General features: G+C 45.7%; 1 protein-coding gene across 1 annotated transcript; it reads left to right on the top strand.

Annotated features, from left to right (window-relative positions):
- The first annotated feature begins 44543 nt into the window (after positions 1–44543).
- On the top strand, positions 44544–70906 carry LOC140106989 (phosphatidylserine decarboxylase proenzyme, mitochondrial-like). The gene is made up of 7 exons (XM_072131581.1): positions 44544–44688; positions 56683–56753; positions 56884–57016; positions 57096–57326; positions 57541–57673; positions 57793–57930; positions 70716–70906. Exons 2-7 carry the CDS (start codon positions 56707–56709, stop codon positions 70877–70879), a joined length of 846 nt encoding a protein of 281 aa, XP_071987682.1. The 5' UTR covers positions 44544–44688; positions 56683–56706; the 3' UTR covers positions 70880–70906.
- Positions 70907–72089: the final 1183 nt, after the last annotated feature.

Below are 72089 nucleotides of genomic sequence, written 5' to 3'. Positions count from 1 at the left end.
AACAGATCTGTGAGAAGATCGTGTCCCCAATATCCTGCTTGCGTCGCTTCCCCGCTCAGGTCCCCGGAGTTTACCTTCTTCTTCCTGGTGCATGTAAGTGCATTGCCCGTGTATAATGCGCTGTGTGGGGAGTCACTAAGATCCTGCGCCCGATATCCTGCATGTGTCGCTTCCCCGCTCAGGTCCCTGGAGTTCACCTTCTTCTTCCTGGTGCATGTAAGTGCATTGTCCGTGTATAATGCGCTGTGCGGGGAGTCACTAAGATCGTGCACCCGATATCCTGCATGTGTCGCTTCCCCGCTCAGGTCCCCGGAGTTCACCTTCTACTTCCTGGTGCATGTAAGTGCATTGTCCGTGTATAATGTGCTGTGCGGGGAGTCACTAAGATCCTGCACCCGATATCCTGCATGTGTCGCTTCCCCGCTCAGGTCCCCGGAGTTCACCTTCTACTTCCTGGTGCATGTAAGTGCATTGTCCGTGTATAATGCACTGTGCGGGGAGTCACTAAGATCCTGCGCCCGATATCCTGCATGTGTCGCTTCCCCGCTCAGGTCCCCGGAGTTCACCTTCTTCTTCCTGGTGCATGTAAGTGCATTGTCCGTGTATAATGCGCTGTGCGAGGAGTCACTAAGATCCTGCACCCGATATCCTGCATGTGTCGCTTCCCCGCTCAGGTCCCCAGAGTTCACCTTCTTCTTCCTGGTGCATGTAAGTGCATTGTCCGTGTATAATGTGCTGTGCGGGGAGTCACTAAGATCATGCACCCGATATCCTGCATGTGTCGCTTCCCCGCTCAGGTCCCCGGAGTTCACATTCTTCTTCCTGGTGCATGTAAGTGCATTGTCCGTGTATAATGTGCTGTGCGGGGAGTCACTAAGATCGTGTGCCCTATATCCTGCATGTGTCACTTCTCCGCTCAGGTCCCTGGAGTTCACCTTCTTCTTCCTGGTGCATGTAAGTGCATTGTCCGTGTATAATGCGCTGTGCGGGGAGTCACTAAGATCCTGCACCTGATATCCTGCATGTGTCGCTTCCCCGCTCAGGTCCCCGGAGTTCACCTTCTACTTCCTGGTGCATGTAAGTGCATTGTCCGTGTATAATGCACTGTGCGGGGAGTCACTAAGATCCTGCGCCCGATATCCTGCATGTGTTGCTTCCCCGCTCAGGTCCCCGGAGTTCACCTTCTTCTTCCTGGTGCATGTAAGTGCATTGTCCGTGTATAATGCGCTGTGCGAGGAGTCACTAAGATCCTGCACCCGATATCCTGCATGTGTCGCTTCCCCGCTCAGGTCCCCAGAGTTCACCTTCTTCTTCCTGGTGCATGTAAGTGCATTGTCCGTGTATAATGTGCTGTGCGGGGAGTCACTAAGATCGTGTGCCCTATATCCTGCATGTGTCACTTCTCCGCTCAGGTCCCTGGAGTTCACCTTCTTCTTCCCGGTGCATGTAAGTGCATTGTCCGTGTATAATGCGCTGTGCGGGTAGTCACTAAGATCCTGCGCCAGTTATCCTGCATGTGTCGCTTCCCCGCTCAGGTCCCTGCAGCCAGAGCCTGTATTTTCTCCCCAGGGAGAGTGCAGGTCCTGGGAATGAGCAGCGGATGCCAGTCCAAGGCCTCCAGTTCCTGGACTAGGCCGGCGGGAGCTGGAGAGACGCAGCAACCGGCCAAGCCAGCGACGGTGCGGAGATCAGAGCGGAGTCGCAGCAGTGCAGCTCCACGCGGGTCGCAGCCAGAGAGCAGAGGACGCCGAAAGGCCCCAGGTGGAGGTGAGGTGGAAACATCCTGCAGTGCTCCGTCTGGAGCAGCCTCACAGCTTAGTACTCACGGGGGTGACCAGGACTGGTGGGTGCGCAAGGCCCGGGAGCCTGATGTCACCTACAGCACCCGCATAATCAAGAACCTCCATGAGTATGAGGAAGCCAGTAAGACCTTGTGGCGGCTCCGGGAGGAGCTGCGAGAGACCCGGGCCAAGATGGCGACTGCGACCAGGACCAGCAAGGTGGAGCTAGCGGAGATTGCAAAGCGGCTAAAGAATAACATCAACTCTCTGGAGGGAAGAAAGACCATCATCCTGCAGCACAGTGGCCCCTTCAGAGAGAAGTTAGAAAACGATGACCGGTTCCGGGCCATGGAGGAGGAGAAAACCCGGAGACTGAGGGGCCTCCAGTCGGAGGAGGAGGTGGTGGAAGAGACTGCACCAGAACATCAGCAGTGTCCATCTGATAGTCTGCAGCAACATCAGCAGACTCGGTACAGCGGGCCCTCTGCAGAGCAGGTGGCTCTACCATCAGACTCCAGCTCTGCTGGTGAGGGGGAAGATGACACCAGCGGCCAGGGTGGGAGGCTGATGGCGCAGATTCGCCTCCTTGAGTCTCCGGTCCATATGGAGAACATGGCGTTTGGTGATGATCTGGGACCGGAGATGAAAATAAAGACCAAGGCTAAGAAGATCTCGGCCAGAGAGGAGGTGAGACTGGTGTATGTACCCCACCCTGTGCACCCCCCGCCAGCGGCAGGGAAAGCCCGTTGTGCGAGTCCCACTTCCCGCCCCAGCTCGAGTTCTGTTGTGGACCCTGAGCAAGGGAGTGGGAAGATAAAACCTGTGGCATCGCTAATGGCAACAGACGTCATCTCTGCTTGTGGTAGCAAAGGTGGCGTGGGGCAGACATCGGCAATGAGGCCGAACAGTGAGGGCGGCCCGGCGGCGGGCACGGCATGTTCTGGTGTTCAGGTCCGTCCCTCAGTGAGAGGGGGGGGCGGCCTGGCACTAGAGTCCGCTGTGAGTGCTCCGGCTGCCCTGGAACCTGTGGCAGCTGCTAAGCGGTTGCCGCTGTGTGAAGGGGCAGTTGGGGCAAAGGGACCCGATCCTCCTGGAGGAGAAAAAATGGACACTAAACTGAATGGGACTGTCTCAAGCGAGGGGTCGGCCGCCTGTCCTGGGGAGATAGTCCTATCCCCTGCGGCAAAGACTGCAGCTGGTCCAGCCACTGTGTGTGTGGAAGCTAGTGTACCATCTTGTAGTGTGAATAGTGGTGTGAATGGTGGTGGTAATGTTGTTGTAGGTGGTGGGTCTGTAGGGTCAGTGGGGGCTGGTCCATCTGCCCCCCCAGTGGCGGCATCTCAGCCGCGCAGTTATGCGAGTGTCGCTGCTGGGGCTGCTGGTGTATCCTCCCCATCACCAGACTTTGGGGACGGCATGTTGCAACGGCGCCTCCTGGAGGCCCTCAGAAGGGGAGAGAGAACGATGAAAGTAGAGGGGCAGGAGGTTGATTTATCCTTCTGGATAGACAGGTTTGGCCTGTCAGCCTTCCGAGAGGAAAGAGGGGTAGACACTGTGTGGTCTCTCCCGACAGCCGGGCCATTGGGGACTCGTAGGAATGTGGTCCGTCTTCGCTGGAGGGGCAGTGATGCGTGCCCTCCCAGGGCAAAAGTAGTAGAGCTCCTTCTGAAGATGAACTTCAAGGCAGTTGACATCTTTGCCTTGATACATCCCTATGGCACCCCCATTTTTTTTTTATTTATATATAATTGTATTTTTATTATTATATTATTTTTCAAAAAAAAAACATAACAGGAAATTGTCAAGTACATATTATGCATTCAAATTTTCCAGGAATAATACAACTGTAAGACAAGGTTTGTCCCGTAGGGTATTAACAAATTAAACTATCCATTAGCGTACCAGGAGGTCAGGCCTGACAGTATGATGTATACATAATATTAAAACAATAAACAAGGGAGGCATCAACAATATGCCTACTCGGTCTAGTGGAGGGGGGGGTACAGACAAAAGACGCCCAAACGTACTCACCATGACAACAATTAACACTTAGGTAAAAAACAAAAGGGGGTAACCAGATCATTCTCCCTCTCCTGCCCGCTCATCTATCCAAAAGCGATCCCATCATTCCCAGGTTTTATCAAATAATGGGATACGATTATTCAAGGAGGCAGTCAAATATTCCATACTGCGGGTCTCCCTTACCCTGGAGAGTAGGTCCATTCGGGAAGGGGGGGCTTGCCTTTTCCTGAATTGCGCTATCAAGCACCTCGCAGCTGTGAGGATGTGCAGGCTCAGTTTAGTAGCCGTCTTGGCCATGGGCTGAGGAGAGACATTCAATAGATAAAACAATGGAGAGAGTGGAATATCCACCGCTACGACCTCCCGGAGGAGAGTCTTCACCTCCTGCCAAAAGGGCTGCACCAGTGGACATATCCAGAAGATGTGTTGAAGAGTTCCCCCAGCTGAGCCACATCGCCAGCATATGTCCGGCGTCTCTGGAAATAGCCTGTGCAGCAAGGATGGGGTATGATACCACTGCAACATCAGCTTGTACTGATTCTCCTTATGTGTAGCACATAAGGAGGTTTTCACCGCCCTATGCCAGATCAATTGCCATGTATCCTGTGTTGTTGGTCCCCCCACTATGCTCTTCCACTTGGCCATGTATGGGTGTGCGATAGGCTCATCTGAGCTTGGGTGCAATAGTATCATATAGATATCTGAAATAAGGCCAGAAGTGTGGGTAGCGGTTTTACATATATGCTCAAACATGGTGGGCACAGAGACCGTTTCAGTACTATCCAAGGATTGTAAGAAGTATCTAATGCGGATATAGTGGAGATTGGCCGTATGCGGAAGGTGAAATTTATCTTGTAAAGCGGCAAAGGGCAAAATTTTCCTATCTCGGTAGTCTACAATATCTGCAAACCTAAATAATCCCTTTTCATGCCAGGGCTTGATTTCCTGTCCAACTCCAGCCTGCTGCATATAGGGGGTGTGTAAGAAAGATTGCAGAGGAGAACACTGAGATACCAGTGGAAACCTGGCCAAACAGGCCCTCCATATTTTTATTGTGAATGAAATTAGGCCTAATTGAGGGTTGGGCAACGCGGGCACCTCTTTAGGCCAGAGATAGGAGTTAGGGCTAAAAGGGACCAACCACAATTTCTCTATCTCCATCCACTTAGAAAATGCCAACAAGGTGGACCATGCTGGAATACGCCGTAAATGAGTTGCCCAGTAGTACCTGGTTATATCTGGCACCGAAAGTCCACCCTTAGATTTGTGGGAGATTAAGACCGTCTTAGAGATCCTGTGTCTCTTTTTTGCCCAAATAAAATGTAGTATGGATGCTTGTAGGGACTTCAAAGCACCCAGCGGCACCAGCACTGGTAGCGTTTCAAAAAGGTATAGCAGCTTAGGCAGGATGGTCATTTTAACCGCTGCTATCCTTCCAAAAAGGGAGAGGGGGAGACTATTCCAGTTATCGAGTAAAGTCCTTATTTCCCGAAAGCTGCTAGGGAAGTTCTGCCCATACAGTGTATTGTATGAGGGGGTTAGGAGTATCCCTAGATACTTAATGGCATCGGCTTTCCAATTGTATTTGAAGGTGGCTTTTAGTTGGTCTACCAGTGGTTGTGCAAGGTTAAGAGGCAGGGCCTCCGTCTTTGAAGTGTTCACCTTGTATCCAGAGAGGCGGCCATACTGCTGTAATCGCGCCTGTAGATTGGGTAGAGAGATTAGGGGCTGAGTTATAGTGAGTAGGATATCATCTGCGAATAAAGACAATTTAAATTCCCTATCTCTAACCATAATACCCCGGTTATTAGGGTTCTGCCGGATGATGGAGGCCAAAGGTTCAATGAAAGTATAAACAGGAGAGGAGAGAGTGGGCAGCCCTGGCGCGTACCGTTCCTTATCTGCAGAGGTGGGGAAGACGCATGTGGGAGCTTAATTTCCGCCGTGGGATTTGAATACAACCCCCTCAAGGCCTGGAGAAAGGGACCCTTTATTCCTATATGTTCTAACACTTGAAACATGAAGGGCCAGCTGAGGCGGTCAAACGCCTTTTCCACGTCTAAACTGAGGATCAGGGCCTGGTCACTTTGTTTGTTAACTACATCAATAAGATCAATTGTTCTCCTCGTGTTGTCGCCACCTTGTCGACCTGGTACAAAGCCCACCTGGTCCTTATGGATTACCTGAGGGATCCACTGAATCAGGCGATTGGCCAACAGTTTTGTGAATATCTTTAAGTTCGCGTTCAAAAGTGCAATCGGCCGATAGTTGGCACAATCAGTTGCATCTTTCCCAGGCTTGGGGATAAGGGTGATATAATGAGTAAAGTTGTAGGCATGGGTTCGCCTTGTAAGAACGCATTAAACACTTTTGTCATGTAGGGCAACAACACAGGGGAGGAGGTTTGATAGTAAAGATATGTTAGCCCATCTGGGCCCGGGGATTTCCCATTAGGCATCCCTTTTATCACTTCCTCTATCTCTTCCGGCGTTAATTCTGAGCTAAGTGACTCAATAGCCTCTGAAGGGAGTCCGGGAAGTGAGCGGGAGTTCAAAAAATCTACTAGCAACGTTTTTCTAAGGCCCTCATCCAAAGGTAGGGTGTTTGGTAGAGAATACGATATGGAGTAGAAATCTTGGAAGCGTGAGGCGATTTCCCTTGGGTCTTGAAGCATGTTTCCCCCAGAATCCCGTATAATATGGGGGGTTTGGCGGTCCCTCTTCTCTCTCAGTTGTTTCGCTAGGAGGGAGTGGTGTTTGTTCGCTTGCTCATAATATCTTTGCCTAGTAAACACCAATAGTTTCTCTACCGTTTGGGTTTGGACCTATTGCAACTGTTCCCTAGTCTCAATTAGCTGTTGGAGTCTCCTCCTAGTTGGTTTAGCTAACAAAGCTGCCTCTTGCTTGTCAATCTCCTTTCTCAATTCCTTTTCCAAGTGGGTCCTATTCCTTTTTAATCTAGTTCCCTGTTCTATGCAATGACCTCGAAAGACCGCCTTATGCGCCTCCCACACTATAGGGATAGAGGGAATGGAGTCCGCGTTTAGCTGAAAATATTCCTTTAATGCCCCATTCAGCTCTTCCTTGATCAAGGGCTTTTTAAGTAGGGATTCATTCAGGCGCCAGTGACCTATCCTAGTTGTAGAGGGGCCCTCTCTAAGCTTAAAAAAAACTGGTGCATGATCTGACCATGATATGTCCCCCACCTCTGCGGTATGCATCATTCGCATAATTGTACGTCCCCAAACCAGTAGTCAATACGGGTATGGGTGCCATGTGGGGCAGAGTAAAAGGTAAACGAGCGGTCATCCGGGTTACCCACTCTCCATAAGTCGTACAGAGCAAATCTCCTTATGACTCTACGAAAGGCCGCTGAAATAGTGCTCTGTGATCTAGTGGTGGGGTTAGAGCCAATTGCTAGCCGGTCCATGTTTTCTGAGAAAATAACATTGAAGTCCCCTCCTATCAGTAAGGGTGCTGGTGGAAATTTTAGCTAATTTATTCAGGACTTTAGTGACAAAGCGAACCTGGGAAGTGTTAGGGGCGTATATGTTGCATAGGAGTACGGGCGAGCCGAACATTTTACCCTGAACAATGATAAAGCGACCCATGGGGTCTGACGTCACAGAGTCAGGCACAATGGGGCATGAGGTTGAGAACAGGATCGCCACTCCCGCTTTCTTGTTATCCGTGGATGCCATGTACGAAACCGGATAAAGGTGCCTAGCAAAATTAAAATTCCCTGTAGCGTCATAATGTGTTTCTTGCAAAAACACCACATCTGCCCTACTTCTCTTTAGTTCATTAAGCGTGAGACGCCGTTTACGAGCTGAATTAAGCCCCTTCACATTCAATGTCAAGAGCTGAACCATGATGAGCTAACTAACTGATACCCTTGGGTAGGATGTGCTGTGCGCTCCTGCGTGATGCGCGCCCAAGCAGCCTCTAAACTGGGGGGGTGGGGAGGTGAGAGGGGGAGGAATGTATGCAGTTTTTTGTGCGACCAAGCTCTGGAATGGGGAGGAGGGAACGTATGTAGCCCAAAGGCAACAGGAACAGTAGGGATAAAGGACAAGGAGTATGACAAAAAGGGGGGAGGACAAAACTCGCACACAACAAGACAAACAGTCAATAAAGGTAAAAAGAAAAAAAAACAAGAAAGTAAGAAGAAAACAAGGATAAAATCCTAATACTATAACCAGGGAAAGGAGAAACCTCCTGACCCTAGTGCGGGTCTACTCAGGCGGTCTACCCCTGAAGTGGGGGAGTATAGTCGGCTGACCTGAATTCACCACCTCCTGTAGAAACCCTAGGCCAGGGTCAGAGGGCGGGATCCAGAAAAGACCCACGTGGCAATGGAACCTCTTTTTTTTTTTTTTTTTTTTTTTAAACAGGAAAAAATTACTTCCAATTTAATACTACACAAGGTAGAATACTTTTGATATATCACAAACTATCAAGAAATTAACCCCGGTGCCATAGTGCATATTACTATCTAGTTTACGAAGGAGGGGAAGGATACCCTGAATACGTGCACACATAAGACTCCCTTCAAACAATCAAATACAGTAACTTTAAAGGATATACATCCGGCGGGCGTTCTCCACTAATCATATGAGTCCCGGGATGGAGCTCTACTTCGTGGTCTTCGCCTTTTTTGCTGCTGTTGGCTCCTATTCTGCAGCTGGCACAACGGAGGGGGAAAACCTTCCCAATCGTCCAGTCGTGGAGTCGGGATGTTCCAGATCTCACAAAATTCCTGCAGTTCCTCAATCACAGAAAGCGTTGCCGTTATTCCATCCTTCGTAGCAGACAGGGCAAAAGGAAAATTCCAGCGGTAGGAGATGTCGTTTTCACGTAGAACATCCAGCAACGGTCGTAATATCCGTCTCTTCTGCAGAGTGATCCCAGAGAGGTCCTGATAGAGCTGTATGGCATCACCATTGAAGTTAAAATTCTTGTTTTTCCTCGCAGCGGACATGAGGCGTTCTTTTAACTCATGCACACAACAGATAACGTCCCGTGAGTTTCCTCCCAGCGCTTTGGGTTTCAAAGCTCTATGAGCTCTATCAAGCTTCACCTGTGTTTCCGGCTCCCCAAGTAGCGTTGAGAAAAGTGCTTGTAGTGTAGCCCGAACATCTTCCTTACCCTCCACCTCAGATATGCCTCTCACCCGAATATTGTTACGTCTTCCTCTGTTATCAAGATCTTCCAGGTGTCTGGCCATTTCTCGTAGCGTAATAGATAGAGAATGTAAGGCATGTTGCGTTTGACGCCTTGAGTCTGCCTGCTCAGCTTCTAGGTTATCAATTTTCTGCGTCATATCCTGAATATCACGTCGTACCTCTGATATTTCAGATTTGAAAGCCTCTTTGACTTCAGTGATTAAAGACTTAAAGTCCTCCTCTGGAGATGGGCACGCCAATACGATTGTGATGTCGGTGGTCTCTTATCTGTTATAGTGTCCATACTGTATTGCTCAGGTGATGATACCCACTCTTGGGAGGGCGCTGCATAGCGGGTGAGGGTGGGGGTAGCACGCAGCTCATCCTCTAGTAGCTGTGACCTGGGAATATATGGGACCCCAGGAACAAATTCCCCTGGCTGTGATAGTTAGGGGGATCTTAGGGGGAGGCCCCTAGAACATTGCCCCTGTCCTCCATTTTCTTCTTGTCCTATTTCTATGGGGCTTGGCTCCTTCTCTGGGGGCTGTGATTGGGGTGAGGCGCCACTGTGGGGATTCTCACCTCCATCATGGCGCTGCTGGAGTCCCTGGACTGGGGTCTGCGGGGAGGCTGCTTTAGTTTGGCGCTGCTGCACCACAGGGGAGCCTCGCTGTTTGTTAGGCTGGGCGCCAAGATGGTGGCCAGACGCAGCCTGCAGCGTGGTGGCGGGATCGTGGCGCCCGGCATGCGGGAGAGGTGCGGCGGTTGCTGAAAGACCATGCTTACCCGCTGCTGGTGTGGGAGCCATAGTGGGCGTCTCGGAGGTCTGTGCCAGGGTCTTCGTGTCGCCGCCTTCCCTGCTTGATCGTGGGTCCGTGCTGGCTGTGATGGTGGAGTGGAGGAAGCGGGTGAGTGAGGTTTCGCCCGCCCGGACGAAATCTTGGGATCCTGGGGTCTTCGCTCCCCTTCTGGGGGTCTTTTTAACTTTGGGGGCCAGGGTAGCTCCCCTCCTTGCAGGCAAAACGGGCACCGGGATTGCAGAGCTCTCCTAGCTTGCGGCCATTAGCTCCAGGGTCCAGCTACGCCCCCGGCACCCCCATTTTTGACATCAGCTTTGTTCGGCCGGAGGGCCTTGAGCTCTTTTGGTCGAATTATGAGCTGAGGCGCATTGAGCCCGGCTGGCGGGATTTCGCTGTGCAAGCAGTGTCCCGTCAAAATGAGGTCAAGAGAGTGACCGTTTTAACATGTAATGAGTCACTTTCATGCATGGATATTATGACCTGGTTGAACAGGTATAGCGAAGTGGCGGTTCCTAAAAAGAACTTGGATGAGTTTGGCATCTGGTCAGGAGCCTGGACCTTCATGGTTAAGTTGAGGCGTTCAGGAGGCACGGTCACCCACATTCCCTCTTCAGCTTTCTTGGGGAGGGACAGAATCCTGATCTTTTACCAGGGGCAGCCAAAGGTCTGCCACAGATGTGGTGATCCCACGCACTTTAGCGCCAACTGCCATGTGCAGAAGTGCGCATTGTGCGGTGGGGTTGGTCATCTTGCCGCAAACTGTGAGCAGATCAGGTGTCATCTGTGTGGTGAGCTTGGTCACCCATTCAGTCGCTGCCCTCGCTCCTTTGCCAATATAGTCGGAGCCCGAGTGGGAGAGAGCCGAGGTGTTGCTCCTGCTGTGGAGGGTTCTGCTAGGGCTGAAGGGGCAGAGGGGCCAAGGAAGAAAGGCAAAACCATGCCGCCTTCTAGGTTGAGGCGACTTGAAGGCCATCGAAGGAGCAGAGAGCTTGGGGAGCCCCAGACTGCTGGGGTGAGCCATAGCCCTGTTACTGAGACAACTGCTGCCGCAGCTGAGGCCCTGGGGGAGCAGGACTTGGATGAAGAGGTCAGGAGGCTGGAGAGAGAGAGGAAGAGGCCATCACCACTGGTTCCTCTCTTTATGAGAGTATGGATGAGGACAATAGGAGATGGCTAAATGAAAAACGTAAGAAGGGTGCCAAAAAGAAAAAACGCAAAATTGTAAAAGCTGCAGACGCTTCAAAGGAAGGCCAAACTACCTCCCCTTTGATCGTTCTCTCAAACCGTTTCCAAGCCCTCAAGGATATCTCCTCTTCGGAAGAGGAGGTAGGGGGTAAGGATCCGGAGTCAGTGGCGGTAGGTCCTGTGGGGGGCGCCGAGTCTCCCTCCTCGGAGGATGAAAGGTCCTCGAGGGGGGAAATTGGCCCAGAGTCTGGTGATGGGGACGATGAGTCTGACGGTGGGGTGACCAAGGGGGCAATGAATATGTCTGTCTCCCTAAAGCGTAGAGGTTGCTCCTCGTCAGACGGTGGTAAGGAGGGGGGTGGGAAAAAGAAAGCCATCTAACTCAATCACTCATGATGGCGGCACCCACTCCGTTGACGCAGGCGTCCATTAATGTCGCCAGCATTAAGTCTGATGCGGCTAGATTTGCGGCCTTTGATTTTCTCGGCCGCGTTGAAGCCAACATTTTATTTTTGCAGGAGACCAGGCTGCCAGATTTGGCGGCCGTGTATAAAGCTAAGAGGGAATGGAGACACGGGCCTTCCTATTGGTCTCTTGCGGCCGAGCCGTATAGCGGAGTGGCAGTACTTTTTACCGCACCGGTAGAATGCCGACGGGTTATCGAGTTAGAAATGGGGAGGTGCCTGATCCTGGATGTCCTCATGAAGGGACAAGAACTTCGTCTTATTAACATCTATGGTCCCCAGTCCAAGTGGGACAGGAAATGTCTATGTTTATGAGGATCAAGGCCTACCTTTTCACAAGTCGGCAGGTGGTCTTTGGAGGAGACTTCAATGCTGTCACGAGGTACCAGGATAGGGGAGGTTCCAGAGACAAGCTGACTTATGATAGCGTAGCACTTAATAGCATAGCTAGTGAAGCTCGCCTGGTGGATGTCCACATCCGGCACACCCCAGGCCACGCGAGGTTACCTATTATAGGGGTAGCTGCAGGTCTAGAATAGACAGGTTTTATTTAAAGTAGGAAGCCATTTCTTCACCAGTTTCTGTTGTTGAGGTGGAGTTCTCCGATCACTGTCTAATTTTGTTTTCTCTGAATGTTGCAGAGACCCCCCCGGATGGGAAGAGGCTACTGGAAGCTCAATTCGTCTCTCCTGGAAGAAGCAGAGATCAGACAATCGTTTTGAGGACTTTCTTCAGAGCCAGGTACCATTGCTGGGCCTTTGTAGCAGTAAGTCAGAGTGGTGTGAGATGCTCAAGAAAAGGGCGGCGAGATTCTTCCGCCAGCTCTCGAGCCTCAGGAGCCTGGACAGGTACCGCCTGTATCAGGGCTTGAGGAGGAAACTCGAGCATCTCGTCTCGACTGGAGGTAGTCGTGAGGACATCTCCAGAGTGAAATCTTTGCTGAAGAGGTGTCAGTACGATAGACACGCATCTTTGGTTTTTGAGAGGGATTACGGGAAATACCGCTCGCCCGTCCCTTACAGAAACTTCAAGATGTCAGTGAGTAGTAAAGTTGTCACAGGACTGGTTGACAGTACGGGATCCCTGAAAAGGTCCAGATCACGGATTCTGGAGGTCGTCAGAACCTTCCACTCACACCTCTTGGGCAAGAAGGATCTAGATCGGGATGTGATTTCGGCTTTCCTGGCAGAGACTGTCCCTGAGCCAGGAGTAGACCCCTCTCTTGATGTTTTGACAGGGATGATCAGGGAAGAGGAAGTCAGCCGGGCGATTGAAGGGCTCGCCCTCAAGAAATCGCCAGGTCCGGATGGCTTAACATCCGAGTTCTATAAGACCTTTAAGGACACCTTGGTTCCCCTCTTGACTGAGGTATTCAATGAGTGTCTTTCCTCGGGCGCTCTGCCGAAGTCAATGAGGAGGTCTGCCCTGATCATCCTGTCAAAGGGTAAGGACCGATCTCGTATTGAGAACTGGCGGCCCATAGAGGCCATAGTCTCAATACGGACAGAAAGGTTTTGGCAAAGGTGCTGTTTAATCGGCTGGTGCAGTTTGCGCCCCGGCTCCTTTCGGGGACCCAGCACTGCTCTGTTCCAGGCCGCAGTACATTTAGTGCTGTGCTTTGTGTCCGGGAGGCAGTGGAGCAGGGCAGGGCTGGTAACTGGAAGGGGTACTTGCTGTCCTTGGACCAGGCAAAAGCGTTTGATCGGGTTGATCACGAGTACCTCTGGGCTGTCCTTCTGAGGTTTGGCCTGCCAGGTGGGTTTGTCAATTGGCTTAAGGTTTTATATGCAGGGGCAGAGAGTTTACCGTTTGTGAACAGTTGGATTGGCCGCTCTTTTGAGGTCGGGTCTGGTGTTCGCCAAGGTTGTCCTCTGAGCCCACTTCTATACGTATTCGCGATTGACCCATTGTAGCGTATGCCGACGAAGTCACCAATTTTGTTTCCTCGCGAGGGGAGGCGCAATGGATGATGTCGGAGGTTGACCGCTACTCGGAGGCTTCTGGGTCTAAGATCAACCGGGATAAGTGTGAGAGTCTCTGGCTGGGAGAGGGGGATCCAGGCTTTGATCTCCCGGACACTCTTCCAGGGCCCCAGGACTCTGGTTCTCAGCATCGAATTTGGCCAGGGGGATTACCCCATGCAAAACTGGGACGGCAGGCTTAAGATCGCCGCTCAGAGGGTGGACCAGTGGAAGGGTTGGTCTTTGACCCTCAGAGAAAGGGTTTACCTGATCAAAACCTACCTGCTCCCGTTACTGATTTATCTGGGCAGTGTGTGCATCTTGTCAGAACCCCTCTGGACTCGGGTCTACAGTCTGTTCTTCCAGCTGTTATGGGGGAATAGGCTGAACCTAGTCAGGAGGGAGGTTACTTACTGCACGAGGAGGCAAGGAGGGTTGTGTATGGTCAACCCTGTAGTATTCCTAGTGAATACCTTTCTTAAGATCAATGTAGAAAACCTCTGGAAAGAGAGGGCTCCTCCGTGGGTATACTCCTGCAGGGGATGGTTTCGGCATTTCTTCCAGGAATGGGAGACAGGAGGGCAAGTGAAGGATCTTCGCACACCGCATGGGCACCTTCCGGCTTACGCTACCCCGGTTCTGAAGGTGATTCGCCGGTGGGGTCTGGGAGTGTGGGAGATCAGGACCATGTCGAGGAAACTCCTTGAGCATAGGGTTCTGTTAACCCATTTCCAAAAGCCCCTGGCCCTCAGGGATTGCCCAAGTCGGGATCTTGGGGTGGGTTTAGGTCTTTTGAATTCCATCAGGATCCCCTTGAAGTTTTGTGACGTGACTTGGCGCTGCTTCCATGGAAAGCTGTGTGTGAGGGACAATCTGAAGTATAGGAGCTCTGGGGAAAGGGGTTGTCCCCGGGAGGAGTGCGGTGGCCTGCTGGAGAGCATGGACCACTTCCTGCTTCAGTGCCCCTTTAACACAGAGGTGTACAACCGGGTGGGCGCTTCCATCCATTAGCCCGGGTTGGCCGGTCTCTCCTATGCGGAGTGGGCTTATGGAGCATTCAGAGGCCTGGGTGGCCGGGACCGATGCACTTTATTCCTAGTGGTCAGGTACCACATGTGGAACACACGGTCTCTAGGATCAGCTCAGAATAAAATCCTCCTGGTGGATAAGGTGGTTAGGAACATTCTGGGTGACCTGGTGAAGGTGCGCTCTCTGGAGTATGAGAAGCTGGGCACGGGGAGGACCTCTCTCCTTAGTGTCCCTTAGTCCGTCCTCTCCCCTCCTGGTGAAGGTGCACTCTCTGGAGTATGAAAGGCTGGGCACGGGGAGGGCCTCTCTCCTTAGTGTCCCTTAGTCTGTCCTCTCCCTCCTGGTGAAGGTGCGCTCTCTGGAGTATGAGAGGCTGGGCACGGGGAAGGCCTCTCACCCTAGTGTCCCTTAGTCTGTCCTCTCCCCTCCTGGTGAAGGTGCGCTCTCTGGAGTATGAGAGGCTGGGCACGGGGAGGGCCTCTCTCCTTAGTGTCCCTTAGTCTGTCCCCCCCCCCCCCTTGGTGAAGGTGTGCTCTCTGGAGTATGAGAGGCTGGGCACGGGGAGGGCCTCTCTCCTTAGTGTCCCTTAGTCTGTCCTCTCCCCCCTGGTGAAGGTGCGCTCTCTGGAGTATGAGAGGCTGGGCACGGGGAAGGCCTCTCTCCTTAGTGTCCCTTAGTCTGTCCCCCCCCCCCCCCTTGGTGAAGGTGTGCTCTCTGGAGTATGAGAGGCTGGGTACGGGGAGGACCTCTCTCCTTAGTGTCCCTTAGTCTGTCCTCTCCCCCCTGGTGAAGGTGCACTCTCTGGAGTAAGAGAGGCTGGGTACGGGGAGGGCCTCTCTCCTTAGAGTCCCTTAGTCTGTCCTCTCCCCTCTTGTGAAGGTGCGCTCTCTGGAGTATGAGGTACTGGGCACGGGGAGGACCTCTCTCCTTAGTGTCCCTTAGTCTGTCCTCTCCCCTAATGGTGAAGGTGCGCTCTCTGGAGTATGAGAGGCTGAGCACGGGGAGGGCCTCTCTCCTTAGTGTCCCTTAGTCTGTCCCCCCCCCCCCCTTGGTGAAGGTGTGCTCTCTGGAGTATGAGAGGCTGGGTACGGGGAGGGCCTCTCTCCTTAGAGTCCCTTAGTCTGTCCTCTCCCCTCTTGTGAAGGTGCGCTCTCTGGAGTATGAGGTACTGGGCACGGGGAGGACCTCTCTCCTTAGTGTCCCTTAGTCTGTCCTCTCCCCTAATGGTGAAGGTGCGCTCTTTTGAGTATGAGAGGCTGGGCACGTGGAGGGCCTCTCTCCTTAGTGTCCCTTAGTCTGTCTTCTCCCTCCTGGTGAAGGTGCGCTGTCTGGAGTATGAGAAACTGGGCACGGGGAGGACCTCTCTCCTTAGTGTCCCTTAGTCTGTCCTCTCCCCCCTGGTGAAGGTGCACTCTCTGGAGTATGAGAGGCTGGGCACGGGGAGGGCCTCTCTCCTTAGTGTCCCTTAGTCTGTCCCCCCCCCCCCCTTGGTGAAGGTGTGCTCTCTGGAGTATGAGAGGCTGGGCACGGGGAGGGCCTCTCTCCTTAGTGTCCCTTAGTCTGTCCTCTCCCCTCCTGGTGAAGGTGCGCTCTCTGGAGTATGAGAGGCTGGGCAAGGGGAGGGCCTTTCTCCTTAGTGTCCCTTAGTCTGTCTTCTCCCCCCTGGTGAAGGTGCGCTCTCTGGAGTATGAGAGGCTGGGCACGGGGAGGACCTCTCTCCTTAGTGTCCCTTAGTCTGTCCTCTCCCCCCTGGTGAGGGTGCACTCTCTGGAGTATGAGGTACTGGGTACGGGGAGGACCTCTCTCCTTAGTGTCCCTTAGTCTGTCCTCTCCCCTCCTGGTGAAGGTGCGCTCTCTGGAGTATGAGAGGCTGGGCACGGGGAGGGCCTTTCTCCTTAGTGTCCCTTAGTCTGTCTTCTCCCCCCTGGTGAAGGTGCGCTCTCTGGAGTATGAGAGGCTGGGCACGGGGAGGACCTCTCTCCTTAGTGTCCCTTAGTCTGTCCTCTCCCCCCTGGTGAAGGTGCGCTCTCTGGAGTATGAGAGGCTGGGTACGGGGAGGGCCTCTCTCCATAGTGTCCCTTAGTCTGTCCTCTCCCCTCTTGTGAAGGTGCGCTCTCTGGAGTATGAGAGGCTGGGCATGGGGAGGGCCTCTCTCCTTAGTGCCCCTTAGTCTGTCCTCTCCCCTCCTGGTGAAGGTGTGCTCTCTGGAGTATGAGGTACTGGGCACGGGGAGGACCTCTCTCCTTAGTGTCCCTTAGTCTGTCCTCTCCCCTAATGGTGAAGGTGCGCTCTCTGGAGTATGAGAGGCTGGGCACGTGGAGGGCCTCTCTCCTTAGTGTCCCTTAGTCTGTCCTCTCCCTCCTGGTGAAGGTGCGCTGTCTGGAGTATGAGAAACTGGGCACGGGGAGGACCTCTCTCCTTAGTGTCCCTTAGTCTGTCCTCTCCCCCCTGGTGAAGGTGCGCTTTCTGGAGTATGAGAGGCTGGGCACGGGGAGGGCCTCTCTCCTTAGTGTCCCTTAGTCTGTCCTCTCCCCTCCTGGTGAAGGTGCACTCTCTGGAGTATGAGAGGCTGGGCACGGGGAGGGCCTCTCTCCTTAGTGTCCCTTAGTCTGTCCTCTCCCTCCTGGTGAAGGTGCACTCTCTGGAGTATGAGAGGCTGGGCACGGGGAGGGCCTCTCTCCTTAGTGTCCCTTATTCTCTCCTCTCCTGGTGAAGGTGCGCTCTCTGGAGTATGAGAGGCTGGGCACGGGGAGGGCCTCTCTCCTTAGTGTCCCTTAGTCTGTCCCCCCCCCCCCTTGGTGAAGGTGCGCTCTCTGGAGTATGAGAGGCTGGGCACGGGGAGGGCCTCTCTCCTTAGTGTCCCTTAGTCTGTCCTCTCCTCCTGGTGAAGGTGCGCTCTCTGGAGTATGAGAGGCTGGGCACGGGGAGGGCCTCTCTCCTTAGTGTCCCTTAGTCTGTCCTCTCCCTCCTGGTGAAGGTGCGCTCTCTGGAGTATGAGAGGCTGGGCACGGGGAGGACCTCTCTCCTTAGTGTCCCTTAGTCTGTCCTCTCCCCTCCTGGTGAAGGTGCGCTCTCTGGAGTATGAGAGGCTGGGCACGGGGAGGGCCTCTCTCCTTAGTGTCCCTTAGTCTGTCCTCTCCTCCTGGTGAAGGTGCGCTCTCTGGAGTATGAGAGGCTGGGCACGGGGAGGGCCTCTCTCCTTAGTGTCCCTTAGTCTGTCCTCTCCCTCCTGGTGAAGGTGCGCTCTCTGGAGTATGAGAGGCTGGGCACAGGGAGGGCCTCTCTCCTTAGTGTCCCTTATGCTTGAAATACGAAAAAGAGAAAGAACACAACAGAGGACGGCGCCTCAGGTAATAACGTCTGGTTTGATTTGTAAAGCGCTACGTAATTTGATGGCGCTATATAAATAAAGATTATTATTATTTATTATTATTATAATCCAACACTAATGTATGAGTAGTCGGAGGTGCTCACCTGAAGGTTTCTTGCAAATGTGCTCGTAGAATATAATATAATATATGAAGAGGTTCCTTTTCTTGTTAAGGTCCGAAGAAAGTTGTTGGGGTGTGTTTTAGGGTGTACACTGTCCGTGTAGCTCCCACAGTCAGGAATAACCGGCAGCGACTGAGGCGTCCGGTAAAACAATAAATTTTGAGGAAAAAAGAGTACCCTGACTCACGTAGGGCGCTGACAGTGCACTTCCCAAGAAAATATACAATACCCTTTATTCAGGAAAAAGTAGGAATATTTAATCTATTAAAATACATACAATAATATGTGTCCAAACGTGACGCGTTTCGGGTGTGCAACACCCTTTCTCAAACAAAGGACAATATACAAAGTAACACAATGACATTCATATATAGTGTAGGGAAAATCAAGTGACTTACGTGATTACACGCTGCTCGGCTCAAGTTTCCGGGTTCGCATGCCGAAAAAAGCCCGCGAACGGCAGTGCGTTAGTGCGCATGCGCAATTGTCACTGGGGCGCCGGATGTTTGACCGGCATACCATGGCAACGCTCGTGCGCATGAGGTAAGTATTAGTAAACATAATTCAGAGAACAACAAGGCGCAATTAAGCGCTAGTAAGCAAAAGGGGATTAAAAATTGGTGAATTTGATTAAATTGCTAGTGAGACAATTGATTAATTAATAGCAGGAACGGAACAGTATGAATAGTTGGTTCTGAGGAGATGTAAAATAACAATTATATATAAAATAGATATATAAGGATTATAAGATGTGAAATTAATAACTTATAGGATCATAAGTTATTGATAAACGATATCAGGGGGAATTGTAGCCAACTTATTCATAAAATCATAATAGTTAATGATCTAGAGTAGAAATACTAGGGAATAACCTAAAATTATTATTGAAGAAATATTTGTTGAAAGAATATTTGTTGAAAAAATATATATAAATATATAAAAGAGTGGATTTATAATTACATGATTCCATTATTAATACCAAAAAGCTTTCAAAAATAAAATTAAACAATTAAAAAGTGAATATATATAAAAATAAAGGTATAAATGGATCTAAAAGGATATAAAAATACCTAATCTACCTAAACATAAATACACATAAAATTGCTAATATAAAATTGTAGATATGGAAGGACTTTGCTTATCTTGCAGTATAACTCAGAGTTGCGTATACAGTGTTTTTTAGTATATATTTTCTAGGCTTTCATTTAGTCCTGCGGGTACCAAGCTCTGAATTTTAAATATCCAATACATCTCACGCCTTTAAGATAATTGAATCTCTGCGGAACAGTAGGGCCGATATGTTCAATCGGGAGTATACTAAATTCTTTGATATTACAGTCGTGATGTGTAGCTGCATGCCGTGACACACTATGTAGGGTAAAACCATTCTGGATGTTATGTCTATGGGTATTTAGTCTTTCCTTTAGAGGCTGAATAGTGCGTCCAATGTACTGCAATTTGCACTTACATTCTATTAAATAAATAATGTGGTTGGATCCGCAATTTACAAAGCTTTTTATTGGATATGTCTCCTTTGTTATATTAGACGTAAATGTCTTTTGTCTGTGTTTTATGGAGTCGCAACACTTACAACGTGCGTGTCCACATTTGTAGCTGCCCACAATTTTAGGGAACAGGGTGGTTGGAGGATTCTTGACCGTCATAGGTTTTAAACGACTAGGGGCCAGGATGTTCTTAAGTGTTCGGGCCCTCCTAAAGGTCAGGTGTGGGTTTCTGGGGATAACTTCCTTTAGGTACGGGTCATGTAGTAAAATGTCCCAATGTTTTGCTAGAATATTTCTTATTTTCTTACTGTCCGAAGAGAAGGTTGTAATGAAATTTATATCAAAGGACCCCCTTCCTTTAATTTTTCTCTGGGTTGTAGGCAAGCTTTCTGTGTTAGTTCGCCCGCTTTTTTATTGGCCATTTTAATCAAAGTGGAAGGGTAACCCTTTGCCCTGAACCTTTCTGTAAGAACTTTACACTGGACGGCATAATCCAAGTCGTCCGTACAATTCCTCCTAATTCTTTTATATTGACCGTAAGGTACATTAGTCAACCATTTTTTAAAATGGTTGCTATCGAATCCCAGGTAGCTGTTGCTATCAACTGGTTTAAAGTAAGATTTTGTCCTGATTTCCCCTTCAGATGTATGAAATACTACCACATCTAAAAGTTCGGCATTATTTTTTACTATATTACATGTAAACTCTAAACACTATATAACTAATCTGGTACATACCAACGAACTAGAAACACCTACCACATAACAAAATCTTGATACCCAAAAAATCCAATTCCAGAATAGGGACCAAATACAGTTTGATCAACTCATGAAGAACATACCCAAACCTGCACTTCCATCAGGTAAATTTCCTCATACAGATACCATTGACCTTAATGACTCAATACTAACTACCCATGGTGCCAGCCCTTCCCCAAGAAGCCCACATGGAGAACATCAACAACAATTCTTCACACCCCTTAATGAGAGTAACATCAAGAAAACATCGCTGGATTATACACGTTCTGGGGACATACCTTCACTCAACGATACCGAGTCTTTTTTTAGGGCTACCAGGGGAAATAAAAGAAAGACCGTTACACCCTTACACCCTAAAAACAGTATTGAAAGAAACAGTATTTCCAGCCCCCCCTCTGAGCCTCAAAAGAAAAAACAACACAAGAGAGGTAGAAGAGGAGGAAAGAACAGACACCGACTCAGCCTCATCCCAGGAGGACTCACTAGTAGAGACCCCCAAATACAAAAGGAACAGGTAGTAGTAAGACCACAAGTGTGTAATGATAATAAGAAAAATAATCTAGTTAAGATTTTTAATTTGTCCAGCCATACCCTCACAATACAGGAGACCACACTTTTAGAAAAAGGGCTTTCATTTTGCCCTATGTCCAGATCGGACGACTTCGATCTTTTCATTGACCTCAATAAATTTATTAGAAAATTAACTCTAAAAAGACATTTTAACCTAACTGATAGAAATGGTGGTAATCTTAATCTTATAACTCCCAGTGAAGACCCCACTACCTCCATTCCCACTCCCCAACCGATAGAAACAGCTTCGGAAATGCTCTTCCAACATACAAATCTAAAACCAATATCCACATTCTATCCGGTCCATCACAAAGGGAACTTCGTGGAGACCTTCTACAGTTTGGTGTCCACAGAGTTCCAGGACCTCCATACCACAAAGAGTGCAGGAACTAAGACGAGAAAGAATAATCTAACATACAAAGAGAGGATAGCACTCAAGGATTTAGCCAGCAGACAGGACCTAGTAATAAAGGCGGCAGATAAGGGGGGAATTGTCATCCAAAACAGGTCGGACTATACCTTAGAAGCAGAACGTCTCATTGCCGATAAGGCCTTTTATTCTAGGTTAGATCATGATCCCACCCTGGAATATAAAACAACCCTCTACAAATTTCTCGATGAATGTCTAAGAGAGAACGTCTAACCTCTCCCACTATGTAGATCTACATCTTCAGAAATATGTTAGGGGTCTAGATGCTTTTCTTCTTGACACATCAGACCTAATTAGACATGTCCTCGAACAAAAATGGGATAATTCTTGGCTATTTATTACAATGGACATTAGCTCACTGTACACTAACATCCCACACGATCTCGGGATTCATGCCATCTTCCACTACCTAAACAAGGACCCCTCAGTCATCGATATACAAACTAACTTTATACTGAGGGCCACTGAGTTTATTCTCAAACATAACTATTTTTCTTTCTTGAACAGAATATTTCTGCAAAATAGGGGTACCGCCATGGGGAGCAAATTTGCTCCCAGCTTTGCGAATCTTTATGTTGGATTGTTCGAGGAGCAGGTCATCTACCAACATAAAGACTTTGGATACTGCCAATTGTACAAAAGATTCATAGATGATGTTTTTATTATTTGGAAAGGGAGTGAGGAGGAGGCTAAGAATTTCGTTAAAGATATCAACGAGAACGAGTGGGGATTAGAGTTTACATGTAATATAGTAAAAAATAATGCCGAACTTTTAGATGTGGTAGTATTTCATACATCTGAAGGGGAAATCAGGACAAAATCTTACTTTAAACCAGTTGATAGCAACAGCTACCTGGGATTCGATAGCAACCATTTTAAAAAATGGTTGACTAATGTACCTTACGGTCAATATAAAAGAATTAGGAGGAATTGTACGGACGACTTGGATTATGCCGTCCAGTGTAAAGTTCTTACAGAAAGGTTCAGGGCAAAGGGTTACCCTTCCACTTTGATTAAAATGGCCAATAAAAAAGCGGGCGAACTAACACAGAAAGCTTGCCTACAACCCAGAGAAAAATTAAAGGAAGGGGGTCCTTTGATATAAATTTCATTACAACCTTCTCTTCGGACAGTAAGAAAATAAGAAATATTCTAGCAAAACATTGGGACATTTTACTACATGACCCGTACCTAAAGGAAGTTATCCCCAGAAACCCACACCTGACCTTTAGGAGGGCCCGAACACTTAAGAACATCCTGGCCCCTAGTCGTTTAAAACCTATGACGGTCAAGAATCCTCCAACCACCCTGTTCCCTAAAATTGTGGGCAGCTACAAATGTGGACACGCACGTTGTAAGTGTTGCGACTCCATAAAACACAGACAAAAGACATTTACGTCTAATATAACAAAGGAGACATATCCAATAAAAAGCTTTGTAAATTGCGGATCCAACCACATTATTTATTTAATAGAATGTAAGTGCAAATTGCAGTACATTGGACGCACTATTCAGCCTCTAAGGGAAAGACTAAATACCCATAGACATAACATCCAGAATGGTTTTACCCTACATAGTGTGTCACGGCATGCAGCTACACATCACGACTGTAATATCAAAGAATTTAGTATACTCCCGATTGAACATATCGGCCCTACTGTTCCGCAGAGATTCAATTATCTTAAAGGCGTGAGATGTATTGGATATTTAAAATTCAGAGCTTGGTACCCGCAGGACTAAATGAAAGCCTAGAAAATATATACTAAAAAACACTGTATACGCAACTCTGAGTTATACTGCAAGATAAGCAAAGTCCTTCCATATCTACAATTTTATATTAGCAATTTTATGTGTATTTATGTTTAGGTAGATTAGGTATTTTTATATCCTTTTAGATCCATTTATACCTTTATTTTTATATATATTCACTTTTTAATTGTTTAATTTTATTTTTGAAAGCTTTTTGGTATTAATAATGGAATCATGTAATTATAAATCCACTCTTTTATATATTTATATATATTTTTTCAACAAATATTCTTTCAACAAATGTGTCTTCAATAATAATTTTAGGTTATTCCCTAGTATTTCTACTCTAGATCATTAACTATTATGATTTTATGAATAAGTTGGCTACAATTCCCCCTGATATCGTTTATCAATAACTTATGATCCTATAAGTTATTAATTTCACATCTTATAATCCTTATATATCTATTTTATATATAATTGTTATTTTACATCTCCTCAGAACCAACTATTCATACTGTTCCGTTCCTGCTATTAATTAATCAATTGTCTCACTAGCAATTTAATCAAATTCACCAATTTTTAATCCCCTTTTGCTTACTAGCGCTTAATTGCGCCTTGTTGTTCTCTGAATTATGTTTACTAATACTTACCTCATGCGCACGAGCGTTGCCATGGTATGCCGGTCAAACATCCGGCGCCCCAGTGACAATTGCGCATGCGCACTAACGCACTGCCGTTCGCGGGCTTTTTTCGGCATGCGAACCCGGAAACTTGAGCCGAGCAGCGTGTAATCACGTAAGTCACTTGATTTTCCCTACACTATAAATGAATGTCATTGTGTTACTTTGTTAATTGTCCTTTGTTTGAGAAAGGGTGTTGCACACCCGAAACGCGTCACGTTTGGACACATATTATTGTATGTATTTTAATAGATTAAATATTCCTACTTTTTCCTGAATAAAGGGTATTGTATATTTTCTTGGGAAGTGCACTGTCAGCGCCCTACGTGAGTCAGGGTACTCTTTTTTCCTCAAAATTTAGTGTCCCTTAGTCTGTCCTCTCCCCCCCTGGTGAAGGTGCCCTCTCTGGAGTATGAGAGGCTGGGCACGGGGAGGGCCTCTCTCCTTAGTGTCCCTTAGTCTGTTCTCTCCCCACTGGTGAAGGTGCGCTCTCTGGAGTATGAGAGGATGGGCACGGGGAGGGCCTCTCTCCTTAGTGTCCCTCAGTCTGTCCTCTCCCCTTCTGGTGAAGGTGCGCTCTCTGGAGTATGAGAGGCTGGGCACGGGGAGGGCCTCTCTCCTTAGTGTCCCTTAGTCTGTCCTCTCCTCCTGGTGAAGGTGCGCTCTCTGGAGTATGAGAGGCTGGGCCCGGGGAGGGCCTCTCTCCTTAGTGTCCCTTAGTCTGTTCTCTCCCCACTGGTGAAGGTGCGCTCTCTGGAGTATGAGAGGCTGGGCACGGGGAGGGCCTCAATCCTTAGTGTCCCTTAGTCTGTCCTCTCCCCTCTTGTGAAGGTGCGCTCTCTGGAGTATGAGGGACTGGGCACGGGGAGGACCTCTCTCCTTAGTGTCCCTTAGTCTGTCCTCTCCCCTAATGGTGAAGGTGCGCTCTCTGGAGTATGAGAGGCTGGGCACGTCGAGGGCCTCTCTCCTTAGTGTCCCTTAGTCTGTCCTCTCCCTCCTGGTGAAGGTGCGCTCTCTGGAGTATGAGAGGCTGGGCACAGGGAGGGCCTCTCTCCTTAGTGTCCCTTAGTCTGTCCCCCCCCCCCCCCCTTGGTGAAGGTGTGCTCTCTGGAGTATGAGAGGCTGGGCACGGGGAGGGCCTCTCTCCTTAGTGTCCCTTAGTCTGTCCTCTCCCTCCTGGTGAAGGTGCGCTCTCTGGAGTATGAGAGGCTGGGCACGGGGAGGGCCTCTCTCCTTAGTGTCCCTTAGTCTGTCCTCTCCCCCCTGGTGAAGGTGCGCTCTCTGGAGTATGAGAGGCTGGGCACGGGGAGGGCCTCTCTCCTTAGTGTCCCTTAGTCTGTCCTCTCCCTCCTGGTGAAGGTGCGCTCTCTGGAGTATGAGAGGCTGGGCACGGGGAGGGCCTCTCTCCTTAGTGTCCCTTAGTCTGTCCTCTCCTCCTGGTGAAGGTGCGCTCTCTGGAGTATGAGAGGCTGGGCACGGGGAGGGCCTCTCTCCTTAGTGTCCCTTAGTCTGTCCTCTCCCTCCTGGTGAAGGTGCGCTCTCTGGAGTATGAGAGGCTGGGCACAGGGAGGGCCTCTCTCCTTAGTGTCCCTTAGTCTGTCCTATCCCCTCTTGTGAAGGTGCGCTCTCTGGAGTATGAGGGACTGGGCACGGGGAGGACCTCTCTCCTTAGTGTCCCTTAGTCTGTCCTCTCCCCTAATGGTGAAGGTGCGCTCTCTGGAGTATGAGAGGCTGGGCACGTGGAGGGCCTCTCTCCTTAGTGTCCCTTAGTCTGTCCTCTCCCCTCCTGGTGAAGGTGCGCTCTCTGGAGTATGAGAGGCTGGGCACGGGGAGGGCCTTTCTCCTTAGTGTCCCTTAGTCTGTCCTCTCCCTTCCTGGTGAAGGTGCACTCTCTGGAGTATGAGAGGCTGGGCACAGGGAGGGCCTCTCTCCTTAGTGTCCCTTAGTCTGTCCTCTCCCTCCTGGTGAAGGTACGCTCTCTGGAGTATGAGAGGCTGGGCACGGGGAGGGCCTCTCTCCTTAGTGTCCCTTATTCTCTCCTCTCCTGGTGAAGGTGCGCTCTCTGGCATATGAGAGGCTGGGCACGGGGAGGACCTCTCTCCTTAGTGTCCCTTAGTGTGTCCTCTCCCTCCTGGTGAAGGTGCGCTCTCTGGAGTATGAGAGGCAGGGCACGGGGAGGACCTCTCTCCTTAGTGTCCCTTAGTTTGTCCTCTCCTCCTGGTGAAGGTGCGCTCTCTGGAGTATGAGAGGCTGGGCACGGGGAGGGCCTCTCTCCTTAGTGTCCCTTAGTCTGTCCTCTCCCCTCCTGGTGAAGGTGCGCTCTCTGGAGTATGAGAGGCTGGGCACAGGGAGGGCCTCTCTCCTTAGTGTCCCTTAGTCTGTCCTCTCCCTCCTGGTGAAGATGTGCTCTCTGGAGTATGGGAGGATGGGCACGGGGAGGGCCTCTCTCCTTAGTGTCCCTTAGTCTGTCCTCTCCCCTCCTGGTGAAGGTGCGCTCTCTGGAGTATGAGGGGCTGGGCACGGGGAGGACCTCTCTCCTTAGTGTCCCTTAGTCTGTCCTCTCCCCCCTGGGGAAGGTGCACTCTCTGGAGTATGAGAGGCTGGGCACGGGGAGGACCTCTCTCCTTAGTGTCCCTTAGTCTGTCCTCTCCCCCCTGGGGAAGGTGCGCTCTCTGGAGTATGAGAGGCTGGGCACAGGGAGGGCCTCTTTCCTTAGTGTCCCTTAGTCTGTCCTCTCCCTCCTGGTGAAGATGTGCTCTCTGGAGTATGGGAGGCTGGGCACGGGGAGGGCCTCTCTCCTTAGTGTCCCTTAGTCTGTCCTCTCCCTCCTGGTGAAGGTGCGCTCTCTGGAGTATGAGAGGCTGAGCACGGGGAGGACCTCTCTCCTTAGTGTCCCTTAGTCTGTCCTCTCCCTCCTGGTGAAGGTGCACTCTCTGGAGTATGAGAGGCTGGGCACGGGGAGGGCCTCTCTCCTTAGTGTCCCTTAGTCTGTCCTCTCCCCCCTGGTGAAGGTGCGCTCTCTGGAGTATGAGAGGCTGGGCACGGGGAGGGCCTCTCTCCTTAGTGTCCCTTAGTCTGTCCTCTCCCCCCTGGTGAAGGTGCGCTCTCTGGAGTATGAGAGGCTGGGCACGGGGAGGACCTCTCTCCTTAGTGTCCCTTAGTCTGTCCTCTCCCCCCTGGTGAAGGTGCGCTTTCTGGAGTATGAGAGGCTGGGCACGGGGAGGGCCTCTCTCCTTAGTGTCCCTTAGTCTCTCCTCTCCCTCCTGGTGAAGGTGCGCTCTCTGGAGTATGAGAGGCTGGGCACGGGGAGGGCCTCTCTCCTTAGTGTCCCTTAGTCTGTCCTCTCCCTCCTGGTGAAGGTGCGCTCTCTGGAGTATGAGAGGCTGGGCACGGGGAGGGCCTCTCTCCTTAGTGTCCCTTAGTCTGTCCTCTCCTCCTGGTGAAGGTGCGCTCTCTGGAGTATGAGAGGCTGGGCACGGGGAGGACCTCTCTCCTTAGTGTCCCTTAGTCTGTCATCTCCCCTCCTGGTGAAGGTGCGCTCTCTGGAGTATGAGAGGCTGGGCACGGGGAGGACCTCTCTCCTTAGTGTCCCTTAGTCTGTCCTCTCCCTCCTAGTGAAGGTGCGCTCTCTGGAGTATGAGAGGCTGGGCACGGGGAGGGCCTCTCTCCTTAGTGTCCCTTAGTCTGTCCTCTCTCCTCCTGGTGAAGGTGCGCTCTCTGGAGTATGAGAGGCTGGGCACGGGGAGGACCTCTCTCCTTAGTGTCCCTTAGTCTGTCATCTCCCCTCCTGGTGAAGGTGCGCTCTCTGGAGTATGAGAGGCTGGGCACGGGGAGGACCTCTCTCCTTAGTGTCCCTTAGTCTGTCCTCTCCCTCCTAGTGAAGGTGCGCTCTCTGGAGTATGAGAGGCTGGGCACGGGGAGGGCCTCTCTCCTTTGGAGGGGGTTCTCCTTTAGTGTCCCTTAGTCTGTTATCTCCGCTCCTGGTGTTGGGTTGATGCCGACACTGCAGATTTTTGTTTTGTTTTGAGGATCCGGTAGATGTGGGGCTTGGAGGCGCCATGCGCTTTGTGGGAATAATTATAATTTGTGTAGTTTTTGAATTGTTGTGTTTTATATTATTATTAATTTATTTTTTGTGATAAGCTATGTGATAGTAGGGGGGTGTTAGATGGGGTGGGGGGGTGAGTATGTGGGACACTATGGACTATGGACAATAGACACTGGGACTTGGAGCGTGGTGCTAATGGGGAGGAGGAAAAAAAAATTTAAAAAAAATTTGCAAAATGGAAAAAAGACTGAAAAAAATAAATTAATGTTGTCGTCATTGTTGATTTTCGTTATGATTATTGTATATATTATATTGCTTATTACTGGTTTGTGTTGCATTTTCCTGGCTTTGGACCGGCAGGGTCAGCTTTTAGTTTCTGTCATGATCCCGGTGAGGGCGAGGCGCGAGGTGTCGGCTGGACCAGCGATTGTTTCTGTTGGTTTTGATGATTTATGTTAATTTTTATACTTTCATATAAAATAAGAGTTACAGGAGAAGTTGTACTGTGCACTGTATATATACAGGAGAAGTAGTACTGTGCACTGTATATATATACAGGAGAAGTAGTACTGTGCACTGTATATATATATACAGGAGAAGTAGTACTGTGCACTGTATATATATACAGGAGAAGTAGTACTGTGCACTGTATATATATATACAGGAGAAGTAGTACTGTGCACTGTATATATACAGGAGAAGTAGTACTGTGCACTGTATATATATACAGGAGAAGTAGTACTGTGCACTGTATATATATATACAGGAGAAGTAGTACTGTGCACTGTATATATACAGGAGAAGTAGTACTGTGCACTGTATATATATACAGGAGAAGTAGTACTGTGCACTGTATATATATACAGGAGAAGTAGTACTGTGCAGTGTATATATATACAGGAGAAGTAGTACTGTGCACTATATATATATACAGGAGAAGTAGTACTGTGCACTGTATATATACACAGGAGAAGTAGTACTGTGCACTGTATATATACAGGAGAAGTAGTACTGTGCACTATATATATACAGGAGAAGTAGTACTGTGCACTGTATATATATACAGGAGAAGTAGTACTGTGCACTGTATATATATATACAGGAGAAGTAGTACTGTGCACTGTATATATACAGGAGAAGTAGTACTGTGCACTGTATATATATACAGGAGAAGTAGTACTGTGCACTGTATATATATACAGGAGAAGTAGTACTGTGCACTGTATATATATACAGGAGAAGTAGTACTGTGCACTGTATATATACAGGAGAAGTAGTACTGTGCACTGTATATATACAGGAGAAGTAGTACTGTGCACTGTATATATACAGGAGAAGTAGTACTGTGCATTGTATATATACAGGAGAAGTAGTACTGTGCACTGTATATATACAGGAGAAGTAGTACTGTGCACTGTATATATATACAGGAGAAGTAGTACTGTGCACTGTATATATACAGGAGAAGTAGTACTGTGCACTGTATATATACAGGAGAAGTAGTACTGTGCACTGTATATATACAGGAGAAGTAGTACTGTGCACTGTATATATATACAGGAGAAGTAGTACTGTGCACTGTATATATATACAGGAGAAGTAGTACTGTGCACTGTGTATATATACAGGAGAAGTAGTACTGTGCACTGTATATATATATACAAGAGAAGTAGTACTGTGCACTGCCCATATATACAGGAGAAGTAGTACTGTGCACTGTATATATATACAGGAGAAGTAGTACTGTGCACTGTATATATACAGGAGAAGTAGTACTGTGCACTGTATATATACAGGAGAAGTAGTACTGTGCACTGTATATATACAGGAGAAGTAGTACTGTGCACTGTATATATACAGGAGAAGTAGTACTGTGCACTGTATATATATACAGGAGAAGTAGTACTGTGCACTGTATATATATATACAGGAGAAGTAGTACTGTGCACTGTATATATACAGGAGAAGTAGTACTGTGCACTGTATATATATACAGGAGAAGTAGTACTGTGCACTGTATATATATACAGGAGAAGTAGTACTGTGCACTGTATATATACAGGAGAAGTAGTACTGTGCACTGTATATATACAGGAGAAGTAGTACTGTGCACTGTATATATATACAGGAGAAGTAGTACTGTGCACTGTATATATATATACAGGAGAAGTAGTACTGTGCACTGTATATATACAGGAGAAGTAGTACTGTGCACTGTATATATATACAGGAGAAGTAGTACTGTGCACTGTATATATATACAGGAGAAGTAGTACTGTGCACTGTATATATACAGGAGAAGTAGTACTGTGCACTGCCCATATATACAGGAGAAGTAGTACTGTGCACTGTATATATATATACAGGAGAAGTAGTACTGTGCACTGTATATATACAGGAGAAGTAGTACTGTGCACTGTATATATATACAGGAGAAGTAGTACTGTGCACTGCCCATATATATACAGGAGAAGTAGTACTGTGCACTGTATATATATACACAGGAGAAGTAATACTGTACACTGTATATATACAGGAGAAGTAGTACTGTGCACTGTATATATATACAGGAGAAGTAGTACTGTGCACTGCCCATATATACAGGAGAAGTAGTACTGTGCACTGTATATATATACAGGAGAAGTAGTACTGTGCACTGTATATATATACAGGAGAAGTAGTACTGTGCACTGCCCATATATATACAGGAGAAGTAGTACTGTGCACTGTATATATATATATATATATACAGGAGAAGTAGTACTGTGCACTGTATATATACAGGAGAAGTAGTACTGTGCACTGTATATATATACAGGAGAAGTAGTACTGTGCACTGTATATACAGGAGAAGTAGTACTGTGCACTGTATATATACAGGAGAAGTAGTACTGTGCACTGTATATATATACAGGAGAAGTAGTACTGTGCACTGTATATATATACAGGAGAAGTAGTACTGTGCACTGTATATATATACAGGAGAAGTAGTACTGCGCACTGTATATATACAGGAGAAGTAGTACTGTGCACTGTATATATACAGGAGAAGTAGTACTGTGCACTGCCCATATATACAGGAGAAGTTGTACTGTGCACTGTATATATACAGGAGAAGTAGTACTGTACACTGTATATATATACAGGAGAAGTAGTACTGTGCACTGTATATATACAGGAGGAGTAGTAATGTGCACTGTATATATACAGGAGAAGTAGTACTGTGCACTGTATATATATACAGGAGAAGAAGTACTGTGCACTGTATATATATACAGGAGAAGTAGTACTGTGCACTGTATATATATACAGGAGAAGTAGTACTGTGCACTGTATATATATACAGGAGAAGTAGTACTGTGCACTGTATATATATACAGGAGAAGTAGTACTGTGCACTGTATATATACAGGAGAAGTAGTACTGTGCACTGTATATATACAGGAGAAGTAGTACTGTGCACTGTATATATACAGGAGAAGTAGTACTGTGCACTGTATATATACAGGAGAAGTAGTACTGTGCACTGTATATATACAGGAGAAGTAGTACTGTGCACTGCATATATATACAGGAGAAGTAGTACTGTGCACTGCCCATAAATACAGGAGAAGTTGTACTGTGCACTGTATATATACAGGAGAAGTAGTACTGTACACTGTATATATATACAGGAGAAGTAGTACTGTGCACTGTATATATACAGGAGGAGTAGTAATGTGCACTGTATATATACAGGAGAAGTAGTACTGTGCACTGTATATATATACAGGAGAAGAAGTACTGTGCACTGTATATATATACAGGAGAAGTAGTACTGTGCACTCTATATATATACAGGAGAAGTAGTACTGTGCACTGTATATATATACAGGAGAAGTAGTACTGTGCACTGTATATATATACAGGAGAAGTAGTACTGTGCACTGTATATATATATACAGGAGAAGTAGTACTGTGCACTGTATATATATATATACAGGAGAAGTAGTACTGTGTACTGTATATATATACAGGAGAAGTAGTACTGTGCACTGCATATATATACAGGAGAAGTAGTACTGTGCACTGTATATATATATACAGGAGAAGTAGTACTGTGCACTGTATATATACAGGATAAGTAGTACTGTGCACTGTATATATACAGGAGAAGTAGTACTGTGCACTGTATATATACAGGAGAAGTAGTACTGTGCACTGTATATATATATACAGGAGAAGTAGTACTGTGCACTGTATATATATACAGGAGAAGTAGTACTGTGCACTGTATATATACAGGAGAAGTAGTACTGTGCACTGTATATATATATACAGGAGAAGTAGTACTGTGCACTATATATATACAGGAGAAGTAGTACTGTGCACTGTATATATATACAGGAGAAGTAGTACTGTGCACTGTATATACAGGAGAAGTAGTACTGTGCACTGTATATATACAGGAGAAGTAGTACTGTGCACTGTATATATATACAGGAGAAGTAGTACTGTGCACTGTATATATACAGGAGAAGTAGTACTGTGCACTGTATATATATACAGGAGAAGTAGTACTGTGCACTGCCCATATATACAGGAGAAGTAGTACTGTGCACTGTATATACAGGAGAAGTAGTACTGTGCACTGTATATATACAGGAGAAGTAGTACTGTGCACTGTATATATACAGGAGAAGTAGTACTGTGCACTGTATATATACAGGAGAAGTAGTACTGTGCACTGCCCATATATACAGGAGAAGTAGTACTGTGCAGTGCCCATATATACATGAGAAGTAGTACTGTGCACTGTATATATACAGGAGAAGTAGTACTGTGCACTGTATATATATACAGGAGAAGTAGTACTGTGCACTGTATATATATACAGGAGAAGTAATACTGTGCACTGTATATATATACAGGAGAAGTAGTACTGTGCACTGCCCATATATACAGGAGAAGTAGTACTGTGCACTGTATATATACAGGAGAAGTAGTACTGTGCACTGCCATATATACAGGACAAGTAGTACTGTGCACTGTCCATATATACAGGAGAAGTAGTACTGTGCACTGCCCATATATACAGGAGAAGTAGTACTGTGCACTGTACATATATACAGGAGAAGTAGTACTGTGCACTGTATATATACAGGAGAAGTAGTACTGTGCACTGTATATATACAGGAGAAGTAGTACTGTGCACTGTATATATATAAAGGAGAAGTAGTACTGTGCACTGTATATATACAGGAGAAGTAGTACTGTGCACTGTATATATATATACAGGAGAAGTAGTACTGTGCACTGTATATATACAGGAGAAGTAGTACTGTGCACTGCCCATATATACAGGAGAAGTAGTACTGTGCAGTGCCCATATATACATGAGAAGTAGTACTGTGCACTGTATATATACAGGAGAAGTAGTACTGTGCACTGTATATATATACAGGAGAAGTAGTACTGTGCACTGTATATATATACAGGAGAAGTAATACTGTGCACTGTATATATATACAGGAGAAGTAATACTGTGCACTGTATATATATACAGGAGAAGTAGTACTGTGCACTATATATATATAAAGGAGAAGTAGTACTGTGCACTGTATATATATACAGGAGAAGTAGTACTGTGCACTGGATATATATACAGGAGAAGTAGTACTGTGCACTGTATATATATACAGGAGAAGTAGTACTGTGCACTGGATATATACAGGAGAAGTAGTACTGTGCACTGTATATATACACAGGAGAAGTAGTACTGTGCACTGTATATATACAGGAGAAGTAGTACTGTGCACTGTATATATACAGGAGAAGTAATACTGTGCACTGTATATATACAGGAGAAGTAGTACTGTGCACTGTATATATATACAGGAGAAGTAGTTCTGTGCACTGTCCATATATACAGGAGAAGTAGTACTGTGCACTGTATATATATACAGGAGAAGTAGTACTGTGCACTCTATATATATACAGGAGAAGTAGTACTGTGCACTGTATATATATACAGGAGAAGTAGTACTGTGCACTGTATATATATACAGGAGAAGTAGTACTGTGCACTGTATATATACAGGAGAAGTAGTACTGTGCACTGTATATATACAGGAGAAGCAGTACTGTGCACTGTATATATACAGGATAAGTAGTACTGTGCACTGTATATATATACAGGAGAAGTAGTACTGTGCACTGTATATATATACAGGAGAAGTAGTACTGTGCACTGTATATATACAGGAGAAGTAGTACTGTGCACTGTATATATACAGGAGAAGTAGTACTGTGCACTGTATATATACAGGAGAAGTAGTACTGTGCACTGCATATATATACAGGAGAAGTAGTACTGTGCACTGTATATATATACAGGAGAAGTAGTACTGTGCACTGTATATATACAGGAGAAGTAGTACTGTGCACTGTATATATACAGGAGAAGCAGTACTGTGCACTGTATATATACAGGATAAGTAGTACTGTGCACTGTATATATATACAGGAGAAGTAGTACTGTGCACTGTATATATATACAGGAGAAGTAGTACTGTGCACTGTATATATACAGGAGAAGTAGTACTGTGCACTGTATATATACAGGAGAAGTAGTACTGTGCACTGTATATATACAGGAGAAGTAGTACTGTGCACTGCATATATATACAGGAGAAGTAGTACTGTGCACTGCATATATATACAGGAGAAGTAGTACTGTGCACTGTATATATATACAGGAGAAGTAGTACTGTGCACTGTATATACAGGAGAAGTAGTACTGTGCACTGTATATATACAGGAGAAGTAGTACTGTGCACTGTATATATATATACAGGAGAAGTAGTACTGTGCACTGTATATATATACAGGAGAAGTAGTACTGTGCACTGTATATATATACAGGAGAAGTAGTACTGTGCACTGTATATATATACAGGAGAAGTAGTAGTGTGCACTGTATATATATACAGGAGAAGTAGTACTGTGCACTGTATATATATACAGGAGAAGTAGTACTGTGCACTGTATATACGCAGGAGAAGTAGTACTGTGCACTGTATATATATACAGGAGAAGTAGTACTGTGCACTGTATATATACAGGAGAAGTAGTACTGTGCACTGTATATATATATACAGGAGAAGTAGTACTGTGCACTGTATATATACAGGATAAGTAGTACTGTGCACTGTATATATACAGGAGAAGTAGTACTGTGCACTGTATATATACAGGAGAAGTAGTACTGTGCACTGTATATATATACAGGAGAAGTAGTACTGTGCACTGTATATATACAGGAGAAGTAGTACTGTGCACTGTATATATATACAGGAGAAGTAGTACTGTGCACTGTATATATATACAGGAGAAGTAGTACTGTGCACTGTATATATATACAGGAGAAGTAGTACTGTGCACTGTATATATATACAGGAGAAGTAGTACTGTGCACTGTATATATACAGGAGAAGCAGTACTGTGCACTGTATATATATACAGGAGAAGTAGTACTGTGCACTGTATATATATACAGGAGAAGTAGTACTGTGCACTGTATATATATACAGGAGAAGTAGTACTGTGCACTGTATATATACAGGAGAAGTAGTACTGTGCACTGTATATATACAGGAGAAGTAGTACTGTGCACTGTATATATATACAGGAGAAGTAGTACTGTGCACTGTATATACAGGAGAAGTAGTACTGTGCACTGTATATATACAGGAGAAGTAGTACTGTGCACTGTATATATACAGGAGAAGTAGTACTGTGCACTGTATATATATACAGGAGAAGTAGTACTGTGCACTGTATATATACACAGGAGAAGTAGTACTGTGCACTGTATATATACAGGAGAAGTAGTACTGTGCACTGTATATATACAGGAGAAGTAGTACTGTGCACTGTATATATATATACAGGAGAAGTAGTACTGTGCACTGTATATATATACAGGAGAAGTAGTACTGTGCACTGTATATATATACAGGAGAAGTAGTACTGTGCACTGTATAAATATACAGGAGAAGTAGTACTGTGCACTGTATATATATATACAGGAGAAGTAGTACTGTGTACTGTATATATATACAGGAGAAGTAGTACTGTGCACTGCATATATATACAGGAGAAGTAGTACTGTGCACTGTATATATATATACAGGAGAAGTAGTACTGTGCACTGTATATATACAGGATAAGTAGTACTGTGCACTGTATATATACAGGAGAAGTAGTACTGTGCACTGTATATATACAGGAGAAGTAGTACTGTGCACTGCCCATATATACAGGAGAAGTAGTACTGTGCAGTGCCCATATATACATGAGAAGTAGTACTGTGCACTGTATATATATACAGGAGAAGTAGTACTGTGCACTGTATATATATACAGGAGAAGTAGTACTGTGCACTGTATATATACACAGGAGAAGTAGTACTGTGCACTGTATATATACACAGGAGAAGTAATACTGTGCACTATATATATATAAAGGAGAAGTAGTACTGTGCACTGTATATATACAGGAGAAGTAGTACTGTGCACTGGATATATACAGGAGAAGTAGTACTGTGCACTGTATATATATACAGGAGAAGTAGTACTGTGCACTGTATATATACACAGGAGAAGTAGTACTGTGCACTGTATATATACAGGAGAAGTAGTACTGTGCACTGTATATATACAGGAGAAGTAGTACTGTGCACTGTATATATACAGGAGAAGTAGTACTGTGCACTGTATATATATACAGGAGAAGTAGTACTGTGCACTGTATATATACAGGAGAAGTAGTACTGTGCACTGTATATATATACAGGAGAAGTAGTACTGTGCACTGTATATATACAGGATAAGTAGTACTGTGCACTGTATATATATACAGGAGAAGTTGTACTGTGCACTGTATATATACAGGAGAAGTAGTACTGTGCACTGTATATATACAGGAGAAGTAGTACTGTGCACTGTATATATATACAGGAGAAGTTGTACTGTGCACTGTATATATACAGGAGAAGTAGTACTGTGCACTGTATATATACAGGAGAAGTAGTACTGTGCACTGTATATATACAGGAGAAGTAGTACTGTGCACTGTATATATACAGGAGAAGTAGTACTGTGCACTGTATATATACAGGAGAAGTAGTACTGTGCACTGTATATATACAGGAGAAGTAGTACTGTGCACTGTATATATACAGGAGAAGTAGTACTGTGCACTGTATATATATACACAGGAGAAGTAGTACTGTGCACTGTATATATATACACAGGAGAAGTAGTACTGTGCACTGTATATATATATACAGGAGAAGTAGTACTGTGCACTGTATATATACAGGATAAGTAGTACTGTGCACTGTATATATATACAGGAGAAGTTGTACTGTGCACTGTATATATACAGGAGAAGTAGTACTGTGCACTGTATATATACAGGAGAAGTAGTACTGTGCACTGTATATATACAGGAGAAGTAGTACTGTGCACTGTATATATACAGGAGAAGTAGTACTGTGCACTGTATATATACAGGAGAAGTAGTACTGTGCACTGTATATATACAGGAGAAGTAGTACTGTGCACTGTATATATACAGGAGAAGTAGTACTGTGCACTGTATATATATACACAGGAGAAGTAGTACTGTGCACTGTATATATATACACAGGAGAAGTAGTACTGTGCACTGCCCATATACAGGAGAAGTAGTACTGTGCACTGTATATATATACAGGAGAAGTAGTACTGTGCACTGTATATATACAGGAGAAGTAGTACTGTGCATTGTATATATACAGGAGAAGTAGTACTGTGCACTGTATATATACAGGAGAAGTAGTACTGTGCACTGTATATATATACAGGAGAAGTAGTACTGTGCACTGTATATATATATATACAGGAGAAGTAGTACTGTGCACTGTATATATATATATACAGGAGAAGTAGTACTGTGCACTGTATATATACAGGAGAAGTAGTACTGTGCACTGTCCATATATACAGGAGAAGTAGTACTGTGCACTGTATATATATACAGGAGAAGTAGTACTGTGCACTGTATATATACAGGAGAAGTAGTACTGTGCACTGTATATATATACAGGAGAAGTAGTACTGTGCACTGTATATATATACAGGAGAAGTAGTACTGTGCACTGTCCATATATATACAGGAGAAGTAGTACTGTGCACTGTATATATATATATATACAGGAGAAGTAGTACTGTGCACTGTATATATACAGGAGAAGTAGTACTGTGCACTGTATATATATACAGGAGAAGTAGCACTGTGCACTGTATATATATACAGGAGAAGTAGTACTGTGCACTGTATATACAGGAGAAGTAGTACTGTGCACTGTATATATACAGGAGAAGTAGTACTGTGCACTGTATATATATACAGGAGAAGTAGTACTGTGCACTGTATATATACAGGAGAAGTAGTACTGTGCACTGTATATATATACAGGAGAAGTAGTACTGTGCACTGCCCATATATACAGGAGAAGTAGTACTGTGCACTGTATATACAGGAGAAGTAGTACTGTGCACTGTATATATATACAGGAGAAGTAGTACTGTGCACTGCCCATATATATACAGGAGAAGTAGTACTGTGCACTGTATATATATACAGGAGAAGTAGTACTGTGCAGTGTATATATACAGGAGAAGTAGTACTGTGCACTGTATATATATACAGGAGAAGTAGCACTGTGCACTGTATATATACAGGAGAAGTAGTACTGTGCACTGTATATATATACACAGGAGAAGTAGTACTGTGCACTGTATATATATATACAGGAGAAGCAGTACTGTGCACTGTATATATATACAGGAGAAGTAGTACTGTGCACTGTATATATACAGGAGAAATAGTACTGTGCAATGTATATATACAGGAGAAGTAGTACTGTGCACTGTATATATACAGGAGAAGTAGTACTGTGCACTGTATATATATACAGGAGAAGTAGTACTGTGCACTGTATATATATATATACAGGAGGAGTAGTACTGTGCACTGTATATATACAGGAGAAGTAGTACTGTGCACTGTATATATACAGGAGAAGTAGTACTGTGCACTGTATATATATACAGGAGAAGTAGTACTGTGCACTGTATATATATACAGGAGAAGTAGTACTGTGCACTGTATATATATACAGGAGAAGTAATACTGTGCACTGCCCATATATACAGGAGAAGTAGTACTGTGCACTGTATATATATATACAGGAGAAGTAGTACTGTGCACTGTATATATATACAGGAGAAGTAGTACTGTGCACTGTATATATATATATATACAGGAGAAGTAGCACTGTGCACTGTATATATATACAGGAGAAGTAGTACTGTGCACTGTATATATACAGGAGAAGTAGTACTGTGCACTGTATATATATACAGGAGAAGTAGTACTGTGCACTGTATATATACAGGAGAAGTAGTACTGTGCATTGTATATATACAGGAGAAGTAGTACTGTGCACTGTATATATACAGGAGAAGTAGTACTGTGCACTGTATATATATACAGGAGAAGTAGTACTGTGCACTGTATATATACAGGAGAAGTAGTACTGTGCACTGTATATATATACAGGAGAAGTAGTACTGTGCACTGTATATACAGGAGAAGTAGTACTGTGCACTGTATATATATACAGGAGAAGTAGTACTGTGCAGTGTATATATATACAGGAGAAGTAGTACTGTGCACTGTATATATACAGGAGAAGTAGTACTGTGCACTGTATATATACAGGAGAAGTAGTACTGTGCACTGTATATATATATACAGGAGAAGTAGTACTGTGCACTGTATATATATACAGGAGAAGTAGTACTGTGCACTGTATATATACAGGAGAAGTAGTACTGTGCACTGTCCATATATACAGGAGAAGTAGTACTGTGCACTGTATATATATATATACAGGAGAAGTAGTACTGTGCACTGTATATATATACAGGAGAAGTAGTACTGTGCAGTGTATATATATACAGGAGAAGTAGTACTGTGCACTGTATATATATATATACAGGAGAAGTAGTACTGTGCACTGTATATATACAGGAGAAGTAGTACTGTGCACTGTCCATATATACAGGAGAAGTAGTACTGTGCACTGTATATATATACAGGAGAAGTAGTACTGTGCACTGTATATATATACAGGAGAAGTAGTACTGTGCACTGTATATATATACAGGAGAAGTAGTACTGTGCACTGTCCATATATATACAGGAGAAGTAGTACTGTGCACTGTATATATATATATACAGGAGAAGTAGTACTGTGCACTGTATATATATACAGGAGAAGTAGTACTGTGCACTGTATATATACAGGAGAAGTAGTACTGTGCACTGTATATATACAGGAGAAGTAGTACTGTGCACTGTATATATATATATACAGGAGAAGTAGTACTGTGCACTGTATATATACAGGAGAAGTAGTACTGTGCACTGTATATATATACAGGAGAAGTAGTACTGTGCACTGTATATATACAGGAGAAGTAGTACTGTGCACTGTATATATATACAGGAGAAGTAGTACTGTGCACTGTATATATATATATACAGGAGAAGTAGTACTGTGCAGTGTATATATATACAGGAGAAGTAGTACTGTGCACTGTATATATATATATACAGGAGAAGTAGTACTGTGCACTGTATATATACAGGAGAAGTAGTACTGTGCACTGTCCATATATACAGGAGAAGTAGTACTGTGCACTGTATATATATACAGGAGAAGTAGTACTGTGCACTGTATATATACAGGAGAAGTAGTACTGTGCACTGTATATATATACAGGAGAAGTAGTACTGTGCACTGTATATATACAGGAGAAGTAGTACTGTGCACTGTATATATATACAGGAGAAGTAGTACTGTGCACTGCCCATATATACAGGAGAAGTAGTACTGTGCACTGTATATACAGGAGAAGTAGTACTGTGCACTGTATATATATACAGGAGAAGTAGTACTGTGCACTGTATATATATACAGGAGAAGTAGTACTGTGCACTGTATATATACAGGAGAAGTAGTACTGTGCACTGTATATATATACAGGAGAAGTAGTACTGTGCACTGCCCATATATATACAGGAGAAGTAGTACTGTGCACTGTATATATATACAGGAGAAGTAGTACTGTGCAGTGTATATATACAGGAGAAGTAGTACTGTGCACTGTATATATATACAGGAGAAGTAGCACTGTGCACTGTATATATACAGGAGAAGTAGTACTGTGCACTGTATATATATACACAGGAGAAGTAGTACTGTGCACTGTATATATATATACAGGAGAAGCAGTACTGTGCACTGTATATATATACAGGAGAAGTAGTACTGTGCACTGTATATATACAGGAGAAATAGTACTGTGCAATGTATATATACAGGAGAAGTAGTACTGTGCACTGTATATATACAGGAGAAGTAGTACTGTGCACTGTATATATATACAGGAGAAGTAGTACTGTGCACTGTATATATATATATACAGGAGGAGTAGTACTGTGCACTGCCCATATATACAGGAGAAGTAGTACTGTGCACTGTATATATATATACAGGAGAAGTAGTACTGTGCACTGTATATATATACAGGAGAAGTAGTACTGTGCACTGTATATATATATATATACAGGAGAAGTAGCACTGTGCACTGTATATATATACAGGAGAAGTAGTACTGTGCACTGTATATATACAGGAGAAGTAGTACTGTGCACTGTATATATATACAGGAGAAGTAGTACTGTGCACTGTATATATACAGGAGAAGTAGTACTGTGCATTGTATATATACAGGAGAAGTAGTACTGTGCACTGTATATATACAGGAGAAGTAGTACTGTGCACTGTATATATATACAGGAGAAGTAGTACTGTGCACTGTATATATACAGGAGAAGTAGTACTGTGCACTGTCCATATATACAGGAGAAGTAGTACTGTGCACTGTATATATATATATACAGGAGAAGTAGTACTGTGCACTGTATATATATACAGGAGAAGTAGTACTGTGCAGTGTATATATATACAGGAGAAGTAGTACTGTGCACTGTATATATATATATACAGGAGAAGTAGTACTGTGCACTGTATATATACAGGAGAAGTAGTACTGTGCACTGTCCATATATACAGGAGAAGTAGTACTGTGCACTGTATATATATACAGGAGAAGTAGTACTGTGCACTGTATATATATACAGGAGAAGTAGTACTGTGCACTGTATATATATACAGGAGAAGTAGTACTGTGCACTGTCCATATATATACAGGAGAAGTAGTACTGTGCACTGTATATATATATATACAGGAGAAGTAGTACTGTGCACTGTATATATATACAGGAGAAGTAGTACTGTGCACTGTATATATACAGGAGAAGTAGTACTGTGCACTGTATATATACAGGAGAAGTAGTACTGTGCACTGTATATATATATATATACAGGAGAAGTAGTACTGTGCACTGTATATATACAGGAGAAGTAGTACTGTGCACTGTATATATATACAGGAGAAGTAGTACTGTGCACTGTATATATACAGGAGAAGTAGTACTGTGCACTGTATATATATACAGGAGAAGTAGTACTGTGCACTGTATATATATACAGGAGAAGTAGTACTGTGCACTGTATATATATACAGGAGAAGTAGTACTGTGCAGTGTATATATATACAGGAGAAGTAGTACTGTGCACTGTATATATATATATACAGGAGAAGTAGTACTGTGCACTGTATATATATATATATACAGGAGAAGTAGTACTGTGCACTGTATATATACAGGAGAAGTAGTACTGTGCACTGTATATATATACAGGAGAAGTAGTACTGTGCACTGTATATATATACAGGAGAAGTAGTACTGTGCACTGTATATATATACAGGAGAAGTAGTACTGTGCAGTGTATATATATATACAGGAGGAGTAGTACTGTGCACTGTATATATATATACAGGAGAAGTAGTACTGTGCACTGTATATATATATATATATATACAGGAGAAGTAGTACTGTGCACTGCCCATATATACAGGAGAAGTAGTACTGTGCACTGTATATATATATATACAGGAGAAGTAGTACTGTGCACTGTATATATATACAGGAGAAGTAGTACTGTGCACTGTATATATACAGGAGAAGTAGTACTGTGCACTGCCCATATATACAGGAGAAGTAGTACTGTGCACTGTATATATATACAGGAGAAGTAGTACTGTGCACTGTATATATATATATACAGGAGAAGTAGTACTGTGCACTGCCCATATATACAGGAGAAGTAGTACTGTGCACTGTATATATATATACAGGAGAAGTAGTACTGTGCACTGTATATATATACAGGAGAAGTAGTACTGTGCACTGTATATATATACAGGAGAAGTAGTACTGTGCACTGTATATATATATATACAGGAGAAGTAGTACTGTGCACTGCCCATATATACAGGAGAAGTAGTACTGTGCACTGTATATATATATACAGGAGAAGTAGTACTGTGCACTGTATATATATATATACAGGAGAAGTAGTACTGTGCACTGTATATATATATATACAGGAGAAGTAGTACTGTGCACTGTATATATACAGGAGAGGTAGTACTGTGCACTGTATATATACAGGAGAAGTAGTACTGTGCACTGTATATATATACAGGAGAAGTAGTACTGTGCACTGTATATATATATATACAGGAGAAGTAGTACTGTGCACTGTATATATATACAGGAGAAGTAGTACTGTGCACTGTATATATATATACAGGAGAAGTAGTACTGTGCACTGTATATATATACAGGAGAAGTAGTACTGTGCACTGTATATATATATATATACAGGAGAAGTAGTACTGTGCACTGCCCATATATACAGGAGAAGTAGTACTGTGCACTGTATATATATACAGGAGAAGTAGTACTGTGCACTGTATATATATACAGGAGAAGTAGTACTGTGCACTGTATATATACAGGAGAAGTAGTACTGTGCAGTGTATATATATACAGGAGAAGTAGTACTGTGCACTGTATATATATACAGGAGAAGTAGTACTGTGCACTGTATATATATATACAGGAGAAGTAGTACTGTGCACTGTATATATATACAGGAGAAGTAGTACTGTGCACTGTATATATACAGGAGAAGTAGTACTGTGCACTGCCCATATATACAGGAGAAGTAGTACTGTGCACAGTATATATATACAGGAGAAGTAGTACTGTGCACTGTATATATACAGGAGAAGTAGTACTGTGCACTGTATATATACAGGAGAAGTAGTACTGTGCACTGTATATATACAGGAGAAGTAGTACTGTGCACTGTATATATATATATATACAGGAGAAGTAGTACTGTGCACTGCCCATATATACAGGAGAAGTAGTACTGTGCACAGTATATATATACAGGAGAAGTAGTACTGTGCACTGTATATATATACAGGAGAAGTAGTACTGTGCACTGTATATATATACAGGAGAAGTAGCACTGTGCACTGCCCATATATACAGGAGAAGTAGTACTGTGCACTGTGTATATACAGGAGAAGTAGTACTGTGCACTGTATATATATACAGGAGAAGTAGTACTGTGCACTGTATATATATACAGGAGAAGTAGTACTGTGCACTGTATATATATACAGGAGAAGTAGCACTGTGCACTGCCCATATATACAGGAGAAGTAGTACTGTGCACTTGTTCTGTAGGTAGATGGTGCGATGCACATTCTCGCATTACGTAACTTTCCCGCTATCAGGGTCATTTCCCTTTAAGAGCACATGAGGAGTCGGAGGTTTTGGTCAGGGTTCGCTCCGTCATCACTTCCAGGATTGGCTGCGGCCCCTCAGCTCATACTCCGGGCAGGATATAAATAATCTACATCCTGTACAAGAGACAAGAGAGGAAGAGTCAGAAATCACAAAGTATGTAATGTATGTGATATACTCCGTGTCCTGAGAGTAATGTGTGTAATATACTCCGTGTCCTGAGAGTAATGGATGTGATATACTCAGTGTCCTGAGAGTAATGTGTGTAATATACTCCGTGTCCTGAGAGTAATGTATGTGATATACTCCGTGTCCTGGGAGTAATGTGTGTAATATACTCCGTGTCCTGGGAGTAATGGATGTAATATACTCAGTGTCCTGGGAGTAATGTGTGTAATATACTCCGTGTCCTGAGAGTAATGTGTGTGATATACTCCGTGTCCTGAGAGTAATGGATGTAATATACTCCGTGTCCTGGGAGTAATGGATGTAATATACTCCGTGTCCTGAGAGTAATGTATGTGATATACTCAGTGTCCTGGGAGTAATGTGTGTAATATACTCCGTGTCCTGAGAGTAATGGATGTAATATACTCCGTGTCCTGAGAGTAATGTGTGTGATATACTCCGTGTCCTGAGAGTAATGTGTGTAATATACTCCGTGTCCTGAGAGTAATGTATGTGATATACTCCGTGTCCTGAGAGTAATGTGTGTAATATACTCCGTGCCCTGAGAGTAATGTGTGTAATATACTCCGTGTCCTGAGAGTAATGGATGTAATATACTCCGTGTCCTGAGAGTAATGTGTGTAATATACTCCGTGTCCTGAGAGTAATGTGTGTAATATACTCCGTGTCCTGAGAGTAATGTGTGTGATATACTCCGTGTCCTGAGAGTAATGGATGTAATATACTCCGTGTCCTGGGAGTAATGGATGTAATATACTCCGTGTCCTGAGAGTAATGTGTGTGATATACTCCGTGTCCTGAGAGTAATGTGTGTGATATACTCCGTGTCCTGAGAGTAATGTGTGTAATATACTCCGTGTCCTGAGAGTAATGTGTGTGATATACTCCGTGTCCTGAGAGTAATGGATGTAATATACTCCGTGTCCTGGGAGTAATGGATGTAATATACTCCGTGTCCTGAGAGTAATGTATGTGATATACTCAGTGTCCTGGGAGTAATGTGTGTAATATACTCCGTGTCCTGAGAGTAATGGATGTAATATACTCCGTGTCCTGAGAGTAATGTGTGTGATATACTCCGTGTCCTGAGAGTAATGTGTGTAATATACTCCGTGTCCTGAGAGTAATGTATGTGATATACTCCGTGTCCTGAGAGTAATGTGTGTAATATACTCCGTGCCCTGAGAGTAATGTGTGTAATATACTCCGTGTCCTGAGAGTAATGGATGTAATATACTCCGTGTCCTGAGAGTAATGTGTGTAATATACTCCGTGTCCTGAGAGTAATGTGTGTAATATACTCCGTGTCCTGAGAGTAATGTGTGTGATATACTCCGTGTCCTGAGAGTAATGTGTGTAATATACTCAGTGTCCTGAGAGTAATGTGTGTAATATACTCCGTGTCCTGAGAGTAATGTGTGTAATATACTCCGTGTCCTGAGAGTAATGTGTGTAATATACTCCGTGTCCTGAGAGTAATGTGTGTGATATACTCCGTGTCCTGAGAGTAATGTGTGTAATATACTCCGTGTCCTGAGAGTAATGTGTGTGATATACTCCGTGTCCTGGGAGTAATGTATGTGATATACTCAGTGTCCTGAGAGTAATGGGTGTGTAATATACTCCGTGTCCTGAGAGTAATGTATGTGATATACTCCGTGTCCTGAGAGTAATGTGTGTGATATACTCCGTGTCCTGAGAGTAATGTGTGTAATATACTCCGTGTCCTGAGAGTAATGTGTGTGATATACTCCGTGTCCTGAGAGTAATGTGTGTAATATACTCCGTGTCCTGAGAGTAATGGATGTAATATACTCCGTGTCCTGAGAGTAATGTGTGTAATATACTCCGTGTCCTGAGAGTAATGTGTGTAATATACTCCGTGTCCTGAGAGTAATGTGTGTGATATACTCCGTGTCCTGAGAGTAATGTGTGTAATATACTCCGTGTCCTGGGAGTAATGTATGTGATATACTCCGTGTCCTGAGAGTAATGTGTGTGATATACTCCGTATCCTGAGAGTAATGTGTGTAATATACTCCGTGTCCTGAGAGTAATGTGTGTAATATACTCCGTGTCCTGAGAGTAATGTGTGTAATATACTCCGTGTCCTGAGAGTAATGTGTGTGATATACTCAGTGTCCTGGGAGTAATGTATGTGATATACTCCGTGTCCTGAGAGTAATGTGTGTAATATACTCCGTGTCCTGAGAGTAATGTGTGTAATATACTCCGTGTCCTGAGAGTAATGTGTGTGATATACTCAGTGTCCTGGGAGTAATGGATGTGATATACTCAGTGTCCTGGGAGTAATGGATGTGATATACTCCGTGTCCTGAGAGTAATGTGTGTGATATACTCAGTGTCCTGGGAGTAATGTGTGTGATATACTCCGTGTCCTGAGAGTAATGTATGTAATATACTCCGTGTCCTGAGAGTAATGGATGTAATATACTCAGTGTCCTGGGAGTAATGTGTGTAATATACTCCGTGTCCTGAGAGTAATGGATGTGATATACTCAGTGTCCTGGGAGTAATGGATGTAATATACTCCGTGTCCTGGGAGTAATGTATGTGATATACTCCGTGTCCTGAGAGTAATGTGTGTGATATACTCCGTGTCCTGAGAGTAATGTGTGTAATATACTCCGTGTCCTGAGAGTAATGTATGTGATATACTCAGTGTCCTGGGAGTAATGGATGTAATATACTCCGTGTCCTGGGAGTAATGTATGTGATATACTCCGTGTCCTGAGAGTAATGTGTGTGATATACTCAGTGTCCTGGGAGTAATGGATGTGATATACTCATTGTCCTGGGAGTAATGTATGTGATATACTCAGTGTCCTGGGAGTAATGGATGTAATATACTCCGTGTCCTGAGAGTAATGTGTGTAATATACTCCGTGTCCTGAGAGTAATGGATGTAATATACTCCGTGTCCTGAGAGTAATGTGTGTAATATACTCCGTGTCCTGAGAGTAATGTGTGTAATATACTCCGTGTCCTGAGAGTGATGTATGTGATATACTCCGTGTCCTGAGAGTAATGTGTGTAATATACTCCGTGTCCTGAGAGTAATGTGTGTAATATACTCCGTGTCCTGAGAGTAATGTGTGTAATATACTCCGTGTCCTGGGAGTAATGTGTGTAATATACTCCGTGTCCTGAGAGTAATGTATGTATAATACTCCGTGTCCTGAGAGTAATGTGTGTAATATACTCCGTGTCCTGGGAGTAATGTGTGTAATATACTCCGTGTCCTGAGAGTAATGTGTGTGATATACTCCGTGTCCTGGGAGTAATGTATGTGATATACTCAGTGTCCTGAGAGTAATGGGTGTGTAATATACTCCGTGTCCTGAGAGTAATGTATGTGATATACTCCGTGTCCTGAGAGTAATGTGTGTAATATACTCCGTGCCCTGAGAGTAATGTGTGTAATATACTCCGTGTCCTGAGAGTAATGTGTGTAATATACTCCGTGTCCTGAGAGTAATGTGTGTAATATACTCCGTGTCCTGAGAGTAATGTGTGTAATATACTCCGTGTCCTGAGAGTAATGTATGTAATATACTCCGTGTCCTGAGAGTAATGTGTGTGATATACTCCGTGTCCTGAGAGTAATGTGTGTAATATACTCTGTATCCTGGGAGTAATGTGTGTAATATACTCCGTGTCCTGAGAGTAATGTGTGTAATATACTCCGTGTCCTGAGAGTAATGTATGTGATATACTCCGTATCCTGGGAGTAATGTGTGTAATATACTCCGTGTCCTGAGAGTAATGGATGTAATATACTCCGTGTCCTGAGAGTAATGTGTGTGATATACTCCGTGTCCTGGGAGTAATGTGTGTGATATACTCCGTGTCCTGGGAGTAATGTGTGTGATATACTCTGTGTCCTGGGAGCAATGGATGTAATATACTCCTTATCCTGAGAGTAATGTGTGTATAATACTCCGTGTCCTGAGAGTAATGTGTGTAATATACTCCGTGTCCTGAGAGTAATGTGTGTAATATACTCAGTGTCCTGGGAGTAATGTATGTGATATACTCCGTGTCCTGAGAGTAATGTGTGTAATATACTCCGTGTCCTGAGAGTAATGTGTGTGATATACTCCGTGTCCTGAGAGTAATGGATGTAATATACTCCGTGTCCTGAGAGTAATGTGTGTAATATACTCCGTGTCCTGAGAGTAATGGATGTAATATACTCCGTGTCCTGAGAGTAATGTGTGTAATATACTCCGTGTCCTGAGAGTAATGTGTGTAATATACTCCGTGCCCTGAGAGTAATGTGTGTAATATACTCTGTGTCCTGAGAGTAATGGATGTAATATACTCCGTGTCCTGAGAGTAATGTGTGTAATATACTCCGTGTCCTGAGAGTAATGGATGTAATATACTCCGTGTCCTGGGAGTAATGTGTGTAATATACTCCGTGTCCTGAGAGTAATGTGTGTGATATACTCCGTGTCCTGAGAGTAATGTGTGTAATATACTCCGTGTCCTGAGAGTAATGTGTGTAATATACTCCGTGTCCTGAGAGTAATGTGTGTAATATACTCCGTGCCCTGAGAGTAATGTGTGTAATATACTCTGTGTCCTGAGAGTAATGGATGTAATATACTCCGTGTCCTGAGAGTAATGTGTGTAATATACTCCGTGTCCTGGGAGTAATGGATGTAATATACTCCGTGTCCTGAGAGTAATGGATGTAATATACTCCGTGTCCTGAGAGTAATGTGTGTAATATACTCCGTGTCCTGAGAGTAATGTGTGTAATATACTCCGTGTCCTGAGAGTAATGTATGTAATATACTCCGTATCCTGGGAGTAATGTATGTGATATACTCCGTGTCCTGAGAGTAATGTGTGTAATATACTCCGTGCCCTGAGAGTAATGGATGTAATATACTCCGTATCCTGGGAGTAATGTGTGTAATATACTCCGTGCCCTGAGAGTAATGTGTGTAATATACTCCGTGTCCTGAGAGTAATGTGTGTAATATACTCCGTGTCCTGAGAGTAATGTGTGTAATATACTCCGTGTCCTGAGAGTAATGTGTGTAATATACTCTGTATCCTGGGAGTAATGTGTGTAATATACTCCGTGTCCTGAGAGTAATGTGTGTAATATACTCTGTATCCTGAGAGTAATGTGTGTAATATACTCCGTGTCCTGGGAGTAATGTATGTGATATACTCCGTATCCTGGGAGTAATGTGTGTAATATACTCCGTGTCCTGGGAGTAATGTATGTGATATACTCAGTGTCCTGGGAGTAATGTATGTGATATACTCCGTGTCCTGAGAGTAATGTGTGTGATATACTCCGTGTCCTGGGAGTAATGTGTGTAATATACTCCGTGTCCTGAGAGTAATGTGTGTAATATACTCCGTGTCCTGAGAGTAATGTGTGTGATATACTCCGTGTCCTGAGAGTAATGTATGTGATATACTCCGTGTCCTGAGAGTAATGTGTGTAATATACTCCGTGTCCTGAGAGTAATGTATGTGATATACTCCGTGTCCTGAGAGTAATGTGTGTGATATACTCCGTGTCCTGAGAGTAATGTATGTGATATACTCCGTGTCCTGAGAGTAATGTGTGTAATATACTCCGTGTCCTGAGAGTAATGTATGTATAATACTCCGTGTCCTGAGAGTAATGTGTGTAATATACTCCGTGTCCTGAGAGTAATGTGTGTAATATACTCCGTGTCCTGAGAGTAATGTATGTATAATACTCCGTGTCCTGAGAGTAATGTGTGTAATATACTCCGTGTCCTGGGAGTAATGTGTGTAATATACTCCGTGTCCTGAGAGTAATGTATGTATAATACTCCGTGTCCTGAGAGTAATGTGTGTAATATACTCCGTGTCCTGGGAGTAATGTGTGTAATATACTCCGTGTCCTGAGAGTAATGTGTGTGATATACTCCGTGTCCTGGGAGTAATGTATGTGATATACTCAGTGTCCTGAGAGTAATGGGTGTGTAATATACTCCGTGTCCTGAGAGTAATGTATGTGATATACTCCGTGTCCTGAGAGTAATGTGTGTAATATACTCCGTGCCCTGAGAGTAATGTGTGTAATATACTCCGTGTCCTGAGAGTAATGTGTGTAATATACTCCGTGTCCTGAGAGTAATGTGTGTAATATACTCCGTGTCCTGAGAGTAATGTGTGTAATATACTCCGTGTCCTGAGAGTAATGTATGTAATATACTCCGTGTCCTGAGAGTAATGTGTGTGATATACTCCGTGTCCTGAGAGTAATGTGTGTAATATACTCCGTGTCCTGAGAGTAATGTGTGTAATATACTCCGTGTCCTGAGAGTAATGGATGTAATATACTCCGTGTCCTGAGAGTAATGTGTGTGATATACTCCGTGTCCTGGGAGTAATGTGTGTGATATACTCCGTGTCCTGAGAGTAATGTGTGTAATATACTCCGTGTCCTGAGAGTAATGGATGTAATATACTCCGTATCCTGAGAGTAATGTGTGTAATATACTCCGTGTCCTGAGAGTAATGTGTGTAATATACTCAGTGTCCTGGGAGTAATGTATGTGATATACTCCGTGTCCTGAGAGTAATGTGTGTAATATACTCCGTGTCCTGAGAGTAATGTGTGTAATATACTCCGTGTCCTGAGAGTAATGTATGTATAATACTCCGTGTCCTGAGAGTAATGTGTGTAATATACTCCGTGTCCTGAGAGTAATGGATGTAATATACTCCGTGTCCTGAGAGTAATGGATGTAATATACTCCGTGTCCTGAGAGTAATGTGTGTGATATACTCCGTGTCCTGGGAGTAATGTGTGTGATATACTCTGTGTCCTGGGAGCAATGGATGTAATATACTCCTTATCCTGAGAGTAATGTGTGTATAATACTCCGTGTCCTGAGAGTAATGTGTGTAATATACTCCGTGTCCTGAGAGTAATGGATGTAATATACTCCGTGTCCTGAGAGTAATGTGTGTAATATACTCCGTGTCCTGAGAGTAATGGATGTAATATACTCCGTGTCCTGAGAGTAATGTGTGTAATATACTCCGTGTCCTGAGAGTAATGTGTGTAATATACTCCGTGCCCTGAGAGTAATGTGTGTAATATACTCCGTGTCCTGAGAGTAATGGATGTAATATACTCCGTGTCCTGAGAGTAATGGATGTAATATACTCCGTGTCCTGAGAGTAATGTGTGTGATATACTCCGTGTCCTGGGAGTAATGTGTGTGATATACTCTGTGTCCTGGGAGCAATGGATGTAATATACTCCTTATCCTGAGAGTAATGTGTGTATAATACTCCGTGTCCTGAGAGTAATGTGTGTAATATACTCCGTGTCCTGAGAGTAATGGATGTAATATACTCCGTGTCCTGAGAGTAATGTGTGTAATATACTCCGTGTCCTGAGAGTAATGGATGTAATATACTCCGTGTCCTGAGAGTAATGTGTGTAATATACTCCGTGTCCTGAGAGTAATGTGTGTAATATACTCCGTGCCCTGAGAGTAATGTGTGTAATATACTCTGTGTCCTGAGAGTAATGGATGTAATATACTCCGTGTCCTGAGAGTAATGTGTGTAATATACTCCGTGTCCTGAGAGTAATGGATGTAATATACTCCGTGTCCTGAGAGTAATGTGTGTAATATACTCCGTGTCCTGAGAGTAATGTGTGTAATATACTCCGTGCCCTGAGAGTAATGTGTGTAATATACTCTGTGTCCTGAGAGTAATTGGATGTAATATACTCCGTGTCCTGAGAGTAATGTGTGTAATATACTCCGTGTCCTGAGAGTAATGGATGTAATATACTCCGTGTCCTGAGAGTAATGTGTGTAATATACTCCGTGTCCTGAGAGTAATGGATGTAATATACTCCGTGTCCTGAGAGTAATGTGTGTAATATACTCCGTGTCCTGAGAGTAATGTGTGTAATATACTCCGTGTCCTGAGAGTAATGTATGTAATATACTCCGTATCCTGGGAGTAATGTATGTGATATACTCCGTGTCCTGAGAGTAATGTGTGTAATATACTCCGTGCCCTGAGAGTAATGGATGTAATATACTCCGTGCCCTGAGAGTAATGTGTGTAATATACTCTGTGTCCTGAGAGTAATGTGTGTAATATACTCCGTGTCCTGAGAGTAATGGGTGTAATATACTCCGTGTCCTGAGAGTAATGTGTGTAATATACTCCGTGCCCTGAGAGTAATGTGTGTAATATACTCTGTATCCTGGGAGTAATGTGTGTAATATACTCCGTGTCCTGAGAGTAATGTGTGTAATATACTCTGTATCCTGAGAGTAATGTGTGTAATATACTCCGTGTCCTGGGAGTAATGGATGTGATATACTCCGTATCCTAGGAGTAATGTGTGTAATATACTCCGTGTCCTGAGAGTAATGTATGTGATATACTCTGTGTCCTGAGAGTAATGGATGTAATATACTCTGTATCCTGAGAGTAATGTGTGTAATATACTCCGTGTCCTGGGAGTAATGTATGTGATATACTCAGTGTCCTGGGAGTAATGTATGTGATATACTCCGTGTCCTGAGAGTAATGTGTGTGATATACTCCGTGTCCTGGGAGTAATGTGTGTAATATACTCCGTGTCCTGAGAGTAATGTGTGTAATATACTCCGTGTCCTGAGAGTAATGTATGTGATATACTCCGTGTCCTGAGAGTAATGTGTGTGATATACTCCGTGTCCTGAGAGTAATGTATGTGATATACTCCGTGTCCTGAGAGTAATGTGTGTAATATACTCCGTGTCCTGAGAGTAATGTATGTGATATACTCCGTGTCCTGAGAGTAATGTGTGTGATATACTCCGTGTCCTGAGAGTAATGTATGTGATATACTCCGTGTCCTGAGAGTAATGTGTGTAATATACTCCGTGTCCTGAGAGTAATGTGTGTAATATACTCCGTGTCCTGAGAGTAATGTGTGTAATATACTCCGTGTCCTGAGAGTAATGTGTGTAATATACTCCGTGTCCTGAGAGTAATGTATGTGATATACTCCGTGTCCTGAGAGTAATGTGTGTAATATACTCCGTGTCCTGGGAGTAATGTGTGTAATATACTCCGTGTCCTGAGAGTAATGTGTGTAATATACTCTGTATCCTGAGAGTAATGTGTGTAATATACTCCGTGTCCTGGGAGTAATGTGTGTAATATACTCTGTATCCTGGGAGTAATGTGTGTAATATACTCCGTGTCCTGAGAGTAATGTGTGTAATATACTCTGTATCCTGAGAGTAATGTGTGTAATATACTCCGTGTCCTGGGAGTAATGTATGTGATATACTCCGTATCCTGGGAGTAATGTGTGTAATATACTCCGTGTCCTGAGAGTAATGTATGTGATATACTCTGTGTCCTGAGAGTAATGTGTGTAATATACTCCGTGCCCTGAGAGTAATGTGTGTAATATACTCCGTGTCCTGAGAGTAATGTGTGTAATATACTCTGTGTCCTGAGAGTAATGTGTGTAATATACTCCGTGTCCTGAGAGTAATGTGTGTAATATACTCCGTGTCCTGAGAGTAATGGATGTAATATACTCAGTGTCCTGGGAGTAATGTATGTGATATACTCCGTGTCCTGAGAGTAATGTATGTGATATACTCCGTGTCCTGAGAGTAATGTATGTGATATACTCCGTATCCTGGGAGTAATGTGTGTAATATACTCCGTGTCCTGGGAGTAATGTATGTGATATACTCCGTGTCCTGAGAGTAATGTGTGTAATATACTCCGTGTCCTGGGAGTAATGTATGTGATATACTCCGTATCCTGGGAGTAATGTGTGTAATATACTCCGTGTCCTGGGAGTAATGTATGTGATATACTCCGTATCCTGGGAGTAATGTGTGTAATATACTCCGTGTCCTGAGAGTAATGTATGTGATATACTCCGTGTCCTGAGAGTAATGTGTGTGATATACTTTGTGTCCTGAGAGTAATGTGTGTAATATACTCCGTGTCCTGAGAGTAATGTGTGTAATATACTCCGTGTCCTGAGAGTAATGTGTGTAATATACTCCGTGTCCTGAGAGTAATGTATGTGATATACTCCGTATCCTGGGAGTAATGTGTGTAATATACTCCGTGTCCTGAGAGTAATGTGTGTAATATACTCCATGTCCTGAGAGTAATGTGTGTAATATACTCCGTGTCCTGAGAGTAATGTATGTGATATACTCCGTGTCCTGAGAGTAATGTATGTGATATACTCCGTGTCCTGAGAGTAATGTATGTGATATACTCCGTATCCTGGGAGTAATGTGTGTAATATACTCCGTGTCCTGAGAGTAATGTGTGTAATATACTCTGTATCCTGAGAGTAATGTGTGTGATATACTCCGTGTCCTGGGAGTAATGTATGTGATATACTCCGTATCCTGGGAGTAATGTGTGTAATATACTCCGTGTCCTGAGAGTAATGTGTGTAATATACTCTGTATCCTGAGAGTAATGTGTGTAATATACTCCGTGTCCTGAGAGTAATGTATGTGATATACTCCGTATCCTGGGAGTAATGTGTGTAATATACTCCGTGTCCTGAGAGTAATGTGTGTAATATACTCCATATCCTGAGAGTAATGTGTGTAATATACTCCGTGTCCTGAGAGTAATGTATGTGATATACTCCGTGTCCTGAGAGTAATGTATGTGATATACTCCGTGTCCTGAGAGTAATGTATGTGATATACTCCGTATCCTGGGAGTAATGTGTGTAATATACTCCGTGTCCTGAGAGTAATGTATGTGATATACTCTGTGTCCTGAGAGTAATGGATGTAATATACTCTGTATCCTGAGAGTAATGTGTGTAATATACTCCGTGTCCTGGGAGTAATGTATGTGATATACTCAGTGTCCTGGGAGTAATGTATGTGATATACTCCGTGTCCTGAGAGTAATGTGTGTGATATACTCCGTGTCCTGAGAGTAATGTGTGTGATATACTCCGTGTCCTGGGAGTAATGTGTGTAATATACTCCGTGTCCTGAGAGTAATGTGTGTAATATACTCCGTGTCCTGAGAGTAATGTGTGTGATATACTCCGTGCCCTGAGAGTAATGGATGTAATATACTCCGTGTCCTGGGAGTAATGTATGTGATATACTCCGTGTCCTGAGAGTAATGTGTGTGATATACTCCGTGTCCTGAGAGTAATGTGTGTAATATACTCCGTGTCCTGAGAGTAATGTATGTGATATACTCCGTGTCCTGAGAGTAATGTATGTGATATACTCCGTGTCCTGAGAGTAATGTATGTGATATACTCCGTATCCTGGGAGTAATGTGTGTAATATACTCCGTGTCCTGAGAGTAATGTGTGTAATATACTCCGTGTCCTGAGAGTAATGGATGTAATATACTCTGTGTCCTGAGAGTAATGTATGTGATATACTCCGTGTCCTGAGAGTAATGTGTGTAATATACTCCGTGTCCTGAGAGTAATGTGTGTAATATACTCCGTGTCCTGAGAGTAATGTGTGTAATATACTCCGTGTCCTGAGAGTAATGTGTGTAATATACTCCGTGTCCTGAGAGTAATGTATGTGATATACTCTGTGTCCTGAGAGTAATGGATGTAATATACTCTGTATCCTGAGAGTAATGTGTGTAATATACTCCGTGTCCTGGGAGTAATGTATGTGATATACTCAGTGTCCTGGGAGTAATGTATGTGATATACTCCGTGTCCTGAGAGTAATGTGTGTGATATACTCCGTGTCCTGAGAGTAATGTGTGTGATATACTCCGTGTCCTGGGAGTAATGTGTGTAATATACTCCGTGTCCTGAGAGTAATGTGTGTAATATACTCCGTGTCCTGAGAGTAATGTGTGTAATATACTCCGTGTCCTGAGAGTAATGTGTGTGATATACTCCGTGTTCATTCAGCTTTTCTCCGTTAGTTTCAGGCTTCTCCCAGATCCGTCATGTGTAAAGCTTCCGGTCATTCAGGAGTTCAAAGGTCAAGGAAATGGTTAGTACCCCTATAGTACAGGAACCGGAATAATTAGATGAAACATCCAGAACGTGAACCTCTGGCCCCTCCCCCTCGGACGCTTTCTTCTTCCTTAGTAACCTCCCACCCCTGGATCTTCTCTCCGCAGGTTATCCGTTCCTCGCCTTTCCATTAGGCGCCGCTTCAGTCAGCTGCGGCCGCCATTTCTGCGCTTACGCTCCTGGCAGCTTCTGAAACCCCTGGCAAAGGCTGGATTACAGCCGAGCACCCGAGTCAGCAGGGTGGGTGGACAATGGTGACCTCTTGTGCGGTTGGTTCTCAGATGATGGTCTCCTGACTGCGTCTTCTTCTCCCTCGCAGGCGGTCTATGCTAGAGCCCCCACTCGCCTGCTGTCTCGCCTTTGGGGTCTGCTGAATGAGGTTAGCCTGCCTCACTGGCTGCGCCGACCCCTCCTGTCCATGTATGTGTGGGCCTTCTCTGTCAACATGGAAGAGGCTGAGGAAGAAGATCTGAACAGATACAGAAATTTGGGGGAACTCTTCAGACGTCCCTTAAAGCCGACAGCTCGTACCATTTCTCAGCAGAATCTAGTGAGTATCAGGTGGTGGCGTCCCCGCGTCTGGACCTGTCAGGATGGCGGCTTCTCCAGTTCCATTTACTTCTTCTTTCCTGGTCTTTCCTTCTGCTCCAAGTATTTATCAGATAAAGTGAGAGAATTTGTGTCTGTAGATAAACTGGATTATCGTGCTCGGAGCATCACCTGGATGTAATGGCCATGCTTCTCCTGCTTCTCCATGTCTCTAGGTCAGTCCCTGTGATGGTCGGGTCCTACATTGTGGCAGAACTCGTGGTTCGCAGATTGAGCAAGTTAAAGGTCTCACATATTCATTGGAGAATTTCCTGGGACCCCAAGACTGGCGGGGATCAGAGAACATAGGTATACACCAAAGTTCCTCTAATTTTAGAAATCTGTGAGAGCCCCGTGTGGTCTGTCATGTGTGGACCCTCCAATCATCACAAAGCTTCCTCCATAACTATGTGCGATGTTTCTTTAAGGGCTTCCATATCTGCAGCAGTTGGGTATACGCCCTTCTAATCGGCTCTTCCATCATGTTGTGTACTTGGCCCCAGGTGATTATCATCGATTCCATTCTCCAGCTGATTGGAGCATTCAGCACAGAAGACATTTTCCAGGTAAATTGAATGCAAACCTTCTCTATCACCCAAATCAACATTATACATAATCCTGCCCCACACACACAGGGGAATGGTACATGATCCCCCCCCCCCACACACACAGGGGAATAGTACATGATCCTCCCACACACACACACACACACACACACACACACAGGGGAATGGTACATGATCCTCCCACACACACACACACACACACACACAGGGGAATGGTACATGATCCTCCCACACACACACACACACACACACACACACACACACACAGGGGAATGGTACATGATCCTCCCACACACACACAGAGGGGAATGGTACATGATCCTCCCACACACACACACACACACGGGAATGGTACATGATCCTCCCACACACACACGGGAATGGTACATGATCCTCCCACACACACAGGGGAATGGTACATGATCCTGCCCCACACACACAGGGGAATGGTACATGATCCTCCCACACACACACACACACACACAGGGGAATGGTACATGATCCTGCCCCACACACACACACAGGGGAATGGTACATGATCCTCCCACACACACACACACAGGGGAATGGTACATGATCCTCCCACACACACACACACACACAGGGGAATGGTACATGATCCTGCCCCCCCACACACACACACACACACACACACACACACACACACACAGGAGAATGGTACATGATCCTGCCCCACACACACACACACACACACACACACACACACACACAGGAGAATGGTACATGATCCTGCCCCACACACACAGGGGAATGGTACATGATCCTCCCACACACACACACACACACACAGGGGAATGGTACATGATCCTGCCCCACACACACACACAGGGGAATGGTACATGATCCTCCCACACACACACACACAGGGGAATGGTACATGATCCTCCCACACACACACACACACACAGGGGAATGGTACATGATCCTGCCCCCCCACACACACACACACACACACACACACACACACACACACACAGGAGAATGGTACATGATCCTGCCCCACACACACACACACACACACACACACACACACACACAGGAGAATGGTACATGATCCTGCCCCACACACACAGGGGAATGGTACATGATCCTCCCACACACACACACACACACACACAGGGGAATGGTACATGATCCTGCCCCACACACACACACACACACACACAGGGGAATGGTACATGATCCTCCCACACACACACACACAGGGGAATGGTACATGATCCTCCCACACACACACACACACACACACACACACACAGGGGAATGGTACATGATCCTGCCCCACACACACACACACACACACACACACACACACACAGGAGAATGGTACATGATCCTGCCCCACACACACACACACACACACACACACACAGGAGAATGGTACATGATCCTGCCCCACACACACAGGGGAATGGTACATGATCCTCCCACACACACACACACACACACACACAGGGGAATGGTACATGATCCTGCCCCACACACACACACACACACACACACAGGAGAATGGTACATGATCCTGCCCCACACACACAGGGGAATGGTACATGATCCTCCCACACACACACACACAGGGGAATGGTACATGATCCTGCCCCACACACACACACACAGGGGAATGGTACATGATCCTGCCCCACACACACACACACACAGGGGAATGGTACATGATCCTGCCCCACACACACACACACACAGGGGAATGGTACATGATCCTGCCCCACACACACACACACAGGAGAATGGTACATGATCCTGCCCCACACACACAGGGGAATGGTACATGATCCTCCCACACACACACACACACGCGCACACACACACGCGCACACACACACACACACACACACACAGGAGAATGGTACATGATCCTGCCCCACACACACAGGGGAATGGTACATGATCCTCCCACACACACACACACACACACACACACACACACATAGGGGAATGGTACATGATCCTCCCACACACACACACGCACACACACACACACAGGGGAATGGTACATGATCCTCCCCCACCACACACACGCACACACACACACACAGGGGAATGGTACATGATCCTCCCCCACACACACAGCGGAATGGTACATGATCCTCCCACACACACACACACACACACACACACACACACACACACACACACAGGAGAATGGTACATGATCCTCCCACAGACACACACACACACACAGGAGAATGGTACATGATCCTCCCACACACGCACACACACACAGGGGAATGGTACATGATCCTCCCACACACGCACACACACACAGGGGAATGGTACATGATCCTCCCCCACACACACAGGGGAATAGTACATGATCCTCCCACACACACACACACACACAGGGGAATGGTACATGATCCTCCCCCACACACACAGGGGAATGGTACATAATCCTCCCCCTCCACCCCACACACACAGGGGAATGGTACATGATCCTCCCACAATTATAAATGAACACAGATGTACGCTATACGCTATATGGCTCTGCACACCACCAGCTCCCCCCTACCTGCAGAGAACCCCTTCCTCTGCACAAGTGTAAGGCAATGTACGATGATGAATCAGTTGGAAAAAACCTTGCTATGTCCCAAAACCAAGGTGCGGTTTGACTAAGTTTACAAATGTACAACGTCTGGGGGGAAAAAAACCCAAAATACTGAAAAAAAAAGTGTGATGGGCGCTAGCCCAGGGTCCACGCTCGGTTTTACCTGTAAAGATGGCAAAGTCCTGTCGTAGAATGCGGTGGGGGGAAGGAGAAGAGCTGGGGAGAAGACCCCACAGACTCCTGAGGAAGCTAGGCGACTAGCGATACGCGTGGGGTCTTCTCCCCAGCTCTTCTCCTTCCCCCCACCGCATTCTACGACAGGACTTTGCCATCTTTACACTTAGTCAAACCGCACCTTGGTTTTGGGACATAGCAAGGTTTTTTCCAACTGATTCATCATCGTACATTGCCTTACACTTGTGCAGAGGAAGGGGTTCTCTGCAGGTAGGGGGGAGCTGGTGGTGTGCAGAGCCACCAGCACTATCATATGCTGGGCTGCTCTGCCTGTTGAATTTGTGTGCTTTGCACACTTTTTAATGGTTTTTATTGTTGTTTGTTCTTGCTGTGCTCTTTTTGCATTATTAATAAAATTGTATATCTTTGGTCATATAGCGTACATCTGTGTTCATTTATAATTTTAGTAGTTTTTGGTACAGCTTTGGCCGCCATTGTATGCTTTTTACTTTAGTGGTGCCGATCCCAGTCTCTAATCCTGCATGATCCTCACACACACACACACACACACACACACACACACAGGGGAATAGTACATGATCCCCCACACACACACACACACACACAGGGGAATAGTACATGATCCTCCCCCACACACAGGGGAATAGTACATGATCCCCCCCCACACACACACAGGGGAATAGTACATGATCCCCCACACACACACACACAGGGGAATAGTACATGATCCTCCCCCACACACACACAGGGGAATAGTACATGATCCCCCCCCCACACACACACAGGGGAATAGTACATGATCCCCCCCCCACACACACACACACAGGGGAATAGTACATGATCCCCCCCCCCACACACACACACAGGGGAATAGTACATGATCCCCCCCCACACACACACAGGGGAATAGTACATGATCCCCCCCCCCCACACACAGGGGAATAGTACATGATCCCCCCCCACACACACACACAGGGGAATAGTACATGATCCTCCCACACACACACACACACACACACAGGGGAATGGTACATGATCCTCACACACACACACAGGGGAATGGTACATGATCCTCCCACACACACACACAGGAGAATGGTACATGATCCTCCCCCCCCCCCCACACACACACACACAGGGGAATGGTACATGATCCTCCCACACACACACACACACACAGGGGAATGGTACATGATCCTCCCACACACACACACACACAGGGGAATGGTACATGATCCTCCCACACACACACACAGGGGAATGGTACATGATCCTCCCACACACACACACAGGGGAATAGTACATGATCCCCCCCCCACACACACAGGGGAATAGTACATGATCTCCCCCCCCCCCCCACACACACACACAGGGGAATGGTACATGATCCTCCCACACACACACACAGGGGAATAGTACATGACCCCCCCCCCCCCACACACACACACACACATACACACACACAGGGGAATAGTACATGATCCTCCCACACACACACAGGGGAATGGTACATGATCCTCCCACACACACACACACACAACACACACACACACACGGGAATGGTACATGATCCTCCCACACACACACACACACACACACACACAGGGGAATGGTACATGATCCTCACACACACACACACACACACACAGGGGAATGGTACATGATCCTCCCACACACACACACACAGGGGAAAGGTACATGACCTCCCCCACACACAGGAGAATGGTACATGATCCCCCCCCACACACACACACAGGGGAATAGTACATGATCCTCCCACACACACACACACACACAGGGGAATGGTACATGATCCTCACACACACACACACACACACACACACACACAGGGGAATGGTACATGATCCTCCCACACACACACAGAGGGGAATGGTACATGATCCTCCCCCCCACACACACACGGGAATGGTACATGATCCTCCCACACACACACACACACAGGGGAATGGTACATGATCCTCCCACACACACACACAGGGGAATGGTACATGATCCTCCCACACACACACACAGGGGAATAGTACATGATCCCCCCCCCACACACACAGGGGAATAGTACATGATCTCCCCCCCCCCCCACACACACAGGGGAATGGTACATGATCCTCCCACACACACACACACACAGGGGAATGGTACATGATCCTCCCACACACACACACACACACGGGAATGGTACATGATCCTCCCACACACACACACACACAGGGGAATGGTACATGATCCTCCCCCACACACACACAGGGGAATGGTACATGATCCTCCCACACACACACACAGGGGAATGGTACATGATCCTCCCACACACACACACAGGGGAATAGTACATGATCCCCCCCCCACACACACAGGGGAATAGTACATGATCTCCCCCCCCCCCCCACACACACAGGGGAATGGTACATGATCCTCCCACACACACACACAGGGGAATAGTACATGACCCCCCCCCACACACACACACACACACACACACACACAGGGGAATAGTACATGATCCTCCCACACACACACAGGGGAATGGTACATGATCCTCCCACACACACACACACACAGGGGAATGGTACATGATCCTCCCACACACACACACAGGGGAATGGTACATGATCCTCCCACACACACACACACACAGGGGAAAGGTACATGACCTCCCCCACACACAGGAGAATGGTACATGATTCTCCCCCCCCCCACACACACAGGAGAATGGTACATGATCCCCCCCCACACACACACACAGGAGAATGGTACATGATCCCCCCCCCACACACACACACACAGGGGAATGGTACATGATCCTCCCCCACACACACACACACACAGGGGAATGGTACATGATCCTCCCCCCCACACACACACACAGGGGAATGGTACATGATCCTCCCCCCCCCCACACCCACACACAGGAGAATGGTACATGATTCTCCCCCACACACACACAGGAGAATGGTACATGATCCCCCCCACACACACACACACACAGGAGAATGGTACATGATCCCCCCCCCCACACACACACACACACACACAGGGGAATAGTACATGACCTCCCCCACACACACACACAGGAGAATGGTACATGATCCCCCCCCACACACACACAGGAGAATGGTACATGATCCCCCCCCCCCCCCCCACACACAGGGGAATGGTACATGATCCTCCCCCCCCCCACACACACACACACACAGGGGAATGGTACATGATCCTCCCCCCCCCCACACACACAGGGGAATGGTGCATGATCCTCCCCCCCACACACAGGGGAATGGTACATGATCCTCTCTCCCCCCCCCCTCCCCCCCACACACACACAGGGGAATGGTACATGATCCTCCCCCCCACACACAGGGGAATGGTACATGATCCTCTCCCCCCCCCCCCACACACACACACACACACACAGGGGAATAGTCAGGGGTGTACCAAGCCTGTCTGCTGCCTGAGGCGAGCCATAGAGACGCCCCCCCCTCCCCCCCCCGCCATTTATAAGGGAATGTCAGGACCAGATCCATCATATTGGTTTGGTGTGAAAATACATACAGTGTACAGCCATGTAGTATAAAACTCATAGAGTACCGTCATGTAGTAGAAAACATATACAGCCAGGGCCCCCATTGAATGTAGTCCAGACAGGGAACAGTAATATACCCCCCACGCCAGCAATGACTGTATACAGCTCCCCCCAAAAGAAAGCAATTACTGTATACATATATATATTGCACACACATCACAAATTACACACACATATACATAAACCTATTTCATGTTATACCTGTATATACAGTATACACGCATTACACCTATATCTACACCCTTCACATGGTATACGTGCATATACACATACGTGGCACCTATATATACACACACCTATTACATGTTATACCCCTATATACACACATATATAATACATTACACCTATATATACAGCTATTACAAGTCATACTTCTATATACACACGCATTACACCTATATATATACAGCTATTACATGTCATACACATTACACCTATATATACAGCTATTACATGTTAAACCTCTATATACACAAGCATTACATATATATATATATATATACATACACACACAGCTATTACATGTCATACCTCTATATATACATGCATTACATCTATATATATACAGCTATTACATGTCATACATCTACATACATACGGATTACACCTATATATACAGCTATTACATGTCATACCTCTATATATACATGCATTACATCTATATATATACAGCTATTACATGTCATACCTCTACATACATACGGATTACACCTATATATACAGCTATTACATGTCATACCTCTATATATACATGCATTACATCTATATATATACAGCTATTACATGTCATACCTCTATATACACACACATTACACCTATATATACAGCTATTACATGTCATACCTCTACATACATACGGATTACACCTATATATACAGCTATTACATGTCATACCTCTATATATACATGCATTACATCTATATATATATACAGCTATTACATGTCATACCTCTACATACATACGGATTACACCTATATATACAGCTATTACATGTCATACCTCTACATACATACGTATTACACCTATATATACAGCTATTACATGTCATACCTCTACATACATACGTATTACACCTATATATACAGCTATTACATGTCATACCTCTACATACATACGTATTACACCTATATATACAGCTATTACATGTCATACCTCTACATACATACGGATTACACCTATATATACGGTTATTACATGTCATACCTCTACATACATACGTATTACACCTATATATACAGCTATTACATGTCATACCTCTACATACATACGGATTACACCTATATATACGGTTATTACATGTCATACCTGTTACATGTTTACATGTTATACCTCTATATACACACACATGACATGTTTTACACACATATACACATGACAAAACACATATAAACAGAGAACACACACACATATACATTACACTTACCTGGTATACAGCAGCAGGTCCAGGTCAGGCAGTGGATACATCAGGGAGGCCTATGGAGCTGTCTCCTCTGTGCAGGAGGCGGGGTTGGGGGCGGGGCTTCTCCTGTCAGCTCTGCCGGGGCCTGCACCTCCAGGGAGACCAGCCACAGGTTTGAATGTGGCGCTCCCTAGCTCCTCCTCCCCTGGCTCCTCCAGGCTGCTCGTGCACTAGTGACATAGGAAGCGCTAGTAAGCACTTCCTATGTCACAGCAGCACCGCACAGGAAGTCCTGCGCGGTGCTGTCAGCAATGGTACTTGCATCTGAATGATGCAAGTACTATTGTAAGTAGTAGCGGCGCAGCCTGACAGCGTGCAAAATGCCGCCTCTCCACCAGCAGGAGGCGCACCGCCCTGAGGCGAAAGTCTCAACTCGCCTCATGGCTGGTGCGCCCCTGGGAATAGTACATGATCCCCCCCCCCACACACACACACAGGGGAATAGTACATGATCCTCCCCCACACACACAGGGGAATGGTACATGATCCTCCCCCACACACACACACACACAGGAGAATGGTACATATCCTGCCCCACACACACAGGGGAATAGTACATGATCCCCCCCCCACACACACACACAGGGGAATAGTACATGATCCTCCCCCACACACACAGGGGAATGGTACATGATCCTCCCCCACACACACACACAGGAGAATGGTACATGATCCTCCCCCACACACACAGGGGAATGGTACATGATCCTCCCCCACACACACACACAGGAGAATGGTACATGATCCTCCCCCACACACACAGGGGAATGGTACATGATCCTCCACACACACACACACAGGGGAATGGTACATGATCCACACACACACAGGGGAATAGTACATGATCCCCCCCCCACACACACACAGGGAATAGTACATGACCTCCCCCACACACACACAGGAGAATGGTACATGATCCTCCCCCCCCCCCACACACACACACAGGAGAATGGTACATGATCCCCCCCCACACACACACAGGAGAATGGTACATGATCCTACCCCCCCACCACACACACACACAGGAGAATGGTACATGATCCCCCCCCCACACACACACAGGAGAATGGTACATGATCCTCCCCCCCCCCCCCACACACACACAGGAGAATGGTACATGATCCTCCCCCACACACACACACACAGGAGAATGGTACATGATCCTCCCACACACACAGGGGAATGGTACATGATCCCCCCCCCCCCACAGCGGAATGGTACATGATCCTCCCCCCCTCCACACACACAGGAGAATGGTACATGATCCTCCCACACACACACACACACACAGGAGAATGGTACATGATCCTCCCACACACACAGGGGAATGGTACATGATCCTCCCACACACACACACACAGGGGAATGGTACATGATCCTCCCACACACACACACACACACACACACACACACACACACACAGGGGAATGGTACATGATCCTGCCCCCCCCCCACACACACACACACACACACACACACACAACACACACACACACACAGGGGAATGGTACATGATCCTCCCCCCACACACACACAGGGAATGGTACATGATCCTCCCCCCCACACACACACACAAGGGAATGGTACATGATCCTCCCACACACACCAGGGGAATGGTACATGATCCCCCCCCCCACAGCGGAATGGTACATGATCCTCCCCCCCTCACACACACAGGAGAATGGTACATGATCCTCCCACACACACACACACAGGGAGAATGGTACATGATCCTCCCACACACACAGGGGAATGGTACATGATCCTCCACACACACACACACAGGGGAATGGTACATGATCCTCCCCCCCACACACACACAGGGGAATGGTACATGATCCCCCCCCCCCACACACACACACACAGGGGAATGGTACATGATCCTCCCACACACACACAGGGAATGGTCCATGATGCCCCCCCCCCCCACACACACACAGGGGAATGGTACATGATCCTCCCACACACACACACAGGGGAATGGTACATGATCCTCCCCCACACACACACACACAGCGGAATGGTACATGATCCTCCCACACACACACACAGGGGAATGGTACATGATCCTCCCCCACACACACACACACAGCGGAATGGTACATGATCCTCCCACACACACACACAGGAGAATGGTACATGATCCTCCCCCACACACACACACACACACACAGGAGAATGGTACATGATCCTCCCACACACACACACACACACACACAGGGGAATGGTACATAATCCTCCCACACACACACACACACACACACAGGGGATGGTACATGATCCCCCCCCCCCACACACACACATGGGAATGGTACATAATCCTCACACACACACACACACAGGGGATGGTACATGATCCCCCCCCACACACACAAAGGAGAATGGTACATGATCCCCCCCCCCCACACAACACAGGAGAATGGTACATGATCCTCACACACACACACACACAGGGGAATGGTACATGATCCCCCCCCCCCCCCACACAGGGGAATGGTACATGATCCCCCCCCCCCCACACACACACACACAGGGGAATGGTACACGTCCCCCCCCCCCCCCCCCCCACACACACACACACAGGGGAATGGTACATGATCCTCCTACACACACACAGGGGAATGGTACATGATCCTCCCCACACACACACAGGGGAATGGTACATGATCCCCCCCCACCCACACACACACACACACACAGGAGAATGGTACATGATCCTCCCACACACACACAGGAGAATGGTACATGATCCTCCCACACACACACAGGAGAATGGTACATGATCCTCCCACACACACACACACACAGGAGAATGGTACATGATCCTCCCACACACACAGGGAAACGGTACATGATCCTTCCACACACACAGGGAAACGGTACATGATCCTCCCACACACACACAGGAGAATGGTACATGATCTCCCACACACACACAGGAGAATGGTACATGATCCTCCCACACACACACAGGAGAATGGTACATGATCCTCCCACACACACACAGGGGAATGGTACATGATCCTCCCACACACACACAGGGGAATGGTACATGATCCCCCCCCCCCACACACACACACACACACACAGGAGAATGGTACATGATCCCCCCACACACACACACACACACAGGAGAATGGTACATGATCCTCCCACACACACACACACCACGGGAATGGTACATGATCCTCCCACACACACACACACACACACAGGGGAATGGTACATGATCCCCCCCCCCCCCACACACACACACACAGGGGAATGGTACACGTTCCCCCCCCCCCCCCACACACACACACAGGGGAATGGTACATGATCCTCCTACACACACACAGGGGAATGGTACATGATCCTCCCACACACACACAGGGAAATGGTACATGATCCTCCCACACACACACACACACACACACACACACACAGGAGAATGAATACTACATGATCCTCCCCGCCCCTACATACACACAGGGGAATGGTACATGATCCCCCCCACCCACACACACACACACACACACACAGGAGAATGGTACATGATCCTCCCACACACACAGGAGAATGGTACATGATCCTCCCACACACACACAGGAGAATGGTACATGATCCTCCCACACACACACACACACAGGAGAATGGTACATGATCCTCCCACACACACAGGGAAACGGTACATGATCCTTCCACACACACAGGGAAACGGTACATGATCCTCCCACACACACACAGGAGAATGGTACATGATCCTCCCACACACACACAGGAGAATGGTACATGATCCTCCCACACACACACAGGAGAATGGTACATGATCCTCCCACACACACACAGGGGAATGGTACATGATCCTCCCACACACACACAGGGGAATGGTACATGATCCCCCCCCCCCCCCCCCCCACACACACACACACAGGAGAATGGTACATGATCCCCCCCACACACCACACACACACAGGAGAATGGTACATGATCCTCCCACACACACACACACACACACACACACGGGAATGGTACATGATCCTCCCACACACACACACACACAGGGGAATGGTACATGATCCTCCCACAGACACAGGGAAACGGTACATGATCCTCCCACACACACAGGGAAACGGTACATGATCCTCCCACACACACAGGGAAACGGTACATGATCCTCCCACACACACAGGGAAACGGTACATGATCCTCCCACACACACACACAGGAGAATGGTACATGATCCTCCCCCCCCCCCCCACACACACAGGAGAATGGTACATGATCCTCCACACACACACACACACACACACACACACACACACACACACACACACGAGAATGGTACATGATCCTCCCACACACACACACAGGAGAATGGTACATGATCCTCCCACACACACAACACAGGAGAATGGTACATGATCCTCCCACACACACACACAGGAGAATGGTACATGATCCTCCCACACACACACAGGAGAATGGTACATGATCCTCCCACACACACACACAGGAGAATGGTACATGATCCTCCCACACACACACACAGGAGAATGGTACATGATCCTCCCACACACACACACAGGGAAACGGTACATGATCCTCCCACACACACACACAGGGAAACGGTACATGATCCTCCCACACACACACAGGGGAATGGTACATGATCCTCCCACACACACACACACAGGGGAATGGTACATGATCCTCCCACACACACACAGGAGAATGGTGCATGATCCTCCCACACACACACACACAGGGAAACGGTACATGATCCTCCCACACACACACAGGGGAATGGTACATGATCCTCCCACACACACACAGGAGAATGGTACATGATCCTCCCCCCCCACACACACACAGGAGAATGGTACATGATCCTCCCACACACACCAGGGGAATGGTACATGATCCTCCCACACACACACAGGATAATTTTTTTTCTACCTGCAATTCCTAGGCTCCCTGCTCTCAGTCAGCCCTCATGTTGCCCGTTGGGTGCCCGGACTGTTTTGTCAGAATGAACGTGTGGTACTCAGTGGTTTATGGCAGTTTGGCTTCTTCTCTCTTACTGCTGTGGGGGCCACAATGTTGGATCTATTCATATTTATGGTGATTCTGTAAGTATTACACATCTCTCAGTGCTACGGGACAGGGTGAGATTATCGTTATGTAATGATTCTACAGCAGCAGGGGAATAATGGCGCCTTACAGATAAGGGGCTCACATACAATAAGACAAGAACAAATGCAACATACAAAAACTACTGAGACCTGAAACAAGGGAGGTAGGACCCTGCCCGCGTGGGTTCACAATCTGTATGGAGGGGAGCTGGAGGCACGAGGTGAGGTCACAATCTATATGGAGGGGAGCTGGAGGCGCGAGGCGAGGACACAATCTATATGGAGGGGAGCTGGAGGCGCGAGGCGAGGACACAATCTATATGAAGGGGAGATGGAGACAGGAGGTGAGGACACAATCTATATGGAGGGTAGATGGAGACACGAGGTGAGGACACAATCTGTATGGAGGGGAGCTGGAGGCACGAGGGGAGGACACAATCTATATGGAGGCACGAGGTGAGGACACAATCTGTATGGAGGGGAGATGGAGACACGAGGTGAGGGAGCACAATCTATATGGAGGGGAGCTGGAGGCACGAGGTGAGGTCACAATCTATATGGAGGGTAGCTGGAGGCACGAGGTGAGGTCACAATCTATATGGAGGGTAGATGGAGACACGAGGGGAGGACACAATCTATATGGAGGGTAGATGGAGACACGAGGGGAGGACACAATCTATATGGAGGGTAGATGGAGACACGAGGGGAGGACAATCACACGGTATCACTTGAGGGTAGATGGAGACACGAGGGAGGACAGGGGAGGACACAATCTATATGGAGGGTAGATGGAGACACGAGGTGAGGACACAATCTATATGGAGGGTAGATGGAGACACGAGGTGAGGACACAATCTATATGGAGGGTAGATGGAGACACGAGGGGAGGACACAATCTATATGGAGGGTAGATGGAGACACGAGGTGAGGACACAATCTATATGGAGGGTAGATGGAGACACGAGGTGAGGACACAATCTATATGGAGGGGAGATGGAGACACGAGGTGAGGACACAATCTATATGTAGGGGAGATGGAGACACGAGGTGAGGACACAATCTATATGGAGGGGAGATGGAGACACGAGGTGAGGACACAATCTATATGGAGGGTAGATGGAGACACGAGGGGAGGACACAATCTATATGGAGGGTAGATGGAGACACGAGGGGAGGACACAATCTATATGGAGGGTAGATGGAGACACGAG

Source organism: Engystomops pustulosus, unplaced genomic scaffold, assembly GCF_040894005.1.
Source record: "Engystomops pustulosus unplaced genomic scaffold, aEngPut4.maternal MAT_SCAFFOLD_97, whole genome shotgun sequence".
NCBI lineage: Eukaryota > Metazoa > Chordata > Amphibia > Anura > Leptodactylidae > Engystomops > Engystomops pustulosus.
Note: the sequence above shows the minus strand (reverse complement) of the source record. Positions and strands in the feature narration are given on the sequence as shown.

What these genes read in the sequence shown, in the direction of transcription:
- LOC140106989 (XM_072131581.1), top strand. Translation starts at nt 56,707, where the DNA reads ATGTGTAAAGCTTCCGGTCATTCAGGAGTTCAAAGGTCAAGGAAATG. An exon ending in CCATTTCTCAGCAGAATCTA is followed by an intron (nt 57,327 to 57,540) that starts GTGAGTATCAGG and finishes CCATGTCTCTAG; the next exon opens with GTCAGTCCCTGTGATGGTCG. An exon ending in GCACAGAAGACATTTTCCAG is followed by an intron (nt 57,931 to 70,715) that starts GTAAATTGAATG and finishes TGCAATTCCTAG; the next exon opens with GCTCCCTGCTCTCAGTCAGC.